The sequence below is a fragment of the Macaca nemestrina genome, chromosome 12, assembly GCF_043159975.1.
Source record: "Macaca nemestrina isolate mMacNem1 chromosome 12, mMacNem.hap1, whole genome shotgun sequence".
Taxonomy (NCBI): domain Eukaryota; kingdom Metazoa; phylum Chordata; class Mammalia; order Primates; family Cercopithecidae; genus Macaca; species Macaca nemestrina.
In genome coordinates, this window is record NC_092136.1 from 1,201,250 (window position 1) to 1,270,608 (window position 69,359).

Here is a 69,359-nt window from a genome sequence, read left to right on the forward strand (position 1 = left end):
TCAAGACCATCCTGGCTAACATGGTGAAACCCCGTCTCTACTAAAAAATACAAAAAACTAGCTGGGCGAGGTGGCGGGCGCCTGTAGTCCCAGCTACTCGGGAGGCTGAGGCAGGAGAATGGCATGAACCCAGGAGGCGGAGCTTGCAGTGAGCTGAGATCCGGCCACTGCACTCCAGCCCGGGCAACAGAGCGAGACTCCGTCTCAAAAAAAAAAAAAAAAAAAGAGTTTCTCCTTGCTTTCTGTTATCAGCAGTATGAATATGACATGACTAAGTGTTTTGTTTATTTGTTTGGAATCCATTGCTTCCTAAATATTTTGTTTGGTGCCTACCATTAATTTGGATAATTATTGGCCATTATTTCTTCAGATTTTCTGCCTCATTCTCCTTTTTTCTTCTGGAATTCTAATAATGCATAAGTCAGATCATGTGGCTGTAAGATAAGTGGCCTAAAACAACACACACTTATCTCAGAGTTTCTGTGGGGGCAGGAGTTCAGGCACAGCTTAGCTGGCTTATTGTTGGGTCTTACGAGGCTACAATTAAGGTGTCAGCTGGGTTGCATTCTCATCTGGAGGCTTGACTAGGGAAGGATCAAAGTCCCCTCAGATTCTTGGCAGAATTTGTTTCCTTGAAGTTGTAGGAATTATGGCATCTTGCTTCTCACCCAGCAAATGACAGACCCTTGAGAATGAGTCTGCAAGCAAGATGGAGTCTTGTATAACATCAGGTGATCGGGGAGGGACATCCTATCACCACTGCCATATTCTGTTGTTTAAAAGCAAGCCACAGGCTCTGTCCACCCTCAAGACGAGAGGATTATTCAAGGATGTGAACACCAGGAGGCAGGGATCACGCATCTACCTTAAAACCCGTCCACCCCATAGGGGAAGAATATTAAGGCAAGAGCTGAATCTAGTGTTTAGCGGAGATCCTGGAGATATAGATTTTAGGATCATCAGCATATGGATGGCATTTAAAGGACTGAACTGGATGAGCTCACTGAAGATGTGGATAGAAAAGATGTACAAGGACTGAGGCCTGAGACGAAGCACCCTGATGTTAAGGAGTCAAAGTGTTACCAGTGTGCCCTGGGATCTTGTAATCTCCCAGGATAGAAATAGAGATCAGCAGTCGTAGCAGCAAGGAGAAAGAGAAAGCTTTATTTCACTTGTGCACAAGCAAGTCACCACCGTGAAAGGAAAACGGTGGGCTACCCCCGGGGTGGTGGCACGTGAGTTAGTTTCACAGGGAAGGGATTGGTCCAGGCATGGATGGGAGGGGTTTGTCTAGCGCTTCTCAGTTGCATTGCATGCTTCTTCATGCATCGCATGCAACATGCACATTTTAAATCTCTATCCCTAGGTGTGATTTTTAGCGTGAAAATGAGGAAGGGGTAATATAGTTGAAATTTAAGTCTAACTGCACATGTGGAACCCGGGGAAGTCCCTTGGCCCCTAAAGCAAGAACTTGTGCTTAATAGCTTCTTGGGTCTTGTGCTGTGGATTGGCTGGAAGTTAAGCTACAACTTAAGGAAGGGGCTTTCGTTCTTTTCCTCTAAACCCCATCAAAACAGGCAAGTGGCCAGGTTGCTGGTTTGAGGAGGAGAGACGGGTAACTGAGACTTGAAGATGTGGTCTCCGGGATAAGAGGAAAGTGAGAGACACATGGTGTCCTGGATGGGGAATGAAGAAAGCGTGTCTAGCAGGAATGACTATCGATTCTGCTGTAGTTCCCGGAGGACGAGGACTGAGAACTGACCACTAACAATACAGAGATCACAGACAAGAGTTTTTGGTGGAGTGGTTGTGTTACTGGTAAAGGGTCCTGATCCAGACCCCAAAAGAGGGTTCCTGGATCTTGTGCAAGAAAGAATTCCAGGCCAGTCCACAGAGCAAAGTGAAAATAAGTTTATTAAGGCAGCGAAGGAATAAAAGAAAGGCTACTCCATAGAGCAGGGTGTTCCCAAAAGTATAAGGAGGAAGGCGTCCACCTGGATACAACGCTTGTTTATATGCAAGATAAAAGCCAAAAAACATCACGGGGGAGACGTGCTGTACTACCTGGGCTCGTCAAACAAAGGATTGCTAATCTTTGCGTAACGCCTGTCCTCCGCGAGCATCTGTATCATGATCTTTAAAGCGAAACTTCAACTAAGAAGGCTTTTAGTTCTTAAGATACCCGGACATCAGGACCTGAGTCCCGGGTCTGCTGGGTAAACATTAACCTGTGCCTGTGACCGTAAACGCCCCATTCCTGGGGATGCAGCGAGCGAGGTTCGGCCTCAGTTTACCCAGCGCTGTTGGAGCTGGGGTCGCTCTGGCTGGAGCGCCTGAGCGCGGGGGGCGAGGTCAGGCCGGACTGGGGTTCGCAGCGAGCAGGAGGGTAGCGGGGCCCCTGCGGAGCGGCGCTGCGGGGAGGCCGAGGGCAGGGCGGGCTCGAACTCGGGCTCTTCTGGCAGCGGCTCCATCCCCGTTCCGTTCAGCCGGCAGCCGCCCCGGGGCGGAACCGCGCCCCATCTTTAGCCCTTTGCAACAGAAAGGCCCTTCCTCCCGCAGTCAGCTGAGGGAAAGATCGCGCTGGAGGGGATGTCGGGCCTGCCCCTGGTTTGTTCCGGGCCACAGTTCCCTCCCTTCTCCGAGCGGGCCGCACGGCCGCAGGTCACCCCCGCCAGGTGGCCAGGTCCTGCCGCCACTCGGCAAGGACCGAGGGGGAGCCAAACTGCCCAGACTGCAGCGCCGCCACACTCGGGTCCGCGCCGACGGCCGTCACGACTGGGCATGCGCAGACGGCCCCGCCGGGAGCCATTTCGCTGAGCTGCGGGGCTCGCGGAGAGAGCGGCTGCGCAGGCGCCGGGCAAGAGGCTGTGCCCGCCCGACACTGGAGCGCGCGTGCGCGAGAGAGCCGGAAGGGGCCGTACCTGGAGCGGCGCCTGCGCAGTGGAGTGGCCCCGGGGGGCGGGGCGCGGCGCCTGTCAGCTGACTGTGGCGGCGGCGGCCTCGAGGTGACAACTGTGTCCGTCGCAGGCTCCGGCAGGGGCGCAGGAGGTCGCCCGGCGCGTCACTCTCGGGTCGGCGAGCCACGGGGGCCGCCGCAGCACCATGGCGACCACCGTCAGCACTCAGCGCGGGCCGGTGAGGCCGCCAGGCGGGGGTCGGGCGGGGGCGGCGACCTGCGGCTGCGGGAAGGGCCTCGGGCCCGGGCTACTGCTCAGCGGCGGCGGGCGGGCCGGCTCCTTGGCTCTCCCGGGGTACGCGGGGCGCCCGGCCGGCCGGAGGGGAGCGGCGGCGTCCCCACCTCGGGGCGGGGCGGGGCGGGACGGACGTGCCCACGCTGCGGGAGGCTTGAGCTCCCGGTCGCACCCGGGCAGAGCTTTGGGGAGGCGGCCCCGAGGGAGGGGGCCTGCGCCCGTGGTGAGCCCCAGATGGAGGAGGGCCCCGTGCCCCATGGTCCCCCAGAGGAGGCAGGCGGCGCTCCCTAATGGTCCCCAGATGGAGGAGGGCCCCGTGCCCCATGGTGCCCAGATGGAGGCGTTCCCCGAGCTCTGATGGTCTCCCAAATGGAGAAGGGCCCCGCACCCTAATGGTTCCCCAAGTGGAGACGGGCACGCACCCTGATGGCCCCCCAGGTGGAGGCGGGCCCTGCACCCTGATGGTCCCCTAGATGGAGGCGGGCCCTGCACCCTGGTGGCCCCCCAGGGGGAGACGGGCCTACACTCTAGTTGGTCTCATAGATGGAGGCTGTTTCCTCTTTCTCCCTTACACAGAGGGAGGGTAGTGGTGACCACTTCTTGGGCCCAATTGTGTCCCCAGTTAGTGGCCACCGCGCAAAGCCTCAGTTTCTTCATCTGCAAATGAGAGGATAGGCGCCAAGAACTTCAGAGAACCTTTCCTGCTCTGAATTCTCTCCTGAGGGTTGCCTGTCAGTTTTTTCTATAGCATTAATATTGCAGGAGAGCTGGTGTAGACTGACTCAGAGATGATGGGCTCCTGGCATGAGTGGCCTCTGGGCTCACTGTTAGGGCCTTCTTGCATTGCTGTAGAGGAATACCGGAGACTGGGTAATTTGTAAGAAAAGAGATTTAATTGGCTTCTGGTTCTGCAGGCTGTACAGGTAGCATGGTGCCGGCATCTGCTCCTGGGGAGGCCTCTGGAAGCTTCCAGTCATGGCAGAAGGCCAAGTAGGAGCTTGCAAGTCACATGGCGAAAGCAGCAAGAGAGTTGGGGGTGGGGAGGTGCCACACACCTTTTAATGACCAGATCTCGTGAGAACTCCCTATCACCAGGACGGCACCAACCCACGAGGGATCTGTCCCTGTGACCCACACGCCCACCCTGCCAGGCCCCATCTCCAACGCTGGGGGTCATAATTCAGCGTGAGATTTGGCGGGGATGAAGATTCAAACCGTGCCACTCACTGAGGCTGGGCTGGGCGGGCTGTCCTGAGCGGCACAGTTTTTATCAACAGTGGCTCTGAACCTGCTGTGGGCGGAAAAAGTCCTTTTTAGGATGTTCCAAGGTCCCTGCACTCGTGCAGCCCAGTACTGGACGTGGTGGAGGGGTGACCAGGGCTCCCCACCCTTAACACTGTATCCACACGTCCTGGTGTTTCTCCTGAGGAGAGAATTCTTCAGGTAGAACATTTTTTTCTGTGTTTCGAATGAAGCCCCAGGTTTTGGACATAGACGCTTTTTCTGAGGACTGAAGGAGACCTCCTGACACTTTAGAGACTCAGGTGTGGAGCCTGCGGGTCGGCAGAGGTCCTGGACGGCCTCTGATGTCAGCATCTCCACCTCTTCATCTCCGCTCCACCACAGTGAGTCCCTGCAGGTGGTTGTGGCAGTGAGGTGCTCCTTTCTGCCTAACCGGAGGCTCATAGCAACAAGGGAACCGGCACCCTGCCTTTGTGTCCTCCTGGAGAGCCGGGGGGCATGGTGGCCGGGCAGGATGGCCCCTTCCTTGCTGTGTGGTCTGGGAGACATCCTCAGCCTCCTGGGAACTTGTCCCTCATCTGGAACCCCACTGGGGTGTAGGGCTGGGTTTGAATTCATCAGGTGCTGAGCACTCACGGAGCAGTGGGAGGCAGGCCCTTCCTGTTCTGAGGGCACCGGCGTGCAGTGCTGCTACGCCCGCGATGAGGAAGTGGGAGCGGCAGGAGATGTTCTCGCACGTAGGGCCTGTGCTGACAAGTGCTGAGGTGTTGTTAGCATCTCCTCTTGCCTGGTGCCTCCTGGGCTGTTTCCGTCACGTAGACGAGCAGGCACTTCAGGGGCACCCCCGCTGCCCAGTAAATGCCCAGTAACATCAGATCTGGCTCGGAACTGCCAGGGTCTCCAAGAAGGTGGTGTCAGCGACGGGGGTCTCGAGTGCTGCTTGGAGTACCTGTGACTTAATCAACCAGCGTTACCGACTGTGACGTTTAGGATGGCCACGATGCAGGGGCAACCAGGTGGTTCCTGCCACCGGGATCTTACAGGGCAGCACGGTAGACATGGCAGCACCTAAGGACAGCGGAGCCATGTGGTGACGGCGCGGTGGGTCTGTGATCTTAAGCCTTAGGTGCTAGGAGAGTTCGTAAATGGTGGCCTCACCAGGGCTGGGTGTTGGAGTGAGGACGTGACATCTCTCCTGAGCTTGGAGGAGGAATGGGAGTTGGGGGGTGGGCTGGGAGGGGAGTGCATGGAAAACAGAGGTGTGGGGTCTGGAGGTCGAGAGGAGGGAACCCCAGGGGCTGAGGATGGAGGGAGGCAGGAACTGGTGGCCGCAGGAGGGTCCTGGGCACAGGAGGGCTGGACTTGGCCCTGGAGTTTGTCGGGTCAGCGCAGCACTCTGTAAAGTGTTGCCCGGCACATGCCCACTGCAGGGCCCGCCTTGGCACCGGCCTGCTTCACTGAGCATGTGCCACCCCAGCCCCTCTGAATTAACTCATAGTGGGCCTTTAGCCAGTGTCTTGACACAGTATTTATCGTGTCCTCCACTTTCTGTTACCCTTGCGGTGCTGAGGAGGCAGGAGGTTAAGCAGGTGCTCAGCTTTCCAGCGGAGAGAGATGCTCCCCAGGGTGCGGGGGCAGGACTCTGTCTCGGGAGACCCTGACTGTGGTCTGGCCATTGCCTCACCCTGGTGGTGAGGGGAGACAGCAAGATCCCACGGGCTGTGAAGGAGCAGAGGCCACTAATGGGGCCCTGGGAGGTTCTTTTATCCTTGGGTAGAGGGAGCTTCAGGGGCCTGGGTGCGTAGGTGTGGAGAGGACGTGTGTGAAGCTAGCCAGCCCGTGATCATTCTGAGAGAATCATACCGTGTTTAGATCTTCAGGATAATGTTTCCGTGAATAGCCACTAAGGGATGCTTTAGCCCTGTGCAGTGCTTCCCTCACTTTTCAAAAAGGCCAGTGTTTTGGAAACATAACGTTTTTTCAATATAGTCTGCATATTATCAGAAAGCACGCAAGGAGTACCGTGTGAGCCCCTGCATTCTGCAGTGAGAACTCGGGACGTTTGCAGGAGACTCTGCCTTCAGCCACCGCAGCGCCATTGGCTAGAGAGGCCTCTTTGGTAGAGGTGGGTGCGCCTGCCGGGTCCAGGCTGCTCCTACTCCTTGTCCTGCTTTTGGAGGTGCTGGTTGACCATGGAGTCCAGCTGGAGGCGGCCTGGCCCCTCCTCTCCTCCCTGAGAGGCCTGTGCCTGTCCAGGTCCCCTCACTCTTCACATCGTTGATAATTCCTGCCGAATCGGTGACTTCATTAGGGATGGCAGAGGGTAGTTTCTGAACTTCATCACTTATTCAGTGTTTATTGTTTGTAAAGATTAGCTTTCCCCGTCAACCAGTGTCAGCCTGTTGTCCTGAAATACAGTTTGTGAAGGAAAGGTAAGTGAAATGCTTTTCCTTCACCTTCCCATACCTCAGGGAGAGAATTGGTTTTCCTTGTAGGTGTGCGTGGACTTTCTCTCCTGAGTGTCATGAGGAGCCCCTGGATTTTCCTGCGTCCTGTGTGTCTGAGCCAGTGGCACTCACCGGCTCAGGTGGGCCGTTGCTGGGTGGGCGTCCGTTCCTGCCAGCTGCACCTGAGCCAGTGGGGAACGCGCTCACCGCCTGCCCTTGCGTCCTTTCTCTCTGGGTCCCTGTGAACGTTTGTGCCGGGTTTTTTAGGCCGGGTTGTGAGTGTGGACAGGTGTAAATTGCTGTGCTTGCCTGGAAATCAGATCTCTTCACTGGGTGGGGACCCATGGGCCTCTTGGAAGATAAAGGCCTTTTGCCTTTAATTATTTTGTCTGATACTGGCATGGCCACTCCAGCTGTCTTTTAGAGAGTATTCACCTAGTATTTTTTCCTTCTTTGATTTTACATTTTTTTGAAAAGTCAACTCTAAGAAGTCTAACTAAGTCTTTTGATGGGAACATGCTAGTTTCATTTTTCTAGTTATAGACGTCTAGATGTATACACAGATTTACAGATTTTTTAGATGTTTTCGTTTGTGCTTTTATTTGTCCTACATTTTCTTGTTTCTTTTTCTCTCATTGCCTTCTTTTGGATTTATTAAACGGAGTTTTAAAAAATTCAGTTGTTTATCTCAAGTACATACACACTGTGCTGGGAAAGTGCAGGGGCTCTCCTGGAAATGGTAACATGCACTTATCAGCTTCTGCCGTGAGGGAGTCTCTGAGTGAACTCTGGCTCCGGAGGCTGCCCGACTGAAAAATAATTAAGTTAATCATTGTCTGTGCCGCCTCCTGATCCACGCAGAGACCTCGGCCGCCCCGTCCCGGCACAGGTGCTGCTGTGCCTTGTGTGGGCGCTGCCTCCCCTTGGGGCTCCCACAGGAACGTCCCGCAGGAACGTGTTATTTCTCTCGAGTCAGCGCTTGCTTGGATTCCTTCTGTGTTTATCTCTTTTCTTATCCCTTCTGTGTCTCAGGCCTTCCATTTGGGGTCACTTTCCTTCAGCTTCAGGTTCGTCTTTTAGAATTTTCTTTGCTGGCAAGCTTGATTTTTGCTTGTAAATGCCTTTTCTCTGTGTCCTGACAGCTATTTTTGTGTGTGTGGAACTCCGGGTGGATGGTCCTCCGGGTGGACGGTCCCTTGTCCTCAGTGCCTTGAAGGTGGGACCCTGCCCCCTCCCGGCTCCCAGAGTGGCTGCTGAGCGGTCGGGAAGTGGACGTCTCTTCCTCCGGTTCCTTCGTTCTTGCCGCCTCTTTGCTGCGTTCTGAATACGCTGCTCCTGGCTTGCCTCCCAGTTCACTTGAGGCCTTTTTTTTTTTTTTTTTCCTACATGGAGTCTCACTCTGTCTCCCAGGCTGGAGTGCAGTGGTGCAATCTCAACTCATTGCAACCTCCACCTCCTGGGTTCAAGCGATTCTCCTGCCTCAGCCTCCCGAGTAGCTGGGATTACAGGCGCCTGCCACCACGCCCAGATAATTTTTGTATTTTTAGTAGAGGCGGGGTTTCACCATGTTGGCCAGGCTGTTCTCGAACTCCTGGTCTCAAGTGATCTGCCCGCCTCGGCCTCCCAAGATGTTGGGATTACAGGCGTGAGCCCCTGCGCCTGGCCCTAACCTCTGTTCATCTGGGCCTCTCACACTGTCCCTCGACCTGCCCAACAGGCCCCTGGTTAGGCCTGCTGTGCAAGCGTTTCCTGTCCCTGAGTCACTGTCTCCAGATCCTGCAGGCCCTGCCCTGGCGCGCCGTGCTGGTGAGGACTGCCCTGCTGCCCTGCGGGAAGTGCAGCGTGCCCCTGCCACCCGGCCTTGCCCTGTTTCTGTGCACAGCGCCTCCTGCCGTCAGCATACGGTGTAACGCGTGTTGCTTCCCATTTGTCTTCCACTGAAGTGTGAGCACCACAGGAGCAGGGGTCCTCCAGCACCTTACCATGGAAGCCTCAGGCGCACAGTGGCACGCAGAGGCTGCTGCGGCACGCACCCCGGGCCCGGCGCCCAGGGCCTGCCGTGTCACACGCCATCCCTCTCTGGATCTCTGTCCGCCCTTGGCCCGCTGCTTAGCTGGCTTTTGTTTCGTCTGAATGAGGACGGGTTTTCCGCCTCTGCCTTGCTTGACCGTCCCAGCACTTAGGATGCAAGGCTGTGTGCCATGGAGTTCCTGGCGGAGACCCCATTTAAAGCCGCTTGTTCTGTAGTCAGCTTTTATGGTTTATGCTTATTCTCATTCCGTCCTGTCCTCTTCTCTTTCACCCTTTTCCAGCCTACACGGGTTCGTTTCAATACTGTCATCTCCCAGCTTCCCTTATGAAAATTCTAGTGTTCGCTTCGAGACTTCAGCAGAGCCGGAAAACCTCCTGCATGTTGGCTTTGAAGCGCCTGTTGTGTTCTGTGTAATTAAAGGAAGAGGGGAGGGGGCGGTAGGAAGAGGGAAGGTAAGACAAGGCACAGCGAATGAGTGCTCAGCGAGGGCTCCTGGGAGGGGACTGCTGAGCGGCTGTGCAGGGAGGATGTGGGAACTGGGGACACAGTCACCACTGCCCGTCCACACTGGCGTGGGAGCTGCCTTGCCAAGAGCAGATGCATGAAATGCCACTTGTTTGCTCAAGGGTTGTTTATTGAACATGCCAGTGCCAGGAGGCTGGCGTAGAGCGTGAGGGCCGAGGCTGGCTGGAGTGGGTTTTGGGGAGTGCCAGGAGGCTGGCGTGGAGCGTGAGGGCCGAGGCTGTATGGAGGGGGTTTTGGGGAGTGCCAGGAGGCTGGCGTGGAGCGTGAGGGCCGAGGCTGGCTGGAGTGCCAGGGGCTGTGGGGTGGGGGACTGGTGCAGCTTTTGGATGTTGGTGCTGTGAAGGGTGGTAGGTGAGGGAGCCAGCAGCTGGGTGGGCGTGGGGAATTGCAGTTTTCCTTCCAGCCTCATTTTGGAAAATGCTAAACCTACAGGGCAATGGCAGTGGCCAGCGGTGAGCGTTGGTGAGTCCTTCACCTCTGCGGGGCTCCCCTGTTGGCCATGAGTGTGCAGCGCGGGGCATGTGCAGGCCGGCCCTTCAGTCTCTGAAGCTCTGTGCACTGAGGGGTCAGTCAGCCGGGCAGAGGGACCGCGAGGGCCACCCAGGGTCTATCCTGACTGCCCGCGGCCCTGTGTCTCAGCCCTGGTGCACGTTCCTGCCCTCTCGCCCCCTGGGTCTGGATGGGAATCACAGGTGTGCGGGCGTCAGGTGGATGGGCCATTTCTCTTGGGCCAGACTGAGCTCAGACCTGGGTGTGAACCTGGCAGCCGACGTTCCCCTGCAGAACCGTGGCATGGAGCAGGCCCCTTGCAGGGCCGGCCCCTCAGACGCAGCAGGGAGGCTGGCGATGACCTGGGCTGCAGGTTCTCAGCTTCATCTGGGCCAACTGTGCCGTTCTATGTGAGTCCTGGGGCCCTGGCGGAGTCTGGAGCTCCCTTCCCAGCAGACTCAGACCTCAGACCTCACCCAAGAGTCTTGTGAGACTGACTTCCGCCCATATCCCCAGGTCTTCTGGTTACGGGGTTTATTTCTCTCTCGTTTCGTTAGCTTCCTCTGTCCCTTTAGCCACGAGCCTCGCCCAGGTCTTCCTGCTGTGGGTCCCAGCTCTGAAAGTCACGTTGAGTCATGGCTGCGTTAGGAACTGGTGAAACCCGGGGCTCGGGGTACAGAGTTTCACTAGTTGGGCTTCTGTGTTGGGGCCTCCATGGGCTGGCTTTGTGGCTTCAGCAGCCCTTAATGCTTTTTCTCAATGTGGGGGTGATACTGACCCTGAGAGGGCAAAAGGGGTTCTTGGGGGAGGAAACTCCTGGGATTTGACTGCTGTGTGTGCCTCCCCAGCTCAGCTCCTGGATTTTTTGTTCCTTAGTATTTCCTTGTCCCCTGTGTTTTCTGGGTGTCCCCAGCATGTGGATCCGAAGTTCTCAGAGGCCCACGACACGTGTGCGAGCTCAGGCCTGCTGTGAGGTGGGCGGGGAGGGTGGGCAGGCGCCCGCGGATGCCGTTTGTGTGGGATCCTCAGTGCTGGTGTGAGACTCTGGCTCGGAGAATTGAATGAGAATCGTTGACATTTTGTGATTTAATTCCACTAAATGCATTTAGCCCATCGCTAATGATGTCAGTTTGCTCAAAGCATACCAAGCAGCCAGTTAAAAAGTACTTTCTCACATCAAGCAAAAGCTTCAGTTCACTAAGGATAGTTTTCACTGTGTTTATATAAGTTGTTTATTTGTACGTGTGATTTGATACATTACAATTAATGTAAATAAATTACACTCAACGCTGCTCAGCATATAGTCATGAAGTGTTAGAAGCGTTTTAGTTTTTAATTGAACTTAATTTGACTTAGTTATGCTAACCTGGCATTAGCGCTGAGACTCGTTAGAGCCTTGCTTGCAGTGTTTACGTGCCAAGTGCAGGTGCACGCATGGCACACAAACACAAACAGCAGCTCCACAGCCTTACAACATCATGGGGTGGGGATGGTGAGAAGGTGTAAAAAGGCTCCACAGAGGGCCAGTCATGGAAGTGGCCAGGAGACCCTGGCCTCCTGCCGCCCGCACGTGGCCAGCCATGCTCCCGGGGCGTCCGTGGTGCGGCTCCTCAGGTTGATGCCTCCTGGCAGGACTGAGGCCAGGACAGCGTGTGTTCAGGGCTGCACATCCTGGGCTGAACAGGGCTCTTCCTGGGCTCTGTTGGGCAGAAAGTGGGGCCTCAGGAAGCAGCGGCTCTCTCAGTTGGAAACATGTCACAGGAATATTCACAGTGGGTGCTTGTTTGTGTGCTTAAAAAGAAAAAATTAGCTTTGGGTTGACTACACACGTTACATGACAAAAAAAGAAGAATTAAGACTTTATTTCTGTGCCAAAAGTAAAACTTAGACTTGAAGGGAAATTGTTTTAAATTAGAAGTGAATTTTGGCGATCTCTTTTCTTTGATGTGGAAAGGTGCTGCAATGGTTTGAGCTCTGGCGTCAGCAAGGGAGGAATGGTCGTCAGTCACAGGCGTGCGTCGTGATCCTCTGAGAGCACCACAGGGGGAGGAGAATCAGCAAGTCCAAGAAATGTGACGTTACATTTTTAAACTGTATTTTAAACGGACTAATATTTATAAAAGTAGCTTTTATTTTCAGAGAAGATAAAACACAGAGAGCTTTATGGGATGAGAGCCCTACACTGTCCTTTTTATTTTAAAAGTAATTCACGAATGTGGTTTTAAAAAAGTTTCTAAAAATAACTAGAAGGATATGAAAGTATAAATAAAGAACCTTCCCTGCCCGTGTCCCTCGAGTTCCATTCTCGAACGCTCCTCCAGAGCTGGTCTCGACAGAGGCCTCCTTATGGCTCCCCCAGCATGTCGTGCTGTGCCTCCGCCTCCATCCCCCGGTCTCCTTGTGTTCCAGGCAGGGGCTTCCGGCTCCGGGTGAGGCCGCGTGTCCCTGCGCTGGGTGGATGTGCCTGGCTGGTGGACGGGGGTTTTGACCGCACAGGGGATGCAGCCGCAGGCATCCCGTGGTCACGTGCCCAAGCGAGCGCTGACATGGACTGGTTCCCAAAGTGGAATTGTCAGCCTTCACACAGGCGTTTAAACTCACTTGTTAGTGTTGAACTCAGTATGTACATCTTTTTTTTTTTTTTTTTTTTTTTTTGAGACAGAGTCTCACTCTGTCGCCCAGGCTGGAGTGCAGTGGCCAGATCTCAGCTCACTGCAAGCTCAGCCTCCCGGATCTACGCCATTCTCCTGCCTCAGCCTCCTGAGTAGCTGGGACTACAGGCGCCCGCCACCTCTCCCGGCTAGTTTTTTGTATTTTTTTAGTAGAGACGGGGTTTCACCGTGTTAGCCAGGCTGGTCTCGATCTCCTGACCTCGTGATCTGCCCGTCTCGGCCTCCCAAAGTGCTGGGATTACAGGCTTGAGCCACCGCGCCCGGCCAGGATGTACATCTTGTACATGGAAGCAAAACTCTAGAAAAATATCCATTATGTATCACGAGTAATCATTTTTGTTTTCATATTTCCAAGCCTTTGAACCAGGGTACAGCATATATTTGTACGTGACCATTGAAACATCTCCTCCATCGTAATATGACAAAAGTAAATTTTAGGATTAGCACTGAATTTAAAAAATAAATTCAAAATAGATGTTTGCGGAGTGTCATCACTGAAACGATAGGGTTTACTTCAGCACCTGGACCCCCCTGTGACTCATGGAGCATGAACTGGTAGAACTCCCTCCTCCCCGTTTGAAGGGCTTCGCTCTCAGTTGAGAAACGAGGGCATTGCAGCAGCCGGCGAGCCGCCTCTCCCTCGTAGGCGGGGCAGCAGGTTGCATAACCAGTGTTTGTACGGGGAGGACTGAAGCCCTCTCCTCCCACTCCTCTCTCGTTCTTGCTCTCTTTAGATTAAGTGGAATATTTTTCTGAAAAACCTTGAATTTTGTAGTGTTCAGTTTTAGGTGGAATTGAAAAGCTGGCACAAAGAGGTCCTGTGTGTCTCACCCACGTTCCCCGGCCGACGCTCCCCTCCCCGGGAACAGCTCTCCCAGCAGTGGTGCCGACCTGGGGCGTGACTGCCGGCTCCAGGTTTTGTTTGGATGTCCTGGTTTTTCGATGACTGTCCCCTGCTGTCCCAGGACCCCACTTTGCATTTAGCCTTTGTGTCTCCGTCTCCAATCTGGGGCCGTGTGTCAGGCTTCCCTTGTGTTTTTGGGACCTTGACAGTTTGAGGAGGACTGACGGGTCAGGGATGTTGTCAGATGTCTCTTAATCGGGGTGTGGGTTTTGAGGAAGAAAGCCCAGAGGTGAGGTGTGCGTCATCTCGGGGAGCCGGATGCACCCTTGCCACGTGGTGCTGGCCATGGTCCCCGGGCTCCGTGGGCTGACAAGCTCCATCCTTGGGGGCTGCTTCTCCCCTTTCCGTGTTCTGTCCACATGGCTTACGTTAACAGCCCTCGTTTCCTCTTTGTCGTTTTATGGTTAAATCTTTGTTGGAGACGACACTTGATCATCTGGCCTTCGGGTATAGTTTTATTTTCTCCCAGCAATGAGCTGGGAGCGAGTCCCGTTGTCTCGAATGGACACGCAGAGTGAGGAGATGGAGCGGAGCGCCGGGTGCCTCCAAGTACCAGGACAGCCCGGAGCCAGAACAGCCAGGGACCCACAGTGCTCCCTCAGAGGCCTCTGTGAACCCCACTTCCACACACCCCTGTCACCACCCACACTCTCTCCCTGACCAGCTTCTCCATGCTTCTGTTTCTGGGACACGAGCCGCCTGTCTGTCCCCCATATGTGCCCAGGAGGACACGAGCCGCCTGTCTGTCCCCCATACGTGCCCAGGAGGTTATGAGCCACCTGTCTCCCCCATGTGTGCCCGGGAGGACACGAGCCGCCTGTCTGTCCCCCATATGTGCCCAGGAGGACATGAGCCGCCTGTCTGTCCCCCATACATGCCCAGGAGGACATGAGCCGCCTGTCTGTCCCCCATACGTGCCCAGGAGGACATGAGCCACCTGTCTGTCCCCCACGTGTGCCCAGGAGATGCAGTGCTTTTCCTGCCGTGTCCCCGGAGCTGTGTGTGTGGCACGGAGGAAGCAGTTGTCACAAATAAACAGAAATTTGGCCTGTGTATATTAATCCCGAGAACTTGGTTAGCACGAGTCTGTTTCTGCAAGATAACCCATTCCTGGTGAGCAGACAGAGCTAGTGATAGAGTCTGCGGACATGGGCTGTGCCAGGGCCCTGTGAAGTTGGCAGGGAGGCGCATCCTGCGTGGCCAGGTGTCCCCCAGGGAGAGAGCTCTGGGCTGTGAATTCCTTTGGGAGGCAGGTGAGGGGCCCTGGCCTTTTGTACCCCAGTGTCTCCTGTGTGCCAGCAGGAGCAGGTGCTTAGCATCTCGTGCCACGGGGCCTCTCAGCGCCCTCCTAAGCCAGAGCTTGCTGGTAAGCTGTACAGCGCCTCATGAGAGGCTGCCCGGAGGAGGCTGGCCTGGGACTCCTGGCATGGGCCCGCTCCCCTCAGGCACCTCGGCACCCTCCTTGCTTGTCCGTCAGGGGGTCCCTTCAGGCCCTGGCCTGTGCCACACCCTCCGGAGGTGAAGCCGGGGCGCTCTGCTGTTCTCACAAGACGGCTTCTCTCACGGGGCAAAGGTCACTCGTGATGTGTCCCGGTCAAAAACGGGGTAAAGTGTGGGGAAAGGCACGAAGTGTGTGTTGATTCTTAGAGAAGAGCGGTTGAGCACACACTGCGCTGGCTGCTCGGGTTGGGGCGCTCCCCAGGCCCGGGGGCCTGAGTCCGTAACCGCGCGAAGCAGTGCTGGGTTGCCCGGGTCCCTTCTGTTTGCTGCCGTTGGTTGTGGAGTGCTGACTGGCTTGTGCTTTCCAGGCCTTAGATGGGGGCACAGGTGAGGAGCTAGACCCTCATGGGGTCCTTTGAAGTGCCAGGCGGCCAGAGCACAGCAGATGCAGGGCTGAACTCAGAACCTCCTGGAGCCCTGCCTGGCACCGTGTCATTGGGAGTCCATGACACGGGCCCATCCGCTCTCCTCCCCTCAGGGGCAGCCGCGGTGGACAGAGGGTCGAGGAGAGACAGGATGCAGAGTGGGGAGGTCTTTCGTGGTTGGTTGGAATTAATTTACTTCCTGTGTTCTGGGGTACTTTTCCATTTCAGCTGTTTCATGTAGAAACATTTGAAGTATATCAGCAGAGGGTTTTCCAAATCACTTTAGACCTGAGGTTCAGATTTTGTCTCATTCGTTTGTTTGACCAAGTGACCTGCAGTTCAGTGGCCCTGCCTTTAGCTGTGGACAAGGAGAAGGAAGCCATGGGCACACATGGTGCAAGGGAGACCCTTTAAAATGACCTGAAAACCACCTGACTAGGCTTTGAGGACGGGAACCCGTTTTTAGCAGCAGAAATCTGCATTTGGGGATCTCCTGAGTAAGGGCTGCACCTGTGCCGCTGGGGGCCAGGCCCCGGACTGGACGCCCGTGACCCCTGGGTTTAGAGATGAGGAAACGGAGGCCGAGCAGAGTCCAGGACTTGATTAGGAAATGGGTGGGGGTGGGGCCGGGTCGCGGGAATGCTGGGGCAGCTGCTATCGGGCTGCTTTGTGTCCCCACCCCGACTCACTGCCTCTCTGGTCCCCGGCCCCGCAGGTGTACATCGGCGAGCTCCCGCAGGACTTCCTCCGCATCACGCCCACACAACAGCAGCGGCAGGTCCAGCTGGACGCACAGGCGGCCCAGCAGCTGCAGTACGGAGGCACCGTGGGCACCGTGGGCCGACTGAACATCACTGTGGTTCAGGTGGGCCTTGGGGCACCCTCCTGCCTGCCCGGGGCTGGTGCGCTCAGGTGGGGCGGGATTGAGGATTTCGCGTTTACACCGCGTTTCCTAAGCGGGCAAACGGAACTTCTGATTCCCGCTTTTCCTGAAATGTGTGATGTTGAAAACGATCTGTGTGAAAAATACTGGCATTGACCCCGGGTTTTGCCAAACATAACTCAAATGATGAGTAGTGGGGGTAGGTGGGCGTCCGCTCCGTGTAGGGTCCGACCGGCTCCACCACCAGGCTTGAGGATGCCCCAGGACGCCTCCCAGGCCCCTGCCGGCAGCTGGAGGAGGCGTAGCTGGCCCCCCACCACTCGGCGTGCGCTGCGCGAGTGGCTTCCCGTTGGCCCCAGTGCCGGTGCCCGCACCCTCCCCTCCCCACAGAGCAGCCCTCGGTCAGCCTCAGGGCTGGACACCAGCCGCCAGGACGTGGTGACTCAGTGGACTTTCAAGTGAAAACCAAAATCGGCAGATTGAACACCGATTTCGATCACACCAAAACATTCCGTAAGATCACAGGAAAAGGAAACGCATTGTGAGCCACGCAGGCTTTTGTAGAAATGCACAAATACAGCAGGCAGAAGAGTCGCTGCGGACCTCACAAATAAGACTTGGTTTCAGGGGCTTCACTTGGTGTGGTGGGCACAGCTGTGCCGTCACCCCTTCCTCGCAGCGTGTCTCAAACCCTTGCCTGTGCAGCTGTTTCTCTGCTGGTGTGGCCCATCCCTCTGCCCACCCAGTGAACTCCTGTAAGCCCATGCTTTCCTGCCCCAGCTGCCACCAGGCCACCTAGTGCCATCACCCATTCTCAGCCGCTACCTCCTGGCAGGGCCTGGTGACCGCAGGGCACTCCGCCTCACAGTTCAAACTCCAGACCTGGCTGGGCCTTGGAGGTGGCCCTGGCATTGCCCACACCTCCGGCCCCCCTTGGTCTTCTCCCACATCCTGGAGCCCACTGCAGGCAGCCTGTCTATTTCCTCCACGTGAGTTCACCCAGCCTTCCGTGCCACAGCTCCAGTGGGGGGGAACATTCCTGCCTCCTCACTGGGCCACGTAGCTCAGCACCCGCTTCCTGCTTCTCTTGGCTTCTGGGCAGCTGCACATGTGGTTCCCTGCTTGCCTCCCCTGGCTGCTTCCCCTCATCGTCTCCTGGGGCCCCAATGGGATGCCAAGGGGTCTGGTCCTCAGCCCTCCTCCCGTCTCTGCCCACACACCCCAGTGACTCCTGCGTCCCTGTGGGTCTAAACACCTGTGTGCTGGTCCCAGCCTGAGCCAGACACTCAGCTCCACCCCAGATTCCCAGGTACGGACCATGGCCACATGGCCTCCCCGGATGTCCCAAGGGCATGCCAGACTCCATGTGCCCAAGGTGGACCTCTCAAGCCACCCTCCCAGCTTCTCCCCCATGTCTGCAGGTGGTTGCCCCACACTCTGGAAGCTGAGGCCCAAAGCTCTGGTGCTCCTGGTGCTCCACGGTTCATCTCCACCTCTTGCCCTTCAGGCCTGACCCTCAGCACAGGCGCCACCTTCCGCCGGTCCAGGCGGGGAGCCCCCTGCACCACCCACTGCCTCCGCTCAGCCACTGGCTTGTGGCCAGAGCAGGTCACTCCCTGCACAGGCCTTTCTCGTGGGCATTGTCCTGCCGAGGCTTCTCAAGCCGGGGCCCATGTTTTGCCTCCCCCGGTCACTCCTGACCTTCCTGTTCCCTGGCCGTTCTCTTCCCGCTTCCTGCAGCTCTTCCTCCAGATCCTGCAGCCCACACATTGGTCCTCCGAGCTGGTCGTGCCTGCAGTGGTAGCGCCGTCTGCCATGCCGTGTGTCTGCCGCGCGTCTCTTGCCCGTTGTCGGGGAGGCAGCGGTGCCTGCGTGTCCCCGCAGTGTCCGTAGTGCCCGCAGTGCCCGCAGCGTCTGCCGCATCACAACAGCGTGTGGTTGTGTGGGGTTGTAGTGAATGGGCAGATGCTTCCGTAAACATCAAGGAGGTCACTTCAGTAGAGCAGTTGATGTCACAGGACGCTCCTCCTAGAGTTTTCTAGCCACAGTGCAGAGGGCAGTGGGAGGAGACGGGAATGACAGGACAAGGCTGAGTGTGACAGAAGCGGGCAGGACCCAGTGTGAGCAGGTGTCGGTGACGGGCACAGGGACGCTGGCAGCGGGAGTCCCACATGCCGCCCGGAAAGCTGCCTTTGCTCAAAGCCTTTAAAGTTAATAATAATAAAAAGTCTTAGCAACTAGGCAGAAACAGCACAGTTACCTGAAAGCTTGGGAACATCACGCTGGTCTCAGACTTTCCTGCTACATACCTTCCAGAAAATAGGGCAATTTCTAAGGAGTTTAGAGGGGCGGAGTTTCGAGTGTAAGAGCTGATCTGGCAGATCTGTGGGTGTGCAGCAGAAGGGAATTGGAAGCTGCTAGTCACCCAGAAGCTTCCAGAAAACTGTTCCTCCGTAGTATTCCAGAGCACGCTCCGGCCACCCAAGAAACACGCTAAAATTAAGGACCCAAGAATGGGGCGGTTTTGACATAAAACGGCCGGCCACAGTTTTGGTTAGAAGTGAAAGGAGGGAACTTGTATGTGGATGAGAATAGAAAACAGAGGACCCGGCAGTCCAGAGATGTGGGCACAGGAGGGGAGAGTTCAGCTGTGCGGCGGGGGGTGGTGACGATGGGACAGCTGTGCCCTCAGAGGGGGCGGTGAGGACAGAGTGGCGGTGCCCTCAGAGGGGGCGGTGAGGACAGGGTGGCGGTGCCTTCAGAGGGGGCGGTGAGGACAGGGTGGCGGTGCCTTCAGAGGGGCTCACCGAGAACTGGGTGGCTGTGCCCTCAGGGGGGGTGGGGGGCGGTGAGAATGGGGTGGCTGTGCCCTTAGGGGGGCGGGGGGCGGTGAAGATGGGGTGGTCGTGCCTTCAGAGAGAGGGCAGAGAGGACGGGAGGCCGTGCCCTCAGAGGGGTCGGGGGCAGTGTCTGGACTCTGTTACACTGGGAAGGAGGAACTGGTGGGCTCTGTGTGGCTGGGAGGGCCGAGATGGCTCCTGGGGTCTCTGTCACCAGCTCCTGGGGGTGAGCCAGGTTGGCCGCAGGAGAGCGGGTGGCGGCAGTGCGGGGAGGCCGTCTGCGTTCCAGGGAGGCAGCCGGAGCTGCAGGGCTGAACCCAACCCAGCTCACGACGGCTTTTCTCCTGATTTTTTCTTGTAAAAGTTTTACAGTTTTAGGTTTTATATTTGAACCTGCCATCCACGTTGAGTTTGTTTGCTGAGCAATCATCTTACGTGCCACAGTCTTCTGTCTTACGTGCCGCAGTCTTCTGTCTTATATGCCACAGTTTTTTGTCTTATTCTGAATATTCATTCCCTGTAACACACGTTCACTCCCACCCCGCGGACCTCAAATGTCCCAGCCCAGCTGAGTGCCTGGCCTGAAGTCGAATCTCATGGTCTACATGTGATGTGGCTCCTTGTGATTGGGAGACACAAGAAAGACAAGTTCCTGTCCCCAAAATGCCACCTGCTCCGATAGCACAGGCAGGGCTGCTGCCTTCATGACGGGGAGGAAAGCAGCCACGTGGCGTCTGAATCATGCACAGCAGGTGTCCTCGCTCCCGCCTGGAGCAGGGACGCACCTCTCCCGGTCACTGCGCTCCGGGGCGGGTCCATGCTCCCTGTCTCCCGGGTCGTCGGGTCGTCGCGCTCGGGGGCGGGTTCACGCTCCCTGTCTCCCGGGTCATCGTGCTCCGGGGCGGGTTCACGCTCCTGTCTCCCGGGTCATCGTGCTCCGGGGCGGGTTCACGCTCCCTGTCTCCCGGGTCATCGTGCTCCGGGGCGGGTTCACGCTCCTGTCTCCCGGGTCATCGTGCTCCGGGGCGGGTTCACGCTCCTGTCTCCCGGGTCATCGTGCTCCGGGGCGGGTTCACGCTCCCTGTCTCCCGGGTCATCGTGCTCCGGGGCGGGTTCACGCTCCCTGTCTCCCGGGTCATCGTGCTCCGGGGCGGGTTCACGCTCCCTGTCTCCCGGGTCATCGTGCTCCGGGGCGGGTTCACGCTCCTGTCTCCCGGGTCATCGTGCTCCGGGGCGGGTTCACGCTCCTGTCTCCCGGGTCATCGTGTTCCGGGGCGGGTCCATGCTCCCTGTCTCCCGGGTCGTCGGGTCGTCGCGCTCGGGGGCGGGTTCACGCTCCCTGTCTCCCGGGTCATCGTGCTCCGGGGCGGGTTCACGCTCCTGTCTCCCGGGTCATCGTGCTCCGGGGCGGGTTCACGCTCCTGTCTCCCGGGTCATCGTGCTCCGGGGCGGGTTCACGCTCCTGTCTCCCGGGTCATCGTGCTCCGGGGCGGGTTCACGCTCCCTGTCTCCCGGGTCGTCGGGTCGTCGCGCTCGGGGGCGGGTTCACGCTCCCTGTCTCCCGGGTCATCGTGTTCCGGGGCGGGTTCACGCTCCTGTCTCCCGGGTCATCGTGTTCCGGGGCGGGTCCATGCTCCCTGTCTCCCGGGTCATCGTGCTCCGGGGCGGGTTCACGCTCCTGTCTCCCGGGTCATCGTGTTCCGGGGCGGGTTCACGCTCCCTGTCTCCCGGGTCATCGTGCTCCGGGGCGGGTCCATGCTCCCTGTCTCCCGGGTCATCGTGCTCCGGGGCGGGTTCACGCTCCCTGTCTCCCGGGTCATCGTGCTCCGGGGCGGGTTCACGCTCCTGTCTCCCGGGTCATCGTGTTCCGGGGCGGGTCCATGCTCCCTGTCTCCCGGGTCATCGTGTTCCGGGGCGGGTTCACGCTCCCTGTCTCCCGGGTCATCGTGCTCCGGGGCGGGTCCATGCTCCCTGTCTCCCGGGTCATCGTGCTCCGGGGCGGGTTCACGCTCCTGTCTCCCGGGTCATCGTGTTCCGGGGCGGGTTCACGCTCCCTGTCTCCCGGGTCATCGTGCTCCGGGGCGGGTCCATGCTCCCTGTCTCCCGGGTCATCGTGCTCCGGGGCGGGTTCACGCTCCCTGTCTCCCGGGTCATCGTGCTCCGGGGCGGGTTCACGCTCCTGTCTCCCGGGTCATCGTGTTCCGGGGCGGGTCCATGCTCCCTGTCTCCCGGGTCATCGTGTTCCGGGGCGGGTTCACGCTCCCTGTCTCCCGGGTCATCGTGCTCCGGGGCGGGTCCATGCTCCCTGTCTCCCGGGTCATCGTGCTCCGGGGCGGGTTCACGCTCCTGTCTCCCGGGTCATCGTGTTCCGGGGCGGGTCCATGCTCCCTGTCTCCCGGGTCATCGTGCTCCGGGGCGGGTCCATGCTCCCTGTCTCCCGGGTCATCGTGCTCCGGGGCGGGTTCACGCTCCTGTCTCCCGGGTCATCGTGCTCCGGGGCGGGTTCACGCTCCCTGTCTCCCGGGTCATCGTGCTCCGGGGCGGGTTCACGCTCCCTGTCTCCCGGGTCATCGTGCTCCGGGGCGGGTTCACGCTCCCTGTCTCCCGGGTCATCGTGCTCCGGGGCGGGTTCACGCTCCTGTCTCCCGGGTCATCGTGCTCCGGGGCGGGTTCACGCTCCTGTCTCCCGGGTCATCGTGTTCCGGGGCGGGTCCATGCTCCCTGTCTCCCGGGTCGTCGGGTCGTCGCGCTCGGGGGCGGGTTCACGCTCCCTGTCTCCCGGGTCATCGTGCTCCGGGGCGGGTTCACGCTCCTGTCTCCCGGGTCATCGTGCTCCGGGGCGGGTTCACGCTCCTGTCTCCCGGGTCATCGTGCTCCGGGGCGGGTTCACGCTCCTGTCTCCCGGGTCATCGTGCTCCGGGGCGGGTTCACGCTCCCTGTCTCCCGGGTCGTCGGGTCGTCGCGCTCGGGGGCGGGTTCACGCTCCCTGTCTCCCGGGTCATCGTGTTCCGGGGCGGGTTCACGCTCCTGTCTCCCGGGTCATCGTGTTCCGGGGCGGGTTCACGCTCCTGTCTCCCGGGTCATCGTGCTCCGGGGCGGGTCCATGCTCCCTGTCTCCCGGGTCATCGTGCTCCGGGGCGGGTTCACGCTCCCTGTCTCCCGGGTCATCGTGCTCCGGGGCGGGTTCACGCTCCTGTCTCCCGGGTCATCGTGTTCCGGGGCGGGTCCATGCTCCCTGTCTCCCGGGTCATCGTGTTCCGGGGCGGGTTCACGCTCCCTGTCTCCCGGGTCATCGTGCTCCGGGGCGGGTCCATGCTCCCTGTCTCCCGGGTCATCGTGCTCCGGGGCGGGTTCACGCTCCTGTCTCCCGGGTCATCGTGTTCCGGGGCGGGTCCATGCTCCCTGTCTCCCGGGTCATCGTGCTCCGGGGCGGGTCCATGCTCCCTGTCTCCCGGGTCATCGTGCTCCGGGGCGGGTTCACGCTCCTGTCTACCGGGTCATCGTGTTCCGGGGCGGGTCCATGCTCCCTGTCTCCCGGGTCATCGTGCTCCGGGGCGGGTTCATGCTCCCTGTCTCCCGGGTCATCGTGTTCCGGGGCGGGTCCATGCTCCCTGTCTCCCGGGTCATCGTGCTCCGGGGCGGGTCCATGCTCCCTGTCTCCCGGGTCATCGTGCTCCGGGGCGGGTTCACGCTCCTGTCTCCCGGGTCATCGTGTTCCGGGGCGGGTCCATGCTCCCTGTCTCCCGGGTCATCGTGCTCCGGGGCAGGTTCATGCTTCCTGTTGTGCTCTGGCTCTCAGCTCTGTGCCGGGACCTCCTCCTCTTTCCCTCCTCAGCTGCTTCTGAGGTGGTTAGAGAGCGCACCCTTCGTGGCGGCTGAGTGGCGGCCTCAGCTGTGTCTGTGAGTGTTGTAGGTTTCTGCTGTCAAGGATGAGCCACGTACTTTGTCTCAGAACTGCACGATTCCTCTGTGGCTCAGTCTTCTTGCTCCTGGCCTCCTGGGAAGCAGGTCACAGTCGTGTTCTGGCGACTCTGAGTGTCTGTAGTCGATATGTTAGCAAAAGGCCTCATGGAAGGGTTCAGGGAGGCAGATGGCCTAGAGAACCCGCCCTCTCCCGATGGTTGGTACCTCCTTTTCCTGACATGGGCTTCATTCCAGGCAAAGTTGGCCAAGAATTACGGCATGACCCGCATGGACCCCTACTGCCGACTGCGCCTGGGCTATGCGGTGTATGAGACGCCCACGGCACACAATGGCGCCAAGAATCCCCGCTGGAATAAGGTCATCCACTGCACGGTGCCCCCAGGCGTGGACTCGTTCTATCTCGAAATCTTCGATGAGGTGAGAGGGACATGCCAGCTCTTATGGGAGGCCGCACGTGGCTGAGCGTGGCTGCCGTGGGAACACACCTGCCGACACAACCACGTTCCTGGCTGGCTTCGAGGTGTGGGTCCCCACCTGGTGTTTCATTGGGTGCATAACAGGGTCCTACTCTCCCCAAGGAATGTGAAAAAAAGAGATTGTTTCCAGCTCCTTGAACACCCTTACATTTGGAAACATCCCCAGTGACAAGCATAACCCAGGGACAGAGCATGCACGTGTCCCCTCCACTGGGCGGGTGCACCGGGTCTGGCTGCTCACCAGCAGGTGGGATTTCCAGCCTGCCGGGTGGAAAAGCTGTTCTTGATGGTGGGAGTGGCTGTGACCCTTGAGGGTCCTGAGTCCTGTCCATGGCTGCACCTGCAGCGCTTCTGAGGCAGAGTCAGAAGGTCAGAGGGGGATGTGGCAAGGCTGCTGCTCCGCGTGGTCCCGGCACCTCGCACCTGTGCCATTGGGAGGCTAGAGCACGGGTGGGGCTAGGGAGCAGTGTAGGGCAGCCAGGCCAGCAAATGGCCAGTCCTCCCTGCCTGGGCCCTGCCTTTTCCTCCTGGCTTTTCTCTCCCCATCCCGACCTGCTTTCCCCTCCCTGGCCCTCAGAAGAGTGGAGAGCGCATGGGAAGTACAGAGGCAGCTGTGGGAGGCAGACCCCATGTCCTCTCCAGCCTGTGCCCTGGCTGCTCTGGGGCTTGGGAGGTGGCAGCCGGTGGAGCAAGGATGGGGCCCCGAGGGCTGGGGAGGAGCAACTAGTGTCCCTGAATTGGAACTGGAGGAGGACAGCAGCCCAGGACCCTCACTTTCCCCTAGCCCTGGCCCTGGCCCATCCTGGTGGAGAGAGGGAAGGATCGTTGATAAACGACCGTGAAGCCCGTGCTGCCTGAGGGGTCTCATTGATGGGGTGTGGGTGCAGGTGGGAGCCTTGTTCCACCGATGAGATGGGAACTCGAGACGGGCCCATGATGGTGCGACTGCAGGGAAAGGGCAGCCCCTTCCCTAATGCCTGGGGCATCTCCCTCTTCTCCCCCAGAGAGCCTTCTCCATGGACGACCGCATCGCGTGGACCCACATCACCATCCCCGAGTCCCTGAGGCAAGGCAAGGTGGAGGACAAGTGGTACAGCCTGAGCGGGAGGCAGGGGGACGACAAGGAGGGCATGATCAACCTCGTCATGTCCTACGCGGTGAGCTGCCGGCCTGGTATCAGGGGCATCGGGGAGGGGCGGGACGCGTCAGAGGCCTTGGGGTGGGGCGGGTCAGGGTATGTTGGGACACGTCGGGGCTGTGCCACCCCGCAGACACCCTGATTTCTTTCCTGGAGGCACTGAGTCCGTCAAACAGCAGGGCTCAGCGTTCTGAGGACAGAGGGCAGGGGCCCTGGGTGGTTTGGTGGCAGAGAGGAGCTGCCCCGCCCACTGCTCCTGCCCATCGATTCTGTCTGGGGAAACAGCATTGGGGTTGTTTGTGTTCCTAAGATGGGCCCACCCTTTGTGGTGGTCTCCACTGCAGGCCCCTGTGTCCTCGGAGGTCCCTCACAGCCCTTCCAAGCTCTGCCCTTAGGGTACAGCTGAGCAGCCCTCCAGGGTCTGAGATGCAGCCCTGGGCCCTGCGGGACACCAGGCTCCTCCCCACAGGGCAGGCACTGGCCAGGGTGTGGAAGGGCATCTCTGGAGATGTGGGGGAAGCCTGGGGGCTGCCGCGCTCGGGGTCAGGAAGTCGAGGCCTGGCCGTGGGGCCAGCACGTCAGCTGCCCTGGCTCCCAGCTGTCTATATCCTCAGGACACCTGCAGCTCCTGGGGGCATCGGGAGGGCCAGTTAGAGGCTCCAGGACGCAGAACTCCTACTGTCTTCTCTGTGTTATCACTCAGGGATTCTCTGTATTATCACTCAGGGAATCTCTGTATTATCACTCAGGGATTCTCTGTATTATCACTCAGGGATTCTCTGTATTATCACTCAGGGATTCTCTGTATTATCACTCAGGGTTTCTCTGTATTATCACTCAGGGATTCTCTGTATTATCACTCAGGGATTCTCTGTATTATCACTCAGGGATTCTCTGTATTATCACTCAGGGTTTCTCTGTATTATCACTCAGGGATTCTCTGTATTATCACTCAGGGATTCTCTGTATTATCACTCAGGGATTCTCTGTATTATCACTCAGGGAATCTCTGTATTATCACTCAGGGATTCTCTGTATTATCACTCAGGGTTTCTCTGTATTATCACTCAGGGATTCTCTGTATTATCACTCAGGGATTCTCTGTATTATCACTCAGGGATTCTCTGTGTTATCACTCAGGGATTCTCTGTATTATCACTCAGGGATTCTCTGTATTATCACTCAGGGATTCTCTGTATTATCACTCAGGGATTCTCTGTATTATCACTCAGGGATTCTCTGTATTATCACTCAGGGATTCTCTGTATTATCACTCAGGGAATTTTTAGGTTGTTGCTGAAAAATGGTGCTGTGGGAAATGCAAGGCCCATGTGACAGCGGAGAGGGCGCAGCAGGGAGCCGCTCTTCTGGGCCATCTTGGCTCCTCCCACTCCCTTTTTGTTAACGCCGGGATATTTTAAAGCAAGTCCCAGCCGTGAGTGACCACGTGTAAATGTCTCAGGACGCAGCTTTAACCGACGCTTTCATACACGGAACCATCATGACGCCCCAGTGCCTTTACCTGCAGGTGACAGTTTTCAACTCAGAGACGACAGCAGTGCAGTGACTTATCTCAAGTTGACAGTTTTAAACTCAGACATCACAGCTGTGCAGTGTGGTTCCCCCCAGGCCCCCTTGACACCTACACTGGGATGTCCCTCCTGACACCATTGTCTCTCCGTCACATCCCAGTTAGCGGGGGGTCTGTAAGCCTGAGCCACGTCACCTCCTGGATGTGAGGAGGTGGTGCGGGGGTCTGTAAGCCTGAGCCGTGTCACCTCCTGGATGTGAGGAGGTGGTGCGGGGGGTCTGTAAGCCTGAGCCGTGTCACCTCCTGGATGTGAGGAGGTGGTGCGGGGGTGGGAGTGGGCCCCGGCGTCCCCTGTGCACTCAGGGCTCACAGCTGGGTTCGGGGCTAGCATGGGGAGGGCGATTCCTGAGGTTCTGATGGGTAGATGTTCCTTCCTGACCCCGGGACCATCTCCGCTGTGTTCCAGCTGCTGCCAGCTGCCATGGTGATGCCACCCCAGCCTGTGGTCCTGATGCCGACGGTGTACCAGCAGGGCGTCGGCTACGTGCCCATCACAGGTGCGTGTGCCCCTCCTCCCTGGGTGCCTCCCCCCTGGTAGAAACCCCAGGGCCTAGGGCGGGCGCAGGACGAGGGAACAGGGCTTAGAGCGCCGGTGGGGGGACGCCATCCGTTCTAGAATCCTGCAGACGTGCCGACTGCACGCAGATCCTTCTAGACTAGGGAGCCAAGGATTACGTTTGAATTTTGTTTGCATATCTAGAGAATAGAATTGGTTTTTTTTCTAATTGTTGGCAGAAATGAGATGAGTTGAAATTTTCAGAGGTGTGGAAATGTGACTGAAACCTCCTCGTGCCCAGCTCTCTGCAGGAGAACCTCACGCCCCTGTCGGGCGATGCATGCTCTGCACTGCGCTGTTGCAGCCGTTGTCGTGTGTCACTGTTAAGAGTGAGCAGCCGGTGGCTGCAGCAACACCAAGCGGGAATGTCGCTTTTCACGCTGTTGCATTTTTGGTCCAGCTGTCGCTGTCGTAGCAGCTGGTGCAAGGCCGGCCCCCACCATGGACGGGCCCAGCGTCCTCAGCAGGCGGGGGGACAGCAGCCCCTGAGAGGAGGTGCTCGGGGGGAGCCTGTGGCCACCCTGGTTCTCCACCCAAGGTGGCCTCTCATTCCGGGGAGCTGGTGTCTGGCAGAGCGTGGGTCCCTCTGCACTGGGGGACCAGGCCATGGAAGTGGCCAAGTTGCGGGCAGGGCACTGGGGATGCGTGGTGGTGTTGGGGGAGGGTCTCGGGGCCTGCGTGAGGCCCCAGCTGCTTGTGCTCAGGGGCTGCTTTGGGGTTGGGGTGGGACAGAGCTGCTGGCAGGCGAGAGTGCTGTCAGGCCGGTGCTGGTGTCCAGCCCAGCTGGAGTGGAGAGGCCTGGTCAGCACCCCAGTCCTGCCAGCATCCCGCACAGATGCAGAAAGGCCACCTTGGGAGTCAGGACCTTGCCCTAGACCCACCTGATGTGGCCTGAAACCCAGCCTGGTGGTGGGAAGGAGGGGACGGCGCTGGGAGACTCTGGTCTGTCCACTGGTGTTCAGGACATTCTCTGACGAAACTGCTTATGAGAACAGCATGGCCTTGCCCTCACTTGCTCACATCGAGACTCTGTTTCCAAGTAAAGCCGCCTGCGCAGGTGCCAGGGCTGCCTTTCTCCAGAGGAAAGAGCAGAGCCCATGTCTGAGCAGGGCCTCTATGGTGTCCAGTGTCTTAGAAAACCACCAGCCTGGGCCAGGCGCGGCGGCTCACGCCTGTAATCCCAGCACTGTGGGAGACTGAGGCAGGCAGATCACGAGGTCGGGAGATTGAGACCATCCTGACCAACACGGTGAAACCCCATCTCCACTAAAAATACAAACAAATTAGCCGGGTGTGGTGGTGGGCACCTGTAGTCCCAGCTACTTGGGAGGCTGAGGCAGGAGAACGGCGTGAACCCGGGAGGTGGAGGTTGCAGTGAGCCAAGATTGCGCCACTGCACTCCAGGCTGGGCGACGAGCGAAACTCCATCTCAAAAAAAAAAAAAAAAAAAAAGGAAAGAAAACCACCAGCGCAGCAGAGGCAGTACCAGCGCCCCATCACTGAGGAAAGGATGCTTCGTAGGAAGTGACCGGAGGTGAGCCAGAAACGCAGAAGCAGCCGTTAGGCGTTCAGAGTTAGAGGAGGGCGGGCATCTGGGTAAGCGGAAGAGCCAGCACCGTGGCAGAGAAACGGGGGCGAGCACGGGAGCCCCGCAGGTGTTCCTGAGCCTGGAGCCTGGCCAGGGGAGCTCTGCTGCCCTGGGGGCCCTGTTGTGCCCTGGGTGCCCCTGGAGTGGCTCCTGGGGATTCTGGTTTGTAACTGGGACAGCCCAGAGCCGCCGTTGTGAGGTGGAAGTGCCTTCTGTGGCGTGCAGTTCGTGGCGCTAGTGAAGTTCTGTTTGGTTGTCCTGAGTTGGAGACAGATGGGCAACCTGAAAGAACAGAGACCCAGGCCCTCCAGCTTCCTGAGGCTGGAAGTCCAAGCCCTGGCAGGCAGGGCCGCTCACTCGCCAAGGCTGTGGGGAGGATCCTCCCCGTCTCCTCTAGCTTCTGGGCCGGGCGCTCTGTGGCTGCCTCCTCCTCATCCCATGAGGACCCCAGTCCGTGGATTGAGGGCCCACCCGCCCCAGCATGCCATCATCCTCACCTGCTCACATCTGCAGAGACTCGGTCTTGAGACCCCCGGTGCAGGCTAGAGTTAGGACTCGGCCTGTCTTTTTGAGGGGTGCAGTTCCATCGACTGGATACAGCGCCGGGGTGTATCTGGCTGGAAGAGCATTCAGATGACAGAGAACATGGATTGACCTACCTCTTTCTGGTTCCTATCCTTAATTCTCTTTGTAGATGCCTTTCAAGTTTTCCCTAAAATGCTTGTTTTAGGAAAGGCTAGATTTCTTTATAAACAGACTTTGAAATTTTCTTTTGATAGACATTGTAAATTTTGAAACAGCCGCACACTTCATAGGAAAGTTACCAAGGAGATGCAGGGACATCTGCCAGAGCCCGTGAGGACTCGTCCACCTGCCGCCCCACCGGAGCCCCCAGGCCCCCCACACCCCACCCCCAGGCGTGCGTTTCCCATAAAGCAGGGGTGTTCCTGGCACAGGACAGCCGTCCAGATGAAGGTGACACTGTCCCCTGCTTGGACCCCGTCTGAGTGTCCTGGGGGGCCACAGCATCCAACCCGGGTCGCTGGCCCTCCGTGGCCTTGCCTCCCTTGGCCTGGAGGGGTTCCCATCTTGCTCCTGGGGTGTGCTTTGGTCAGGGACCTGGTGGGGCTGCTGATGTGGCCTTGCAGGGTAGGGCTGAGTCTCCCCGGGGCTGCTGGCAGGGCCCCCGCATTTTACTCAGTACAGATTCCACCCAGCGTAGGGCTACTGGTGTGACTTGCTCACCCCTCACAGGGCTCTGCCTGGCTGCTTCCCGGGAGCTAAGAAGTGTCCATGTGGGAGGCACCCCAGGACCACGGGGAGATCCCGCCGGGAGCTAAAAAGTGTCCGTGTGGGAGGCACCGCAGGACCATGGGGAGATCCCGCCGGGAGCTAAAAAGTGTCCGTGTGGGAGGCACCGCAGGACCACGGGGAGATCCCGCCGGGAGCTAAAAAGTGTCCGTGTGGGAGGCACCGCAGGACCACGGGGAGATCCCGCCGGGAGCTAAAAAGTGTCCATGTGGGAGGCACCGCAGGACCATGGGGAGATCCCGCCCTTATCAGCCCGAGTTTATCCGACTTCTTCAGCAATGTGGGTTTGCAGTTTCCTATTTTATTCCGTGGATCAGAATCCCTTACGCATGTTGTTTATTTTTTCACTCAAATTATCCCAGACTTGGCCAGAGGGAGCCCCCTCAGGCAGGGTCTTTGTTCTTTGGCCTCCTCCGATCCTTCTGGGGCCTCTTCCTGCTTCCTGGCACTCTGCATTTCCGGCCTCAGCCCTGGCGTTAGCTGTTTCTCCCAGGAGCCCTGGTTCCCATTAGGAGAGCATTGCTTTTAGGAGCCTTTGAAGTATTTTTTAACTGTCCTAACAGCACTGTAGAGTGTGAACAAGGCGCCCTTCTTCACTGGAAGCTGATGCCCCGATTTTCCTCTGAGTACCCTAATTTCTGAGTATCTGTGATCACAGCCCGTCCTCCCAGCAGCCGCTGCCAGCTGGAGGGCGAAGTCTGCGGAGACCTCGGAGAGGCTGGCGGCCGCGTGCTCAGGGCGTCTCGGGCCGACTGGGCGAGCACGGCGGATTCACACCAGGGTTTTCTTCTCAGAAGTGGAATCTCAAAGTGCATCTTGGCCAGAGCACGTGTGTCGCCCACAGCTTCAACTGTTTATGACTCACGTAGTGCGGAAGGCTGTGCCGCCTGCTCTGCCTGGCTGCGTGGTTTCGGGCCTGCGTGCGTGCACGGCAGCCTGGCGAAGCCCTCTGCTGAGGCGGGGCCGTGGGAGCGGGCCAGGAGGGGAGAGCCCGGCTTCTCACCAGCCCCTTCCGCCGCTCCATTGTTCAGCTGCCGCCTGCTGGGCGCTGCCCAGAGACGCCCGCGCAGGGTGCAGGTCCCGGGGGCTCACTGTGCACGTTGGGTGGGCTCGGGCCCTGAGAGCCTCCCGTGTTGTCTGAGCCTGGCTGCCACCTCTATGGAGACTGAGAGCTGAACGCTGGCCGAGCCCTCGCGAGGACCATCCATTTTCCTCAGTGAAAAGCCAGAGTCCCCCACAAAGCAACTCAGAAGCCGGGTGCGCTGAGGTCACACCGTCTCCTTCACAAAAAGAAAGTGTGACCACAACAGTGAGGCAGGGAGGCTGGGACACAAAGCACAGCTTGATCATTAAAGCTTTTATGCCATGATCATGGCCTGAAGAGAACAGTTTTAAGTTTTGATTTTTTTAAACAAAGTATTATTTTGATTACCAAATTAGATATTTTATAGATTTCAAATAGTGGCAGGCATCATGTGATTATAGCGGGGTTTTTAGCCTCAATTTTAAGGAAACATCTAGGCGTGAAGCATCTGGAAACCGCGTGGCCTCATGAAGCGTGTTCTCTTCCACGGAGCTGCAGAGTGGACAGAGACCGCCAGGTCGGTGACGGCAGCCAACTGCTCAATTTCCTGTGCGTTCTCCGCACGTGAGAAACCAGTGCAGTCGCCACTGGGCCTCAGCCCTGCCTGCACTGTTCCTCCAGCTGTCCCTGGCAAGGAGGGGCACTCGGGCTGCAGCCACTGCCAGGGGTCTGCCCTGAGGGTCCCCACGAGACAGGCCCAGAGGCGGATGGTGGCGCCGGCCGCGCTGTCCTCTGGGGCCCTCCTTGCTTTCCCTCCTCTGTGTTGCTTTCCACCTCCTTCTGCCTGGTGGTGGGAGGAGAGTCGGCGTGGAAAGTGGGGTGTCCAGCGCCTCCCCAGCCCGGCCTTGGGACTGGCAGCACCAGAGCGTACATCGGCTCATTCTCTGTTCACCATGGCTGCAGCTGCCAGTTGACGCTGTTTCTGTCTATTCCCTTGTGCGCCTCCGTTTCACACAGGCCTGGAGTGCTTTTCTCTGGGTGAGGGGACAGCTACTGTCCTACGTCCTCAGCAGCGCAGTCCCTCCCGTCATCCTGGCCTGCGTCTCTGTGGGCACAACCCCCACTGGTTTCTGTGGAGCCGACCAGACTGTGACGTGGATGCCTATCCATAAAGTATGAAAGCAAAGCTGAACGCGCAGGTGGACACCTGCTGGCAGGACGGACAAGAGGGAGGTCCATAGAGAACATGCACGCGTGGCACCATGCATGGGAACAGCCAGCGTTCACAGCGCCCGTGAGTTCCAGAGAGGGCCAGCCAAGGGCTCACCCGACAGCCCAGGCATGCTTCCCCTCGCAGGTGGAATTCCAGCAATCACAGAGTTTGCAGCTGAGCAGCACATGTCGTTTAAAATACAAAATGGTTCCATTCAAAATGAGAATTGGATGCTTAAGTTTCCCAGACTGTCACTTCGAGCTCTCTGCTGTTGTGTTTATTAACCTGCTAACTTGGTCGCTGTGGAACAAGGAATCACGCAGGTTTTCTTCTTTGTGATACGCTCTGTGGAGGGAGAAGAGCAACAAGCCTTGGGAGTTCTGGAACAGTCTCTGAGCTGGATGGTTGTCCCCACCTGCTCTTTGGATGTCTTTCCACTGTCATGCGAGACGTCTGGGGCCCAGAGCCACATGCCTTCAGCCTGAGCAGGGCCGATGCCCCCCTGCCCACCAGCGGCCGGGACTCATCGTGCTGTGTGGTCTGAGGTCAGGGTGTTCTCGGAGCAATTTTTCCTGAATGGAAAAGGGACAGGTTTTGGTTTTCCTGGGTACCATTGTGTTTGTCAGTAGAGTATTTGATTTTGCTGAGGTATGACAGCAGATTCACGCGGCATAAAGAATGTGAGGTGGGGCCTGTCCTGTGCTGCGCGTCCGTCCGCGTGGGTGCAGAACGCTGAGCACGGTGGACAGCAGGGACACAGCGAAGCCGCCCACCAGTCCTCCCAGGGCTGCTACAGGTGGGGTCTGGGCTGCCCCCGGCTCCCGTGGCGTCCTCTCTGCCCACGTTTCGGGGAATTTGCTCTCCGCCAGGCCCCAGAGCTCCTGGTCTGTCCTCCTGAAGTCGCCAGGCAGCCCTGACACGGTGCACTCTCCATTCCCGGAGGGCTTGATGGACATATCACACTTGGTAACCAGGATGGGTCAGGCTCAGGCCACGCACATGGCCTCTGCCCTGCAGGGAGGAGGGGAGTGAGCCGGGCCACTGCCCCTCGGCCCACACCATGGAAGCACTCACCTCTTCCCCTGGGGTGCCTGGTCCCGAGTGTGTTGGGGCCGTGCTGTCGGGACTCACTTGAGGGCCAGTCGGCGCCACATCCCCTCGTCGTCAGCAGAGCGGGTTTCTCAGGCGCCCCAGGCCATGACGTCACAGCATCGCAGTCACCATTGTCGATTTTGCAGCGATCTCCCCTCCTGTCCCTTCTCCGTCAGACTGAAAAAGGCTGGAGAGAGTGGCAGTGCCGAGCTCCATTCCTCCTGTTGCCATGCTGTGGGGAGCCGTGTGGGCAGGGACAGGTGATGGCTGAGCTCCTGCCCCCCTGCCGGCTGGGGCGCCCAGAAAGCCACGGGGGTCCCGGGGTCCCTCCAGGACAGGTAGCAGCCGAGCCTTTGTCTTGTTTGAGGAAGAAGAAAGGGTGGTGAGGGTGGCCACGTCCCCACCTGGCTGTGGTTTGGTTCATTTTCCCTCATTGCTGAAAGGCTGATCAGTGTGGGGATGATGCTTTCCCAGTGAGGTGAGGTGTCCGCTGGCCAGGACAAGAGGCAGGCGTGGGCGTGGAGGAAAGGTGGGCCTGGCCCAGAGAGAGCCGGGAAGCGGAGGAGGCAGGGGTGGGTATGGAGGAAAGGTGGGCCTGGCCCAGAGAGAGCCGAGAAGCAGAGGAGGCAGGGGTGGGCGTGGAGGAAAGGTGGGCCTGGCCCAGAGAGAGCCGGGAAGCGGAGGAGGCAGGGGTGGGTATGGAGGAAAGGTGGGCCTGGCCCAGAGAGAGCCGGGAAGCGGAGGAGGCAGGGGTGGGTATGGAGGAAAGGTGGGCCTGGCCCAGAGAGAGCCGGGAAGCGGAGGAGGCAGGGGTGGGTATGGAGGAAAGGTGGGCCTGGCCCAGAGAGAGCCGAGAAGCAGAGGAGGCAGGGGTGGGTGTGGAGGAAGAGTCGGCCTGGCCTGGAAGGAGCTGGGAAGCGGCGGCCTTCCTTTCTGAGGAGCCCCGGTCTTTACAGCTGGCACTGGAGGCTCAGTGGCCAGCCCCGTCCGCTCCGTTTCCACCACTGCAGGTCCTTGTTGCCGGCGTTGGTTCAGGCCAGAGTTGAAATGGCTTCTGTTGCCTTTAGGGTCCTCCGAGTGTAGAAAGGAACAAAAGTCCTATCCTCAGATTGGGGCTCTAGTGCTCCAGTGAGCCTAGCTGGGAGATCGTTCGTGCTTTTAAAGGTGAACGAACGGGTGCGCGGTGAACCCTTGCCCTGCTCCAGCTGCTGCTGCAGGAGGAGCTCTGTGCCTCGCTGGTTGCTGAGCCCTGCACACTCTGCCTGTGCTCAGGGCTGCTTGTGGTTTTAGGGAGTGGCCACCAGGCTGGGAGGCGAGCTTTAAGTCCGGCCACACCGTGCCTTTGGGGTGTGTGTGCTGCAGTGGCTGAACCACTGTGCAGCTCCTGCTTGATAGATTGCATCTCAGTGTGTCCACCCGCATGAGACACGGGGCGAGGGGCCTGCGTAGCTGTGGGGTGGTGATGCCAGGAACCCTGGACGGTGGCCCCAGTACACTGAGGGTCCCCGTGCACCACACCTGCTGCCTGACTTGCGTGAGTTTTGTGAGCATTTTTTGGTGTAGTTTGTATGTGTGTGTGGTTGTCATTCTGGGCATCGGCTGCAGCTTTGCTGAGGTCTTCAGTGCCTGTGGTGGCTGCTCAACCAGCACACAGTTCAGTGACACACTGGCCAAGCTGCAAAAGCATCTTGTAGAATGCCTGATAAAGGAGGAGGCTCAGACCCTGCAGTGTTCGGATCAGCGGGCGTGACATTTCGTGTAGTCCGTTCCCCAGATGAAGAGAATGCTGTGCGCCCTCTGGTCAGTGAAGACAAACGTGTGTGGTGCAGATTCACGAGTTCTGAAGGGATCAAACCACCACCCCCCAGCCTGCTAGTTAGAAAACAGGCTCGGGTGAGATTTGAAAGATCAAGCTTTGATTTTTGTGTGGAAGGAACATGAGTTAGTGAAGGATGCGTCTCAGAGACCCCTGCCCCGCCTCCCCGTGGCTGTGCCTGGGGACCCCTGCCCCGTCTTCCCGTGGCTGTGCCTGGGGACCCCTGCCCCGTCTTCCCCGTGGCTGTGCCTGGGGACCCCTGCCCCGCCTTCCCCGTGGCTGTGCCTGGCGTTGCTGTTTGAGGGTTTGTATTTCCAGGGTGTCTTTCGGGACTGGTGTTTGCTGAGACCCGAGGGGGCCCCTCCCTGAGGAAGGCCGGTGGGATGCGTTGTTTTCTTCTTTCAGCAGGAGCTAGTGTGGCACTTCTGGAACCTTCCGATGTTTTTACCAAACTTGATCTTTGGTTCCAGGGATGCCCGCCGTCTGCAGCCCCGGCATGGTGCCCGTGGCCCTGCCCCCGGCCGCCGTGAACGCCCAGCCCCGCTGTAGCGAGGAGGACCTGAAAGCCATCCAGGACATGTTCCCCAACATGGACCAGGAGGTGATCCGCTCGGTGCTGGAAGCCCAGCGAGGGAACAAGGACGCCGCCATCAACTCCTTGCTGCAGATGGGGGAGGAGCCGTAGAGTCCCCGCCTCGCGCCGGTCACCCAGCTCTTCGGGCACGCCGGCCGGGCGCTCCCCAAGGAATGCTGTCCCAACAAGATCCCCGTGACACGGCCCCTGTCGCCCCTCCCATGGACGTCTGGGCTGCCCCGCCCACGCCCGCTCTGGGTGCATGGGGGTTTTCGGTTCCTGGCGGCCCAGGACGGGGCGGGGGCTCCCTTCGCCTCTTGTGCTGGGAGGTCTCGGCGCATTCTCCTGTCCCCAGGACGTGCGTCTCCCCTTCTCATGCTGTTCTGGAAAATGTTCTTGCTGCAGAGAGCAGCTGCTTCTGCCAGGGTGTTGGAGGTGGTGGAGCGCCTTCTGATTCCATTCATGGCATTTTGTGATGTGACGTAATTGGAATAGAGCTGTTGATTAAGGCACACACAATCCCTCACACTGATTTGTGGGTTTTTTTAGAACTTCCCAGCCGAAAACTCACGTCCTTGCCCTAACGCGCTTTGCTGTGAGCCTGGCCCCTGCCCAGGGCTTGGGTCTGGTGAGCCAAGCCGCTTCCTGTGGATGGCGTGGGGCCGGCCTCTGGCCTGGCTCACCTGGCCACTGTCCAGCCAGCCTTGTGACAGACTCCAGCCTGAAGGCAGGATGAACCCACACCTGGCATGAGGAGGGGAGCCTGGCACGGTTGGCCGGGCTCTGCCTGATTGCCAGCCAGCGGGCATCTGAAGCCGGGTCCTTCACCCGCAGGAGGTTGCCGTCCGTCTGTCCTGCTGCTCACGCCAGCTCCGTGGTGTCCCCCCAGGGGGCTTCTCTTCTCAACAGGCCTTGCAAGGCTGGGGTGGGAGGTGATAGAGGCGGCACGTGCATGATTCTGAGAGGATGTTGCAGCACTGCCAGCCGACTGCTGACGACAGCTTGGGCAGCTGCTGTGCCCGGGACCTAGGTTCAGTGTGGGCTCGGGAAGCCTGGCGAATGTGGCCGCGTAAAAGCTTTCTGAGGCAGGAGGCTCGCCTCACCTCTGCCTGCCTGGGCACCGCGTGTAGCATCTTGGTTTGCAGGACAGATTTTAGGTGACACCTGGTTATGAAAGTCAGGAATTTGAGAAACTTCTCACAAGTGATGCACTTTACGTAATCCGCATGCCATCGAGACGCTTGTGTGCGCACCCGCATGTCTGCTGTTTGTGGTTCAAGTGTCTGCCCCCAGCCTTCGGACGGAAACCCACTGATACGGACAGAAAGAGAAGGCCCACAAGTGGGTCTTCTGTGGAAGATGCAGGAGGAAGTTAGTGCTTACATTTTAGTCTTTTTCTCCCTCGAAAAAATAGGTTAAGTTTCAGTGTCAGCTAGAAAATACTGCTTTCCGCCACCGACTGGGGGTGGTTTTTGTCAAATATACTATTGATAAATATTTATTTTTGTAAACTTGAAGTGTGTGGTGGCCATGGGGGAGGGACATGGCGGCAACAGGCACCTTCTTCAGCCGTGGGTCCTAAAGGCCTTTGATCGTGTGAAGAAGAAAGACATGGTGTTTGCTCAGCAGACGCCGACCTCTCAGAGGGCCCTGGGATTCCGTCTCAGATGGCCTGGTCTTACGTCTTCTCCATTGGGAATGAAGGTGTCAGGCGGGACTGGAACGTTCTAGATAATCTGTGATATTAATAACTCTTACCCGGGACGGACCGCAGGCCACCCTTGGAGGCCTCGCTGTGCTGGGGGCTTCGGAGTCCAGGCGCCTAGGTGTGGCCACCAGCCCCGGTTTCTGCCTTCGCATTGCTGGGGTGCAGTGAGACTGCCACACCATGCATGTGTGGCTCTGTGGGTGTCTCCTGGAGAGGACGTGGCCCCTGCTGCCAGCTCCTGAGCAGCCCGTGTCGGGGCCGGAGGGAGCCGCACGGTGGGGGCCAGCCTCGCTGGACAGAGAACAACCCTTCGCCAATGACGAGTGGGGGCCCGAGGGAGCCGCACGGTGGGGGCCGCCTCGCCAGAGGGAGAGCAACCCTTTGCCGATGACCACGCTTGCTGCCATCTCTTAGTTTTCTTTTTCACGAACGCTTTATTTTTTTAATAGATAAATCACATTTTGTAAGTCCTTTAATAAGATTCTTCTTTCCTGCATTTTATGCTTTATTTTCTGCTTGAAGGCTTACTGTAGAAGCAGCTTGCTGAGCCCCTCCAAGCGGTCCCAGAATTAGCTGGTTCACGCCCCCCCCGCCCCCGCCCCCGCCCCCGCCTGTCAGGTGTGAATGAGGTCGTCGCACTCAGAAGGACAGGCTTGTTTGCCAGCTCACAAGGGCAGGCTGCAGCGGGGTTGGGAGCTGGGCTTAGGCCCCTGGTGTCTGAGGGCCCGGGCCTTGCCAGGCCTCTGCCGCTCCTGCTCCTGGGTTTGAAGATGCCAATTGCCAGCTCTGTGGCAGCGGTCACTAAGGACAGCCTGACTGTGCCATCTCGGAGCCTCGGGCAGGGCTCCGGAGACAGAAGACAGGTCGCCGGAGGCTCCACTCTGCAGATGCTCTCCACGGCGCTGCCCTGCAGGGTGTCAGCGGGCGGGGTCTCAGAACATGTGCTTCTGATTATTTTACTGGGGTCCATTGTCCAGATTTTTCTTTGATTGTAAAATATATTTTTACTTTTTAGCCTCCTAATTTAATAAATGATCCATATAAAAATAGAGAAATAAAGTTCTTTAAGGGAAGGTTTACCATGTTTGTTCTCGAGTATTTTTTAACTTAATTCACAGTTCGCAGGAGTAAGGAATCAGTCAGTCCGAGCGCACTCGTTAACAGACTCGGAGCAGGAACCGCACGCCTTCAGGCCAAGCCTGGCCTTTGTTTCCCAGACTGAATTAGAGGCGAGTCCTAGGAGCTCCTCCCTCAACAGTGGCAGTGGGTGTGGGTCTGCTCTTCGGGCCCAGGCACCCTCTCCCCACTGGGTGGTTCTGTTGTGCCTTTTCATTTCCATCTGGGAGTGAGCGTGGAGCATGACCCCGTTCTGAGAGAGCCCACTGGGAACCGTGGCACCCCCAGCTCAGGAGTCTGAGCCCCTAGTGATGAGTGGCTCATGCTTAGGGACCACAGCGTCCTTAAATGTGAGCAGCCCTGCGGAGACCCCTAGCCGCCCTCACACCCAGGCACGGACGTGTTGCTGGAGCGTCCACAGACACGGTGGGGTGTCTGCCGCCTCTGCTGCCTGACCCCCGAGGCATGCCCGCCGGTTCCCTGCCCCCACCTGAATGTAGCCTTTCTGCAGTGTTGACTCCACAGCAGACTGCCAGCCGTTAGCTCTGCGATTCCGTGCATACTTTTTGCCCAAACAGCTGACAGAAGCTGAGCCTGTGTTAGTGCTGGACACGAAGCCAAGAAACGGCACGTCTAAAAGCCTGCGACAGAACACCAAGCTTGCTGGGAAACCACAGTACCTCAGGGCACAGCCGGGCTCCGGAAAGCAGGGAGGGCCCCGAGGCGGGGATGGGGAGTGGGCGTGATAGGGAGTGGGCCAGTGATACCAGCAGGCGGGGGCCCAGGGGCCATCTCCCAAGGACGTGGCCCAGGGGCCCACGTGCGAGGCCTCAGCGCGTTTGCCGAGGGAGCACAGGGTGCCGTGTCCCGGGTGTCCTGGGCATCCGCCGCCAGCAGGAACCTGTTGCTTGGGCAGCTGGGAGATGTGACTGAGCCCAAGAATGGGGCCCCTCTCACGCCAGGACGTTGGGAAGGTGGTTGAAAGGTAGAGCTAGGAGGAAGCCCACATGCTGGGACCCAGAGGCCCTCAGAGCCCCGGGAAGCCATGACCATGCCCCCTTCCCCCACCCCCCCGGACTCAACGGGCTTTGCGTTTGATCTGCACCCGGCGTGATCCAGGAAGCCTCCAGGGTCCAAGTGCATTCCTGTGGTTCTTTCTGAAGGGGCCATGTCCACACAGGCTGCAGGGATCCAGCACTCGGAACCACCCCACATGCACTTACCATTCAAAGAGCACAACGGGCCGGGTGCTGTGGCTCACACCGCGAATGCCAGCACTGTGGGAGGCCTAGGTGGGCGGATCACCTGAGGTCGGGAGTTTGAGACCAGCCTGGCCAACATGGTGAAACCCCATCTCTACTAAAAATACAAAAATCAGCCGAGTGTGGTGGTGAGCACCTGTAACCCCAGCTACTTGGGAGGCTGAGGCGGGAGAATTGCTTGAACCCGGGAGGCGGAGGTTGCAGTGAGCTGAGATCGTGCCACTGCACTCCAGCCTGGGTGACAGAGTAAGACCCTGTCTAAAATTTTGAAAAAGGCAAAGCACTAGGATTTTGTTCTATGATATATAAAATATTTTATGGTCCAGAGTCAAAACATAAAACAAGGTGAATTCACAGGGACCACGTTTTCCTCGCCTGTGCCGCTGTCCCTGTCTGCTCTCCTCCCTGTAGGTGAGTGTGTCCGTTCCCCTTCGCGTGGCCTTCCTTGGCCTGGTGTGTATTTGATGCAAGCAAATCACACGTGTGCACGGAAAAGTGGAGATGCCTCCACGCTGTCACAGGGACCCTTCCTTCCGCAGCAGCCTGGCCCGTGGTGTGTGCCTTCCATGGACGTCTGGATCACTCTGTGTGCCTATGACTGATGGCATCGGTTCTTCTGTGGAAAAGACCCGTGGGCGTGGGACTCCTGAGCAAAGATGGACCCGCCTCCCCTGCCCAAATCCCGACCCGATTCCTGGTGCCCCATCCCCATGACCGGGCATCCCCATCGCTGCATGTCCCCATCGCCAGGCTGGCCTCTCCCTCCCAGTGCTGTCTTGGTGCAGCTGCCCTTAGGATCTCTTTCATTTATTATTTATTGTTTGTTGATTGATTGATTGATTGATTGATTGATGTTGTTGTTGAGATGGAGTCTTGCTCTGTCGCCCAGGCTGGAGTGCAGTGGCGTGGTCTTAGCTTGCAACCTCCGCCTCCAGGGTTCAAGCCACTCTCCCGCCTCAGCCTCCCGAGTAGCTGGGGTTACAGGCGCCCACCACCACACTCAGCTGATTTTTATACTTTTGGTAGAGACGGAGTTTCACCATGTTGGCCAAGATGGTCTCCATCTCCTGATCTGGTGATCTGCCCGCCTCCGCCTCTTAAAGTGCTGGGATGACAGGCCTGAGCCACCGCGCCCGGCCAGGATTTCTCTTTTTAGGAGGAGGTTGAGCACAGCCTTGGGGCTGCCTCCTTCTTCTGTCTCCTCAGCTCTTTCCACTTTACAGACGGTAACTCCGCGATCCACGCTGCACGTTCTTTCCCTGCTTTATCATTTATTTATGTCGCTAATGATTTTGTCTGGTGTAAAATGTTCTGTTTTTTAACGTTGTCACGTGTTCATCTTTTCCCTTATCGTTCCTGGATTTCTGTTTATCATTAGGAAAGTTTTCCACATTCAGGTTTTAAAGGCTCTTCTCTCACATATTTTCCTTTTTTTTTTTTTTTTTTTTTTTCTTTTTTTGCCCATCATCACGGACCCCACTGGAGGCACCGGGCCCGCTGCGCGGGATGGACCGACCCTCGCTGTGCGGCGGGTTCGCAGCCCCGGATCCCCTGGGCCCGGCCTGGCCTTCCCGGCACCCGCCCCCTCGCCGATCCCGCCCCGCCTCCTGCATCCCCGCAGGGCTGGCCCGCGCCGGCTTCTCCTTCTAGAGGCTTCTGGCTGTTCGTGTTGGGACTTACCAAGGAGCGTCTTCCGGATAGGCTTGTTCAGAGCTCATTTAATGAACTCGGGGAAAGTCGCTTCCCACCCGCGCATCCATCGTGCGGAGCCCCGGGGGCCGCTGCGCTGCGGGGTGAGGGGGTCGCAGCTGCGTCGCCTGCGCGTCCCTGAACTCTGGGGGTTTCCATCCTTCTCGAGGTTTCCATGGTTACCCGGGAAAGAGAAGTCTGCGCTTTCCCTCCACGCCGGGTTCCTGCTGCAGCGTCCCAGGCCCCGGTGCGGCTGAGATCAGGGAGGGGCGGGGGCGCAGGGCGGGGGTTCCAGGGCGTGGGGTGGGGGAGCAGGGCTGGGGGCTGGGTACGGGGTGGGGGTTCCAGGGCCCGCCCCGCCTGCCCGCCCCAGACGCGGGAAGCGCCCACCCTGGAGTGCCGCAGGCCGGGGCGCCGCGGGCGCCGGTGAGAGGAGCAGGGCCGGTCCTGGGGACCCGCTGCGGGGATGGGGAGCGGCTGCGAGGCGGGGTCCTGCTCCCTCCCCGCGGAAGGGGCCCCGGGACCCACTCAGACCGCGGCGCATCCCAAAGTCCCAGCGCCCCTTAGTTGGAAAAACGGGCAGAGACCCTGCAAGGGGTGGCCCGGGCCCTGCGTGTCCTCTGGGGCCTTTGCCGCGGCCCCTCCTGCGCCCCGCGCCCCCCGGACATGCTCTGTGTGGGCGGGCGGCTCAGCCCTGCGCGGTGGCCCCAGGAAGTGCTGAAATGAACGAGGTCCCCTGGTTCCTGCCCGGAAGGGACCCGCAGTACCTGCAAGGTGCCCCAGGCTGGGGGTCCCAAACGCGGCTCCCAGATCCCTCCTTCCCAGCTGCAGTGGAGAAGAGCCCGCTCAGCGTGATTCCTGCCGCTGAGCAAAGGGCCGCACTTCTCTTGGATTTTAGTTTTGAAAACTGTTCAACGCGTCTCTCCGAACTGTAGATTTCTGCAGAGCAAAGTTTATGGAAGCAAAACCCTGACACCAAGTTTTACTCGAAACGCAAAGTGCCAGGTAGGGAACAGAAAAGGAAGGCCTGTAGGTGCGCGGCTTCCCCAGCGCTTGGAAAGTCCCTGTTACCTTAAATTTCTAGCCTCGAAAATAAAAAGCTGGTGCCACGTTCCCGGACACAGAGCCGGCCTCACTGCTGAGCGTGAGAGTCAGGCTTTAAACATCCACCTTCAGCATCGCTGTGCAAAGCATGACACCTGACCCTGTAGGAGACCTCTCCTTACTCATCTGCAGTGTCACTGAAAGAAACTTACCTCCCGGGCCTGTTAGCTGTCAGGTATCACCAAAGTTAAAGCTCACTTAAGAGAAAATGGAAAAGTGAGAAATAGCGAAAATGACGATGCACACGCCACAAACTCAGCATGAGTTTCCTGGAGGCATGACACCGGCTTGTGATTATGACCGGCAGGCTGAGCAGTGCCGAGGGTGAGGCGTTTGCCCCAGTGCAGGCAGGAGGGGCTGTGGTGGGCTCTGCCTCTCCGAGGACCCGAGGCTTCCCCAGGGCCCTCCGTGCGGCCCCTCCTTGCTTTGTGGATTGGGTGAGACTTGGCCTTCTTTGCTGACTCACCATACGGGCCCCGTGGCCCGGGCCGGCTCCCTCTGCCTCCTCAGTGCCCAGAAGAGGCACTGGGCCCCAGAAGAGGCTGGACGGGTCCTCAGGACCTCGATGGCCTCCACTCCGCTAGGGAGCAGATTCAGGGGGAAATGAGGAGCCCCCAGGGTCCCCCAGAACCGAGGGAAAGTTGTGGCCAGAGAGCTGCTCGCTTCCCACAGACGCCACAATCACCCCTTGCAGGATAAAGTTTCGCACAAGTCGCTGAGTGCAGAGAGCCTGGGCCAGAAGGCCAGGCGAGGACCCACCCAGGCTGCTCCATCCCTCCACCCTCGGTGACTGGCAACGACCTCTGGGCTTTCTACTACCTTTTGGCCCCCAACCCAGACCAAGCCCCTTCACTCTGGTGAGCCTGGCCGTGGAGATGGGTTCACCCCGATGGCTGCGTCCAAGCGTCAGCAGGGCTGGGGGAGCCCTGACAGAACGCATGTGCATGTGGCCCACCAGGCCGGGCATGTGGCGACGGGCCAGGGTCCTTTCTGGTGGGCCAGGGACTCCCAAGGCTCAGGACCAGGGTTCCACAGGGAAGGACAGCAGGGCCCCAGCTGGATCCCGCATCCGGGGCTGGGGCATGGGAAGAGAAAGTGTCGGGAGCTGAGACTCGGTCCTTAACTCCAGAGTCCAGAGGGAAGGGCCGAGGGCCAGGTAAGGACCCACAGAGGCAGGATGGGTCTTCAGCACAGACACCTCATCGTTAAGCTGCTCCTCATGACGCTGTGGGACTTTGGACATGCTCTCCTTGACTGTGGAGAGGAAATGGAGCCGGGGGGATGCAGCTGGTCCCAGTGGAGAGAGTGAGCTTGGAGAGAGTGTGTCCAGGCACAGGCTCCAGGGGGAGAGGGAGAGTAGGACTGAGCCCTCCTCTGCCCACAGAGCCTTAGCCCTCTCAGTGGGGACCACAGGGCCTGGGCACATCAACCAGTGCTGGCAAAGTCCCAAGGCCTCTCTCAGAAGAGCTTTGGTCAGAGGTCATTAGAAGCCAAGGGGTGTGTGTCTGTGTGGTACAGATACTGGAGCAGATGCACAGCCCAAAGGGGTGGGTTTACAGCGCTTGGGCGGCCCCTCCCAGGAGTCTCCAGAGCCCCTTAATGTGGACACAGCACAGCTGGCTCCTTGCAAGGTGTGAGTGGGCAGAACTGGCAGGTCCTGCTATACCTCTGAGGCCTGTATCCTCTCTTGAAAGGGGACACCTCATCCCAGAAATCCAGCAAGGTGGATTTATTGAGACCGTCCCACTGAAAAGAGCCCAAAATGATGGATACTGTATGTTTTTAAATTCTTCTTGGAGTTTTTGAAAAGATGACAAAGGAAAGGGGAACCCACAGAGGCGATTACAGCAAACTTAAGCTTCAGTCCAGGTGGTCTTGTGGGGATGGAGGGTGGAGATCTACAATGTTCATGGATTGAAATAGTCAATATGTAAAGATGTCAGCTTCTCTCAAATTAATTTAGTCAGTATAATCCCAAAGTCCCAGCAAGCCCTGTTTTGTTGTATTGTTTTTTTGTAAAGCTTGATAAGTTAATTCTCAATAGCTAGGAAGAGTCAAGACATTCTTGTAAAAGAAGCACAAAATGCGAAAGCTTGCTCAAATAGATATCAAGGCTGGGCGCAGTGGCTCACACCTGTCATCCCAGCACTTTGGGAGGCCAAGGCAGGGGAATCACTAAGTTCAGGAGTTTGAGAGCAGCCTGACCAACATGGCCCACCTCTACTAAAAATGCAAAATTAGCTGGGTGTGGTGGCGGGCACCTGTAATCTGTTACTCAGGAGGCTGAGGCAGGAGAATCGCTAGAACCCAGGAGGTGGAGGTCACAGTGAGCTGAGATCACGCCATTGCACTCCAGCCTGGGCAACAGAGCGAGACTCTGTCTCAAAAAAAAAAAAAAAAAAAAATAGGCCAGGTGCAGTGGCTCACACCTGTAATCCCAGCACTTTGGGAGGCCAAGGTGGGCAGATCACTAGGTCAGGAGTTTGAGACGAGCTTGGCCAACATAGTGAAACCCCGTCTCTACCAAAAATACAAAAAATTAGCTGGGCATGGTGGCAGGTGCCTGTAATCCCAGCTGCTTTGGAGGCTGAGGCAGGAGAATCGCTTGAAGCTGGGAGTCGGAGGTTGCAGCGAGCCGAGATCGTGCCACTGCACTCCAGCCTGGAGGACAGTGCAAGACTCTGCCTCAAAAAAAAAAAAAAAAAAAAAAAAAAAAGATATCAGGACTAGCAAGACTATTGTCGACAGTAAGACAATAAAGAGTCCAGGGAACACCACAGAGACTGCAGAGGTGACAGGGTGGGCCACAGGTGGCCTTTTTAGTACATGACATTGGGCCAAGCAGCAAGATCTATGAAATAAAATGGAGTCAGACCCTATCCCGGCCCGCGGGATAGTCAGAGCAGGCCCTGGAGGAGGGGGTGGGAATTTGGGGAACAAGAGACATGAGAAATGGAGACAAGACAGTGCTCTGATCAAGTCTCGTTTAATGGCGGTAATGCACTGCCTTATATACACTTGGAAGGGAAGGGGTTGGGCTAAGGCGGAAATGATCTCATTGCCGAGGGCGTGGCCAGGTTAGTTTGGGTTTGTCCGGTCGGAGGTCATGTTGCGCTTGCGCTATGAAGTAACAATTTTCCCGGGCGCGGGAAAAGTGAGTGAAGAAGAAGCAGGAAGAGCGCCATCTTTAATGAGGTATTAGTACAGGGGAAAAAAGGCAAAGATAGGGAGAAGGTGTGGGGTGGGAATGAACACAGCTCAGGCGTTTAATCCTTAATTATTATTCGCTATGGCCAGGGCGTGCAGCTCCGGACAAGACCCCTACTTAATGCCACTTTCATACACCAATTCTGGGTGGACTCAAAATTTAAAGGCAGAAGGCCACATTGCAGAGCTTTTAGGAAATAATTCAGAAGACAATATTCCTGAACCCAGGGCAGAGAAGGGTTTTCTTAAATAAGACTAAGAGGCACTAGCCATGAAGGACTGAGTCGTTAAAGTAGCAACTTCTGTATTGTGACCTGTGGATTTCTGTTAGGTGTGTTTCTTATTTGGATATAACAGGGCATGTAGGCCAGGCACGGTGCCTCACACCTGTAATCCCAGCACTTTGGGAGGCTGAGGTGGGCAGATCACAAGGTCAGGAGTTCGAGACCAGCCTGACCAACATGATGAAACCCTCTCTCTACTAAAAATACAAAAATTAGCCAGACGTGGTGGCAGATGCCTGTAATCCCAGCTAATCGGGAGGGTGAGGCAGGAGAATCACCTGAATCCAGGAGGCAAAGGTTGTAGTGAGCCAAGATCATGCCACTGCACTCCAGCCTGGGCTACAGAGCGAGGTTTCGTCTCAGAAAAAAAAAAAAGAGAAGGGGCAATTCTGGAGGCCTGGGGTCCGGCCAGATAGATTTCTGTTGTACTCTCAGACCACGGTTACATTAAATTAGAAATCAATAATATGAAGGTAGCTGGAAAAGATGACTGGAAAGATTATAATGAATGGACTCTCTACAGAGGAGGGGCAGAGTTAAGTGAATGAGTTAAGTGAATGTTCTAAGTGTAGACTGTAAAGAAAATTCTGACTTAAATGTTAGATGCTCCAAGTAATTGCTCACATTCCCTTAGATAGCTGATGCCAACGTCCAGAGCTTGATATGCATGGACCCTGACCCTGTGAATCACCTGGGTGAGGTCATCTGCCTGTGGAACCATCATTGCTTCCAGCCCCGTTCCACTTTGTCATGGGCGTTCCACTCCCCTTGGTCTTTCTATTTCTAGATTTCAACTCATAATGGCACACATGGGTCTGAGTAGTCATGGAACATTCTAATGTACCAAGAGCCCCAGACAAGTTTTCTGCATAACTTTCAGTGGGATTCTTGAGTAATAATGATACAGAACATCTTTGAGTGCTTAATATGTGCCACCACCACACCTGGCTAATTTTTTGTATTTTTAGTAGAGATGGAGTTTCACCGTGTTAACCAGGATGGTCTCGATCTCCTTACCTTGTGATCCGCCAGCCTCGGCCTCCCAAAGTGTTGGGATTACAGATGTGAGCCACCACGCCCGGCCAGCAAGACTTTTAATGGCAGTCTTGCAAGATCAGATGTCTGGTAGACAGGCACACCTGGGGCAGTTACAGCAGGTAATTGATCTCCTAGCACACAAACCCTCTCCCAGGTCCTCATTGGTCGAGTACTACGGAGTTACAATCTTCCCCGACATCACCTGAGTTTCATTTTCCCCCTTATAAGGTTATACCCCGTCCCCTTCCCCACTTAAGTTTTGATTTGCCAATAATGAAACTTTCTTCCCTTTTATGGCCGACCCCCCCTCTACATTCTGTTCGCTTATCGTGACCTTCCAGGTGCATGAGCCGTATGGTTTGTTCCATCCACAGACTGGCTGCCAGTGCTTAGATTTATCATGCCTTGAAAATGGACCATTCGGCCGGGCGCGGTGGCTCAAGCCTGTAATCCCAGTACTTTGGGAGGCCGAGGCGGGTGGATCACGAGGTCAGGATATCGAAACTATCCTGGCTAACATGGTGAAACCCCGTCTCTACTAAAAATACAAAAAAAAAAAAAAACTAGCCGGGCGTGGTGGCGGGCGCCTGTAGTCTCAGCTACTTGGGAGGCTGAGGCGGGAGAATGGCGTGAACCCGGGAGGCGGAGCTTGCAGTGAGCCGAGATCACGCCACTGCACTCCAGCCTGGGAGACACAGCGAGACTCCGTCTCAAAAAAAAAAAAAAAAAAAAAAAAAAAAAGAAAATGGACCATTAGGCCGGGCGCAGTGACTCAAGCCTATAATCCTAGCACTTTGGGAGGCTGAGACGGGCAGATCACGAGGTCAGGAGATCGAGACCATCCTGGCTAACACGGTGAAACCCTGCCTCTACTAAAAAATACAAAAAACTAGCCGGGTGAGGTGGCGGGCGCCTGTAGTTCCAGCTACTCAGGAGGCTGAGGCAGGAGAATGGCTGGAACCTGGGAGGCGGAGCTTGCAGTGAGCTGAGATCCGGCCACTGCACTCCAGCCTGGGCGACAGAGTGAGACTCCGTCTCAAAAAAAAAAAAAAGAAAATGGACCATTAAAATGTTTTCTCACAATACGATAAAGAAAACAACACTGACATACCAATTTACATCCCTCAGAATAGTAAAAATTAGAAAGGGGTTGGATATCAAGTTTGGGTGGGAATTGATGAGAAGGGAGGCTCTTGTATCCCTGAGTAGGAACTGGTGGAGGATCTCTGAGAAGTAATGTGGACGTGCTTAGTAAAAGTAAATGTGCTCTGTGAGCACTGTCTCTTGAGAGCATACCCTGTAAACATGCTCACATTGACTCACCCGGGAATGCATTCAAGGCTGTTTTTGCACAGCTATTTGTGTAGCAGAAGTTGGTAGCCTAATTATTCATCTTTAGAAGAATTAATAAACAAAATGTGACAAGTATACACTTTGGAACACTGTGCAGTGCAGAGAGACAATAAAGTTGGTGTTCACAGAACCACTTGCATATGTTTATAAAATCCAGGAAAATATCTTAAGCCGCAGTTTTCAAGACATCAGACTTAAAAGACAGTAAAGTTCGGCAATCCCCAAGAGAGAAAGCAAGTGAGGTGAGCCCTGTGATTGCCTCTGTATACCACCTAGAGAGTTTCCAGGCTGCAGCACAGGGATGTGTAACACAGGCAAAGACGCGTGGTCTCCCTGAGCTGAGGACACTTCGCTGGGAGTCCAGGGAGGACAGGAAAGCTGGAGTTCTCAGGGCAGAGTGCCAGGGAGGAGAGAGCTGCACAGTGAAAGAGGAACAGAGGCCTGCAGAGGCTCCTTCTTGCGTCTTCAGCTCAGTACTGATGAGTACATGCATCTGATGAAGCCAGCCAAGGAAAGAATTTCAGAAATAACATTGCTAGCTAACACAGGGCCAGGAATAGTTCCTATTCCCACCATTTAGAGTGAAAAACCACAGAATTGACAGGATACCAAGTAGAGTACTCAGAAGTGTTTTGCCTTCACATTGCCAGGGATAAGTGGGCCATTTTATAATGATAATGGGATAAATAAATCAGGAGGACATATAAATCCTAAATGTTTGTACACTTAGTTATAGAGTTTCAAAATACTTTTAAAGTTTTGCTTCAAAAGACCAAAATCTGATGGAACTGCAAGGAGAAGCAGGCAAATTCACAACTGTAGCTGGAGATTTCAACAGTCTTTTCTCAGCATTCCATAAAACAAATAGAGAAGCTTAGTTCAGGTAGAAGATTTGAACAACACTATCAAACAACTTGATCCAGCTGACATTTATAGAAAACTCCACCCAACACCAGCAGAATACATTGAATGTGTATCAAGATAGACCACATTCTGGGCCAGAAAAGAAGTCTAAAATGAGTATGTTCTCTGACCAAAATGGAATTAAATTAGAAATCAACAGTAAAAAGCTATCTGCAAAATTCCCATTATATTTGGAAACTAACATACTACTAAATATCCCATGTGTCAAAGAAGAAATCAAAAGGAAAATTAGGTAGTGTTTTGAACTGAATGAAGATAAAAACATATATTATGTTTTGTGGGATGCAGCTAATGCTGTATTTAAGGGGAAATTCATAGCACTAAATATCTACATTAAAAAAGAGGGAAGGTCTCAAATAACTGATATTAGCATTTTTCTTTAGACATTAGAAAAAGAAGAGCAAATTAAGTTCTAAGGAAGCAGAAAATGATAAATAAAGGTCACAGCAGAAATCAAATGAACTAGAAAACAGAAAGACCACAGAGAAAATCAGTAAAAACCAAAGCTCATTTTTGAGAAGGTCAATAAAATTGATAAACCTCTGGGTAGACTGAGCAGGAAAAACAATATAGGAAACACAAATTACCAGTACCAGGAATGAGAAAGGAGGCATCATTACAGATTCTACACACATTAAAAGAATAATAAGGGAATGTTATGAACAGCTTTACTTAAGTGCAACAAAATGAAATAGACATATTTCTTGAATGACAAATTATCAAAACTCACTCCAGAAAAAATAGAAAAAATATTCCTTTATTTATTAAAGAAGTTAAAAAAAAACAAAAAAACAAAAAAAAACACCTTTCTACAAAGAAAACTCCAGACTCAAAGGCTTCACTGGTGAATCTCAAATAATAAGAAGTCTCAAACATATACAAATATTTGAGAAAGAAATAACACCAATTTTACAGAGACTCTTCCAGAAAATAGTGTAGGAGGAAATACTTTCCAACTCATTCCATGAAGCCATAGCATATGCTGGTACTATCGTCAGACAAATACATGGTAAGAAAAGAAAAGAGCAAACCAATAGCCTTCACAAACCCACACACAAAATTCTCAACAAAAATGTGAGCAAATTGAATTTATCAGTGTAGAGTAAGGATAATACATCATGACAAAGTGGCATTTATTTCAGGAATGCAAGAGTGGTTTAGCATTTGAAAATTATCCTGCAATGTAATTTACCACATTAATAGAAAAACCAGATGATCATCAGAATAGAGGCAGAAAAAGCATTTGACAAAATCCAAAATCCATTCCAGATATTAGCTTTCTGCAACATAGGAATAGAAGGGAATTCCCTCAATCTGATAAAGGGCATCTGCAAAAAACATACAGCTGACATTGTACCCAATCGTGAAAGAAGGAATGCTTTCCCCTAAGATCCTAAGATCAGGAGCAAGGCAAGGATGTCCACTTTAATTACTTCTACTAAACCCTGCAATGCAGGCTAAACCCTGCAATGCAGGCTAGAGACAGGACAATCAGGCAAGAAAAAGAAAAAAAGGTGCCCAGTTGAAAAATAAGGAAAACTGTCTTCATTCACAGACAAATGATTGCCTACGTAGAAAATCCTACAAAATCTGTAGCATGCAGTAGCTACTAGAAGTAATTAGTGAGTTTAGCAAGTTTGCAGACTTTAAGGGAAGTAAAAAAAAAAAAAAAGTTGTATTTCTACAGTAACAAACAATCATACACTAAATAAAAAGCAATTCTATTAATAACATCAAAAACTTAAATACTTAGAAATAAATCTGACAAAAATGTGCAAAACTTACATATTGAAAATTACAGGCTGGGAGGGGTGGCTCACTCCTGTAATCCCAGCACTTTGGGAGGCGGAGGCAGGGGGATCGCCTGAGCTCAGGAGTTTGAGACCACCCAGGGCAACATGGTGAAACCCTGTCTCTATTAAAATTCAAAAGAATTTGCCAGGCATGGTGGTGCATGCCTGTAATCCCAGCTACTCGAGAGGCTGAGGCACAAGAGACCCTTGAGCCCCAGAGGCGGAGGTTGTAGTGAGCCGAGATTGTGCCACTGCACTTCAGCCTGGGTGACGGAGCAAGACTCCGTCTCAAAATAAATAAATAAATAAATAAATAAATAAATTTACAAAATATGGCTGAGGGATTAAAGAATAGCTAAATAAATGGAAAGATACATTTTGTTCATATTAAGACTCAATATCTTTAAGATGTTAATTATCCCCTTATTGGTCTAGAGATTCAATAGAACCCCAATCAAAATCCCAGTGGCTCTAAGGAATTGATAAATTATTGCTAAAATTCGTATGAAAATGCAACAGATCTAGAAAATCCAAAACAACTTTGTAAAAGAAGAATGGCTGGGTGCGGTGGCTCACACCTGTAATCCCAGCACTTTGGGAGGCCGAGGCAGGTGGACCACCTGAGGTCAGGAGTTCGAGACCAGTCTGGTCAACATGGTGAAACCCCGTCTGCACTAAAAAATACAAAAAAAATTAGCCGGGCATGGTGGCGTGTGCCTGTAATCCCAGCTACTTGGGAGGCTGAGGCAGGGGAATTGCTTGAACCAGGGAGGTAGAGGTTGCAGTGAGCTGAGATCGCACCATTGTACTCTAGCCTGAGTGACAGAGCGAGACTCCGTCTCAAAAAAAAAAAAAAAAAAAAAAGACAAAGAAAAAGAAGGACGCAATTGGAACAGTTAAGCTAATTTATTTCAAGAGATATTATAAAATGACAGTCCTCAAGCCAGTGTGGCACTGATGATGTCAGTATCAACAGTAGGTCGGCAGGACAACATAGAGTACAGAAACAGATTCACAGATCTGTGGTTAATTGTTTAAACATGGTTAATTGTGGTTTAAAAATGCATAGCATAAAATGTACCACCTTAATCATTTTTTTTTTCAGTCTTACTCTGTTACCTAGGCTGGAGTGTGGTGGCATAATCATGGCTCACTGCAGCCTTGATCTCCTGGGCTCACGTGATCCTCCCATCTCAGCCTCCCAAGTTGCTGGGACCACTGTGCTTGGCTAATTTTTTTTTTTTTTTTTTTTTTTTTTTAGTAGAGATGACCTCTCACTATGATGCCCAGGCTGGTCTTGAACTCCTCGGCTCAAGTGATCTTTCTGCTTCGGCCTCCCAAAGTGGTGTGAGCCACTGCACTAGGCCTTACTCATTTTTAAGCGTATATTTAAGTAGTGTTAAATATATTCATATTGTTGTACAACCAAGCTCCAAAACGTTTTCATCTTGCAAACAACAACTCCCCATTTCCCCTCCCCTGGTCGCTGGTAACCGACATTCTACTCTCTGTTTCTATGAATTTGACCACTTAGAACTTTGGGAGGCTGAGGCAGGCGGATCACAAGGTCAGGAGATCGAGACCATCCTGGCTAACACCGGTGAAACCCCGTCTCCACTAAAAATACAAAAAATTAGCTGGGCGTGGTGACGGGCGCCTGTAGTCCCAGCTACTCAGGAGGCTGAGGCGGGAAAATGGTGTGAACCCGGGAGGCAGAGCTTGTAGTGAGCTGAGATCGCGCCACTGCACTCCAGCATGGGCAGCAGCAAGACTCCATCTCAAAAAAAAAAAAAAAAAAAAAAAAGGGAAGAAGAAAGAAAAGAAGAAAACCTGATGTTAGTGGAGTCGGATAGTATTTATCTTTTAGTGACTGACTCATTTCATGAAGATGAACCCCTAGATTCATTCACACTGTAACATGTGTGAGAATTTCCTTCCTTTTTAAGGCTGAATAATGTCCCATTGTAAGCATGTTTCACATTTATTTTTCCGCTCACCTGTCGATGGACGTTTGGGTTGGTTTCACCTCTTGGTTGTTGTGAATAATTCTGGATGAATAAATTTTCAACAAAAGTGTCAAGGCAGTTCAGCAGAGAAAGGAAGGTCTTTTCAACAAACGGTGCTACAGCAATTGTATATCCACACGCAAAACCATAACTTTGATCGGTATTTCACATCATGAAAAAAATTAACTGAAAATTAATCATATAGATCTAGGTATAAAATGTAAATATATAAGTATTAGTGAAGAAAACAGTAGAAAATCTTTGTACTCTCGGATTAAGTAAAGATTTTCTAGATACAACGGGAAAAGCAAAATCTATAAGAGAAAAAATGATAAATCATACTTCATTAAGTAGAATAACTTTTGTTCTCCTAAAGATGCTAAGAGAATAAAAAGACAAGCCATAGACCAAGAAAATATTTGCAAATTGTATATCCAATAAGGACGTGTATGTAGAATATATCGAGAACTCTTTAAACTCAACAGCAGGAAAACCAACAACCCAACTAAAAATGGGCAAAAGATTGGAACAGACACTTCAAGGAAGACACAGAAGTGGCAAAGAGGCCGGGCGGTGGCTCACGCCTGCAATCCCAGCACTTTGGGAGGCTGAGGCAGGTGGATCACCTGAGGTCAGGAATTTGAGATGAGCCTGACCAACATGGTGAAACCCTGTCTCTACTAAAAATGCAAAAAAATTAGCCAGGCGTGGTGGCAGGCGCCTATAATCCCAGCTATTCAGGAGGCTGAGGCAGGAGAATCACTTCAATCTGGGAGGTGGAGGTTGCAGGGAGCCAAGATCATGCCACTGCACTCCAGCCTGGGAGACAGAGCGAGACTGTATCTCCAAAAAAAAAAAAAAAAGTGGCAAAGAAGCACATGAAAGCATGCTCAGCATGTCCGTCATCAGAGAAACGCAAACTAAAAGCACAGCAAGCTGCCACCGCACGCCTATTCCAGCACGACCTTAAAAACGCTGGCTACACCAACGGCTGCTGGGGACGTGGAGGAGCTGGATCTCCCATCACTGATGCTGGGAAAGCAAAACGGTGCGGCTGCTTTGGAAGACAGTTTTGTAGTTTCTTAAAAGGTCTTGTATTCTTGTTACTGAGTTTCTGAAAAAAGTTAACACCCACCTCCTGTACGATTCCTCTCCTAGGCCTTCCGCTGGGAAACATGAAAATGCCTTGTCGCTGTGAAGGATGTCCACGGCTGCTTTATTTGTAATGGTCTCAAACTGGGAACAACCCGATGCCCATTGATGTGGAAACAGATAATCCGTGCTATGTCCAACCAGTGGAGTTCCATTCCGTCACAAAAAGGAGTGAAGTATCCGCACGCACAACATGAAAGAATCTCAAAATTACTTTGCCGAATGAGGGAAGCCGGCATCACATGACAGAGTAAACACTGTCAGAGATTCCATGTGTTCAAAACATGGGGCGATGCAAACTGACCTATCGTGTTAGTCGGTTCTTGCACTGCTATAAAGAAATACCTGAGACTGTGTAATTTATTTAAAAAAAAAAAAGAATTAATTGTAGGCTGTACAGGAAACATGGTGGTTTCTGCTTCTGGGGAGGCCTCAGGAAACGCACAATCATGGCGGAAGGCAAAGGGGGACCTGGCAGGTCAGGTCACGTGGCTGGAGCAGGAGCAAGAGGGGGGTGGGGAGGTGCCACACACTTTTTTTTTTTTTTTTTTTTTTTTTTTTTGAGACGGAGTCTCGCTCTGCCACCCAGGCTGGAGTGCAGTGGCCAGATCTCGGCTCACTGCAAGCTCCACATCCCGGGTTCACGCCATTCTCCTGCCTCAGCCTCCCGAGTATCTGGGACTACAGGCGCCCGCCACCTCGCCCGGCTAGTTTTTTGTATTTTTTAGTAGAGACGGGGTTTCACCGTGTCAGCCAGGATGGTCTCGATCTCCTGACCTCATGATCCGCCCGTCTCGGCCTCCCAAAGTGCTGGCATTACAGGCTTGAGCCACTGCGCCCGGCCGTGCCACACACTTTTAAACAAGTAGATCTCACGAGAACTCACTATCATGACGACAGCTCCCAGTGGGGACAGTGCTAAACCGTGAGGAGCCACCCCCAAGGTCTAATCACCTCCCACCAGGCCCCACCTCCAGCACTGGGGATAACAATTTGACATGAGAGTTGGGTGGGGACACAGATCCGAACCATTACCACCTGTGAAAACAGAAGCCAGGTCAGTGGGCTGCAGAGAGAGGGTGGAGGGAGAGGGCAGGAGCAAGGTGAGTGGCTCTGGAGGCTTGTGGGGGGGGTCTGTTCATTATCTCGATTGTGGTGATGCTTTTGGTGTCATTTGCAAAAGGCAAAATGTATCAACCGATAACACTTTAGATAAGTGCGGCTTGTATGCAACTCATACTTGAGCTAGCTGCTGAAAGAGAGATGTATATCCACAAAACACCACGCACAGGAAGATGCCCGCGTAGTTAAGGGACTGGGGCACAAACGTCAGCATTGAACCAGGGGCTGAGTTCTGCAGCCGGAGTGGAGCCCCACAGCGGGAAGCAAGCTGAATACACACAGAGACCATTAGGACCATGCAATGGCACGGTGGCCACAGCCGCCGAGAGCGCCAGACAGGGGCCAGCAGCACAGCAGGAGCTACCCCAAAGGGCTGCCCCGTCCAGGAGAAGTCTAGAAACCACAGCCAAGGACTGGCCCTGAATATCTCATTCTGGAAGCAATTCCAAGGGAAGCCCAGCCTTGGCGGCTCAGCAGAGGTGACTCAGAGCAGTGGTCTATCCTGCCATGCACAGACCAGCAGTCCTCCCTGGGCAGAGGAACTTCAGAATGCACCAAATTCATGCACTTGGTTCAAGCAGTTTCAGAAAGTTGCAGTCTGCTTGCTCTCTCTCCCAGGTGAGCTTTAGGCAAAGATGTTCTTTTGAGGTACCAGATATGTCCTCTCCTTGCTCCCAGTAAAGGTGGCTGAGAGCTGCTGCCAGACACTGAAGCCCTTGACCACGTGGGCACTGCTCATGGGACGTCCTCAGAATTGTCCCTAAAGGACGTCCCTGGAGAGCCACCAGGGAGCCTGTCCACCTCCTAGCTGGCTCGGCCAGCCCCAATTTCAGCACACAGGGTTCCTCCACCTCTCAGCTCTCATGAGTGATGCTGTTGTGAACATGCAACATGGGTATGCAAATATTTCCTTGAGACCCTGCCTTCAATGAGATGTCATTCCTTTTTATGGCCGGATAATACTCGGTTGTGTAGATTCAGCCCATGTTTCATCAGTTGATGGACATGTAGGTTAATTTCACATTGGGATATTATAAATAATGCTGCTAATTTTTGTGGACAGTTTTTTTGGGGACAGGTTTGTGGACAGGTTTTTATGTGGACACACTTTCAGTTCTTTTGGGCATATATGTAGGAGCGGAATTGCTGGGTCATGTGACAACTCCATGCGTAACCTTTGGAACAACTGCCTGACTCTGTTTTCCATGGTGTCCACACCATTTTACATTCCCTCCAGTGATGAATGAAGCTTCCAATTTCTCCAGTCCCCACCAACACTTGCTGTTTTCCAGTTTAAACAAAATTATTAACAGAGATTGTAGCCACCCTAGTGGGTGCATTTCCCTGAAGGCTAGTGATGTGCAGCATGTTTTTGTGTTGATCTGTCATCTGTGCATCTTCTTGGAAAAATGTGTATTCACATGCTTTGCCATTTTTTAATTGAGCTGTCCTTTCATTGTCAAGTTGTAATTGTTCTTTGTGTCATGTGACCCCCTTTATATACGCCAGATACAAGTCTCTTATAGACAAGTGATTTGCAAATATTTTCTCCCATTTTGCAGATTGTTTTTTGGTTTTCTTGATGATGTCCTTTGAAGCACGAATTTTTTTGATTTTGAGGAATTCAGTTTATCTTTTTCTTTTGTTTCTGTGCTTTTTGGATCATATCTAAGAAAACCAAGGTCACAGAGATTCACCCCTATGTCTTCTCAGTGATTTACCGTTTGAATTCCTACGTCTAGGTCTTTAACTCGCTTTGAACTAATTGTTCTATGTGGTGTGAGGCACCTGTCTCTTCCTAGTGACGACTGCACTCCCCCTGTCCCCAAGAATGACTCCTGACTCCACTGCATACGAGTCCCTCTCCCCTACCTTCTGCCTAGAAAACTCCTATTCATCCCATCAAAACCCAGCCCTGGGTAGCTGCTGGGTTATGGCTTTTTTCACACTCCTCGGCAGCTTTAACTGCTGCCTGAGATGTGGGGTCAGGGCCAGTGCCCTGCAGGGCCTGTCATAGCCCTTCTCACCAGCACTGAGACTGGTCACCTCTGAGTCTGGTGGGCCCGGGGCCCCCACGCAGCTGCACACAAGTGTTGCTGCGTGACTGGTGATCATACAGTCGACTTTCGCGGTGACATTCATGCACCGGGGACTTCACAATTCCCCGGACTCGTCATGAGAGCTGCTCAGCCCCATGTTACAAATGGGGAAGCTGAGGCTGGGGGTTGAGTAACTTGCTGAGTTCACACAGTGAGTGGATGGCTGGATGAGTTCCTAAAACGAAGGTCGATTCTGCATGATGAAGCCAAATTGGAGCCCAAAATTCTCTCTTCCAGCCCCCAATAGCATATTATTGGTGCCCTGAAAGGCATATAAAAAGACCAGATGCCCAGGACAGGGGGCGGTGCCCGATAAAACAGCTGCATTAGAGAATGACTTTGCAACTCTGGAGGGAATCCACTGAAACCCAGCGCTCCTATAAATAGCAGCTCTTGCAAAGCAGCGGGTGTGATTTTTCGTGGTGGTGGCGAATTCAGAGATTCAGAAATCCAGAAATCCATGTTCCCGGAGAAGGCAGTGGGGTGGGGAGGGAGGTTGCAAACAATGCCATCTTCGGGAACAAAACTCCTGCGTAACGAAGCGCAGGTTTCTGTGTTTTCCTGGGAGTTCCCAGGCACCTTCGGGCAGGTGGCCCCAGGCGATGTTGTGTGTCTCTCCTGGCCGTGGACGAATGAATGGACGCCTGGGGTGACGCTGGGCCAGGGGCCTGGGGCTTGTGGGTGTCGGCTCCCATCTCTGGATTCTCCCCTGCTCTCCTCCCACCTCCTCAGCCCTTTCCCTCCTCCCACCTCCCTCCTCCCTCCTCCCACCTCCCCCACCCTCTCCCTCCTCCCACCTCCCCCCACCTCCCACCTCCCCCCACCTCCCACCTCCCCCCACCTCCCACCTCCCCCCACCTCCCACCTCCCCCCACCTCCCCCGCCCTCTCCCACCCGCGTGCACCCCCCTCTCCGCGCTGCTCACCGCCCCCCATTCCCTAGAGGCCACTTGCTCCCCCGTCCTTGGCCCTGAGCCCCCAGTACCGCCCCGTGCCCGCCTCACTTCTCCCCTGGAGGCGCGTCCGTCCGGGAAACGGTCCTAAGGCCGGCCCCACTCGCTCCAGAGCCGCTGCAAATCCGTCATTCAGACGCGAAGACAAAGCGTCCCTGGCGCAGCCTGAGAAGCAGCGGGACGGCGGCGCGTTCCTGAGTTCCCGCCGCGCGGGCGCCTGGCGAGGGCTGGGGGCGAGCGGGGGGCGAGGGGGGCGCTGGGCTCACCCCAGGCCCGCAGGTGTCTCGGGACGGCCCGGGCTCCCCGCGCTCCCGGCGCTTACTCCGGAGCCGCCTCCTGTGCGAAACGCATCCGTGCCCCGGCGCCGGGACCCTGCAGGGCTGTGGGTTCGCGCTGCTGCTGATCCTGCATCTTCCCCCCACGGCCCCGCGTCCAGCCCGCCCCGCCCGCGGTGGGAGACGCGCCCTCCAGGTGCGGGGGAGACGCGCGGACAGCGGGATGGAGACGGTGAGACCCGCCTGACCCCGCCCCGCGCTCCAGCTTCTCCTCCAGGAAGAGGTTTCGCCGCTGCCCGGGGGTCCCCGTCCCTCCCCAGCCCGAACCCCCGAGCCACGGCCCCACCCCCGCCTGGCGCTCCGGGAACGCGCGGCCTCGGACCCCCCAGCCCCGCGCAGCCCCCTGTCCCCGGCTGGGGTCCCTCGGACGCCGCGAGGCTCGGCTCGGCGTGTTCATGAGTCCCCCCAGCTCCCCCGCAGCTTCGAGCCTCAGAAACGCGGGGCAGAGACGCGGAACGGAGCCGCCTGGCGCCGAGACTCCCCCGTGGCTGCGCCGCCTTCCCGGGGGCCCGAGGCGGGGGCGGGGGGCGCGCTCGCTTCTTCCCTCGCGGGGGTCTTCCCAGCCCCCGTTCCAAGCGCGCTTTTCATTCCGCGTCGTCTTATCTGACAAACGTTAAAAAGAGCGAGGATGGGAGGCCCCAAGTCCCGCCCGAGCCCCCGCGGGGCCGCCGCCCCCTGGAAGCCCCCGTGGCCACGTGGCGGCTCCGTGGAGGGCGCGGTCCTGTCCCCGGAGCCACCGCGGGGAGGGGCGCCAGGGCCTGGGGGGCGCCTCCGGGGGACAGAGGCGGCCACAGAGGGGCTCCCGGGACCCTCGCGAAATTCGGATTCACGGGACAACCGGCCTCAGACCTCCTCACTCCCTCCCTCAGCAGAGCGGTTCACCTGCCGGCCCGTGAGTCTCCTCTGCCGATCTCCCTTCTCCTGGTCTCTCTCTCTCTCTTCTTTGTCTCTCCGTCTCTCTCTCTCTCTTTTGTCTCTCTCTATTTCTGTGTCTCTGTACCTCTCTCTCTCATCTCTGCCTCTTTCTCTAATCACTCTTCTGTTTCTATCTCTTTGTCTCTATCTCTGCTTCTCTGTCTCTCTGCCTCTGTCTCTCATGCCTCATCTCTGTTCTCTGTCTCCGTTCTGTCTCTCTCTGTCCTCTGTCTCTCTGTCTCCCCTTCCCCTGGGCTCTCTCCCCTGGGCCTGGGTCCCTCCACCCCCTCACCTCAAGCGCTGCTCATCTCTGGCTCTGTTGTCCTTGCCGCGGCCTCCTCCCCAGCTCAGGCCGGCAGGAGGCCCATCTCCTGCACCCCTCCCCGTCCTCCATCCTTTCTGGTCCCCCATCTCCTCCACACCTCTGCATCCTCCATCTTCTGGTCCCCCAGAGACCCCCTTTCAGTTCTTCGCCCCTGTCTCAGTGTGATATGGCTTGGCTCTAGGTCCCCACCCAAATCTCACGTTGAATTGTAATCCCCATAATCCTCCCGTGTCAATCTCGGGGCCAGGTGGCCGTGACTGGATCGTGGGGGCGGGTCCCCCACGCTGTTCTCGTTATAAGGAGTGAGTCTTGCCACCAGAGCTGATGGTTTTATAAGAAGCTTCTCCCTTCCCTGGCACGCATTCTCTGTCCTGCCGCCCTGTGAAGAGGTGCCTTCCGCGGCCATTGTAAGTTTCCTGAGGCCTTCCCAGCCTTGCAGAACTGCGAGTCAATTAAACCTCTTTTCTTTATAAATTACCCAGTCTCGGGTTTTCTTGATAGCAGCGTGAGAACGGGCTCGAACAAGGGGTGTCCCAGGCTGGAGGTTGTCCGAGTCCCGGAAGCGTCCCCAGCACCAAGACTCGCCGGTGATCGCTGGCCATGAGGCCCGCCGGGGTGGAGGGTCTGGGCCACGGTGAATGGTTCTGGCGCTGCCCGGCCTCCGGCAGGAAACCTTCGTCTTCTGCACGTGAGTGTCTGGAAACTCCCGTGACACTTACCGAAAGGAGGAACCTTCTCGCTGTGCTGTGCCTGTGCCTGGGAGCAGCCTCCGCACTTCTCAGCCGCTCATCGGTCAGGGCATCCACTGGGACCCGGCGCTGCTCCGAGGGTGGGGGATGCAGCTGATGAGATCGTATGCATGCATCTGTGAGCGTAAGCATGTGCGTGCGTAAGGATGTCACCTCCAGACTGCACGGATGTGGCGTGTGCGTGAGTGTGCGTGTGTGGGCACCATGAAATAAGATTTTGAAATCAATACCCTTGACATTAAGCAAATACCTTTGTAAACAACTTTCTGGTTGGAGAGGAAATGAAAACTTGTTTGCAAGCTGTTTAGAGAAGAAGGGCCTCTTGAGTTCTCCAAGCAAAACCTCCACGAAGTCGCCAAAGGGAGCTCCGAGGGCAACTTAAAGGCCTTGACTATAAAACGGGAAAGATAGAAAACAAGCCAGTTAGGCTGCAGTAAGGCAGCAAAACACACTCCAGGAAAGTGGAGGAAATGAATTATTGAAAGCAAAATAGAAAGTGATAAAATAGAAAAATTAAAAAGCAGACTTGCTCAATAAAACCCAAAGCTAGACTTGGAAAAGAATGAATTTGACCAAGGTAAATAGAAATGAATCAATAGAAAGACAAAACCGGCCAGGTGCAGTGGCTCAAGCCTGTCATCCCAGCACTTCGGGAGGCCAAGGCGGGTGGATCACTTGAGGTCAGGAGTTCGAGATCAGGCTCACCAACATGGCAAAACCCTGTCTCTACTAAAAATACAAAAATTAGCTGGGCGTGGTGGCAGGCACCTGTAGTCCCAGCTACTCGGGAGGCTGAGGCAGGAGAATCACTTAAACCTGGGAGGTGGAGGGTGCAATGAGCCAAGATCACGCCATTGTGCTCCATCCTGGGCGACAGAGCAAGACTCCATCTCAAAAAAAGAGAGAGAGAGAGAGAGAGAGAAGGAACAACCATGGGAGAGGAAAGGGAGTAAGGATAGATTCTGAAGACGTTTGAAAATTCAGAGAGAAAGCTTCACACACATTGATACCGATACATTTGAAGACCTTGATGAAATGGATCATTTCTAAGGCAACATGGGGAAAACGGACTTCTTCTTTAACTCATTCATTCCTAGATATTTGGAGGCCTCTCCCAGGAGCCAGGCTGCTGAGACCGCAGGAGACAGACAGACAGGGACCCCTGCCTTTGAGGCGCTGACCTTCTCACAGGATCCAGGCGAGGCAGAAAACCACGATGAGCCACGACCAGGAAGACATAAGATGGTGCCCATACCCCCACCAGCAGCCGGGGGACCTGCAGAGCCAGCCCTGCAAACCTCCAAGAAGCAGGCTTGGTCTGTGTTACGTGAACACAGCGTCCAGGGACTGATGGACAGCTCCCACGGCCGTAGGGCCAGAGCTGGGCACGCCCAGGCCTTCTACTGTGGCCCACCCATGGACAGACATGACACACACAGAGGCAAACACGACACTTGCCCAGAAGTACACGCACACACACAGACACTGAGAGACATAAACACACATACACACTCACCTCGAAATATGACAAACACACACATCGAGATACACACGGAGACGCCCTCAGCTAGAAATACAGAGACACAAATGCATCGAGACACACACAGAGATGCACCTACATCCAGACACACAGAGATACACACACCTAGAGATACACACAAACACACACACATCTAGAGACACACAGACGCACTCACCTAGAGATACACATAGACATGAACACATGTAGACACACACACACGCTCACCTAGAGATACACAGACACACCTACATCCAGACACACACAGACACACTCACACACAGACACAAGCACATCCAGACACACACACACACACTCACCTAGAGATACACAGACACACCTACATCCAGACACACACAGACACACACACAGACACAAGCACATCCAGACACACACACACTCACCTAGAGATACACACAGATACAACCACATCCAGACACACACAGAGACGCACACCTAGAAATACACACAGACACACCCACATCCAGACACACAGCCACACTCACCTAGAGATACACACAGACACAAACACATCCAGACACACAGCCACACTCACCTAGAGATACACACAGACACAAACACATCCAGACACACACAGACACACACACAGACACAAGCACATCCAGACACACAGCCACACTCACCTAGAGATACACACAGACACAAACACATCCAGACACACACACACACTCACCTAGAAATACACACAGACACACACACATCCAGACACACACAGACACACCCACAGTAACACACACACACTGACACAGAAAAACACAGGTGCACACACACCCAGTGACACAGACACAGAGATGCAGACACACACACAAATGCACGGAGGCAGACACCCAGTAATACCCATAGACACAGCCAGTAACATACAGCAAGAAAAAAAATGGAAAAGAGAAAACCACAGGACGGTATCACACAAAAATATGGATGCAAACATTCTGTAAATTTCCATTTTATAGTTTTAATTTCACAAGCCACGCACAGACGACCAGCGACACGGATGGTGTCTAGATCCCCCATGGCTGTCCCATGGCCCAGCCCCTTCGCCTCCCCAGAGCTGACGCCATCTGCCTGGTTTAGGGTGGGGTCCTTGCTGCTTATGGAAACACACAGTGTGACCGCCGTCCGTATGGTTTAGGGTGGGGTCCTCGCTGCTTATGGAAACACACAGTGTGACCGCTGTCCGTATGGTTTAGGGTGGGGTCCTCGCTGCTTATGGAAACACACAGTGTGACCGCCGTCCGTATGGTTTAGGGTGGGGTCCTCGCTGCTTATGGAAACACACAGTGTGACCGCCGTCCGTATGGTTTAGGGTGGGGTCCTCGCTGCTTATGGAAACGCACAGTGTGACCGCCGTCCGTCTGGTTTAGGGTGGGGTCCTCGCTGCTTATGGAAACACACAGTGTGACCGCCGTCCGTATGGTTTAGGGTGGGGTCCTCGCTGCTTATGGAAACACACAGTGTGACCGCCGTCCGTATGGTTTAGGGTGGGGTCCTCGCTGCTTATGGAAACGCACAGTGTGACCGCCGTCCGTATGGTTTAGGGTGGGGTCCTTGCTGCTTATGGAAACACACAGTGTGACCGCCGTCCGTATGGTTTAGGGTGGGGTCCTTGCTGCTTATGGAAACACACAGTGTGACCGCTGTCCGTATGGTTTAGGGTGGGGTCCTTGCCGCTTATGGAAACACACAGTGTGACCGCTGTCCGTATGGTTTAGGGTGGGATCTCTGCTGCTTATGGAAACACACAGTGTGACTGCCGTCCGTATGGTTTAGGGTGGGGTCCTTGCTGCTTATGGAAACACACAGTGTGACCGCTGTCCGTATGGTTTAGGGTGGGGTCCTTGCCGCTTATGGAAACACACAGTGTGACCGCTGTCCGTATGGTTTAGGGTGGGATCTCTGTTGCTTATGGAAACACACAGTGTGACCGCCGTCCGTATGGTTTAGGGTGGGGTCCTTGCTGCTTATGGAAACACACAGTGTGACCGCTGTCCGTATGGTTTAGGGTGGGGTCCTTGCCGCTTATGGAAACACACAGTGTGACCGCTGTCCGTATGGTTTAGGGTGGGATCTCTGTTGCTTATGGAAACACACAGTGTGACCGCTGTCCGTATGGTTTAGGGTGGGATCTCTGTTGCTTATGGAAACACACAGTGTGACCGCCGTCCGTATGGTTTAGGGTGGGGTCCTTGCTGCTTATGGAAACACACAGTGTGACCGCTGTCCGTATGGTTTAGGGTGGGGTCCTTGCTGCTTATGGAAACACACAGTGTGACCGCTGTCCGTATGGTTTAGGGTGGGATCTCTGTTGCTTATGGAAACACACAGTGTGACCGCTGTCCGTATGGTTTAGGGTGGGATCTCTGTTGCTTATGGAAACACACAGTGTGACCGCCGTCCGTATGGTTTAGGGTGGGGTCCTTGCTGCTTATGGAAACACACAGTGTGACCGCTGTCCGTATGGTTTAGGGTGGGGTCCTTGCCGCTTATGGAAACACACAGTGTGACCGCTGTCCGTATGGTTTAGGGTGGGATCTCTGTTGCTTATGGAAACACACAGTGTGACCGCTGTCCGTCTGGTTTAGGGTGGGGTCCTTGCTGCTTATGGAAACACACAGTGTGACCGCCGTCCGTATGGTTTAGGGTGGGGTCCTTGCTGCTTATGGAAACACGCAGGGCTGCTTTCTTGCTCGCCTAAATAAAACACAGCAGACAGAAGCCAGCGAGGGATGGAAATAGCACCTCGTCATAGTCAGAAGCGAGTTTATCTCAGCGTGTGAGGGCGTTCTGACATTAGGGATCTATTAATGCAGTTCAGTACACCCGGAGCTTGGGTGCAGTCTCAGGAAATCGGGACTGGAAAAGCACTTCCTGCATTCCATCCAGGGCGTCCACTGAGACACACAGGGGCTGTCCTATGTGTTCTAAAACCTCAGAGGCCTCCAGGAAACTCTGGAATAAGACGTGGGTGGGGATTTGCAGAGAATTGACATCCCTAACACCACCGAGTCTTCTGATCCCTGAACAGGGTCTATTTCTCCATTTCCAGTGACAATCTTTAATTTCTCTTGAAATGTCGTAATTTCCACTGCCGTGCTCTTCCACATCTTCTGTTAAATTTATTTATAGACACTTGATATTTTGGGTGCTATTATAAATAACAGCTTCCAAATTTGATTTTTAGTGGTTTGTTACTGATGTGTAAATTTTTATATATTAATTTCTTTATTATGTTAAAATACACATAACATACAATTTACGGTATTAAACTTTTTTAAAAAATTTGAGACAGGGTGTCACTCTCTCCCAGGCTAAGTGCGGTGGTACAATCACAGCTGACTACAGCCTCCACCTCCTGGGCTCAAGCCATCCTCTGGCCTCAGCCTCCCAAGTAGCTGGGACCACAGGTGCAAACCACCACACCCGGCTCATTTTTTCATGCTAAATATGTTTCAGTGTGTGGTTTGGCAGCACTGAGCACGTTCCCACTGCTTGATTTTTCCTGTGGGGTATTAAGTAGCTGGTTCGGGCTGCCTTAACAAAGCCCAACAGTTGGTCGGGCGCTGTGGCTCACGCCTGTAATCCCAGCACTTTGGGAGGCCGAGGCAGGCGGACCACTTGAGGTCAGGAGTTCAAGACCAGCCTGGCCAACATATAGTGAAAACCTGTCTGTACTAAAAAACACAAAAATTAGCTGGGCATGGTGGCACACGCCTGTAATCCCAGCTACTTGGGAAGCTGAGGCAGGAGAATCACTTGAACCTGGGAGGCGGAGGTTGCAGTGAGCTGAGATCAGACCACTGCATTCCAGCCTGAGTGACAGAGCGAGACTCCATCTCTAAAAAAAACAAAGCTTCACAGGCGGGCAGCGTGAACAGCAGACAGTCACTCTCACAGTCCTGGAGGCTGGAGCCCAAGATCAAGGTTTCTTCTTGGACCCGCACAGGGCTGGGTCCTTCTGAGGCCTCTCTCCTTGGCTTGTAGACAGTGTCCCCCTCACGCACAGCTCTGTCTTAAGTGTCCTCCTCCTACTAGGACACTGGTCATGATGGATTAGGACCCACCCTGATGGCTTCACTTTAACTTCATTACATCTGCAAGGCCCCATCTCCAAATAAGGTCACCTCTGAGGTCCGGGGTCAGGGCTGTAACGTCCAAGTGCAGGGCAGGGGTCTCCTCTGAGGTCCCGGGGTCACGGCTGTAACGTCCAAGTGGAGGGCAGGGGTCTCCTCTGAGGTCCGGGGTCAGGGCTGTAACGTCCAAGTGCAGGGCAGGGGTCTCCTCTGAGGTCCCGGGGTCACGGCTGTAACGTCCGAGTGGAGGGCAGGGGTCTCCTCTGAGGTCCCGGGGTCACGGCTGTAACGTCCGAGTGCAGGGCGGGGGTCTCCTCTGAGGTCCCGGGGTCAGGGCTGTAACGTCCGAGTGCACGGCGGGGGCCACAGTTCAGCCCGGGGACATGAGGTTCTTCTGCGTCCTCTACGCACCCAGCCACGTCCTGTGTGACGCCACCACCTTGCTTTCTTCTCTCATCTCTTCCTCCGGGCACTGAAATTCACCCCAGCACCGCACAGTGCAACACCAGGCCCCCAGCCTTGCTCCTGACGTCAGGGACGGCTGCTGTGACTCACCCACAGTCACACTGGGGATGTTTCCGGCTATTCCTGGTCTGCTAGGGTTTCTTGTTGTTTTTTTGAAAACCCATAAATGAATGCTGGATTTTATCAGAAGCGCTTCTGGTGTCTGGAGATGAGTGCGATTTTCTTCCTTCCTTTGCTAGCGTGCTGCATGCACGGATGCCATTGTACGGGCGGCTTGCTCACGGGGTCCTGGGTTGGTGACTCCTCAGGCACGGATTTTCCACCTTGCTGTGGGTGCCATCGCCTAACGACTGTCATCGCACTGCCTGGGACAGCTCACACTGGCACGGTCGGCAGTTCCCATCGGACGGCTCCTCCCTGGGCCAGGCTGGATGGCAGCGGCCCTCGGCAGGCGTCTTGCAAAATGCCATTTCAGGAAGATTTGGAGAAGGAACATGAGTTCTGCCCCTGGCTGGAGCATGGCTTAACACCTTTCAGTCAGATTTTTTCTGAAGTGCCAGCATTAGATTTTGCAAAATTGTCAGCAGCTGCTCAGAAGAAAACCCCGGTGGTGTCAGTGGGCCACCGTTTTCAGAAATGCTGAAACGTGTCTAGAGAAAACCTTAAGACCCCTGAAGGAGGCATGAGTGGTCCCGAGCAGATGCACGCGGGGCCAAGCATCGGGCGAGGTCAGTGCAATGCCACAAAGGTCCCCATACCTTTTTTGCAGTTTTATGGAGTTAGACAGGTTGATAGCAAAGTTCTTACAGGAAAGCACTCTGGTAAGAAGAGCTGGGAACACACTAGCAGACAGAACCCTCTGAAACCTCAAAGCAGAAACTGTGGTTGGTGCAGGTGCAGACGCCCCAGGCGTGCAGACAGGAGACCCCAGGACACGAGTGGCTGCAGGTGCAGACGCCCCAGGCGTGCAGACAGGAGACCCCAGGACACGAGTGGCTGCAGGTGCAGACGCCCCAGGCGTGCAGACAGGAGACCCCAGGACACGGGTGGCTGCACAAGTCACAGAGGCAAGGCTGGAATGTTGAATAAATGGTGCGGGCTAATAACCTAGTAGCCATTTGGACAAAGACTTTGCTCTGCCTCTGCCACCCCTGAGACAGCAAGACCAGCCCCTGCTCCTCCTCCTCAGCCCACTCAGTGTGAAGCCGACGCGGATGAGGGCATTGATGATGATCCACTTCACTTAGTGAATATATTTTATCTTCCTAATGAGTTTTTTAATAACATGTTCTTTTTTCCAGCTTACTTGATCGTAAGAATACAGTATGTAACATATATAACATACAAAATATCTGTTTATCAACTGTTTATGTTATTGGGAAGGCTTCTGGTCAACAATAAGCTACTAATAGTTAAGTTTTTGGGAATCAGGCCAGGCGCAGTGGCTCATGCCTGTAATCCCAGCACTTTTGGAGGCCAGGGCAGGAGGACCGCTTAAGCCCAGGAGTTCAAGACCAGCCGGGGCAATGTAAGGAGACCCCATCTCTACAAAACACCATTAGCCGGTGTGGTGGCGTGCACCTGTGGTCCCAGCTACTTGGGAGACTGAGGAGGAAGGATCCCTTGGGCCCAGGATTTCGAGGCTGCAGTGAGCTGAGATTGCACCATTATACTCCAGCCTGGGTGACAGAGTAAGACCCTGTCAAAAAAAAGTTCTGTGTGGGTTTTCTCTGTGCAAGCATCACTGCCCCTCAGCCTGCATTGTTCAAGGGTTAACCACACCCACCGAATGGATGAATGTAACCATATTGCAGAGGAATGACACAGTCACACTGAAGGAAGCCGAGAAGTAAAGGAACACCTGAAGTTACCGCGGGGACAGTGTTGACGGGACGCTGACAGTGAGGCTAAAGACAAGACACACTGTGCCCGGATGCCAGGCTCTGGGTGGTGGGTCTGTCCCTTGCAGGGATGCGCCAGCAAGTCTGGAGCCAGTTCACCCGCAGCTGGGACTAGACAAGCAGGTGAATGTGGGAAAGCCAGGTTTCTTCCGACAAGAGATGCAGCAGGTGAAGCGGTGGACGAGAACAGGCCCATGCTGCTGGGGTGGGCGAGGAGGGGCCCGTGTCACTGGGGTGGGTGAGGAAGGGCGCGTGCTGCTGGGGTGGGTGAGGAAGGGCGCGTGCTGCTGGGGTGGGTGAGGATGGATGTGTGCCCTGGGGTGGGTGAGGACGGGGCATGTGCCTTGGGGTGGGTGCGGACAGGGCGTATGCTGCTGGGGTTTGCGAGGACAGGGCCCATGCCACTGGGGTGTGTGCAGATGGATGTGTGCCCTGGGGTGGGTGAGGATGGGGCACGTGCCCTGGGGTGGATGAGGATGGGGCACGTGCCCTGTAGTAAGGACGGGGCACATGCCCTGGGGTGGGTGAGGACGGGGCCCATGCCCCTGGGGTGTGCAAGGAGGGGCCCGTGGATGTGTGCTGGGGTGGGCGAGGATGAATGTGTGCCCTAGGGTGGGTGGCACCAGCATGAGCCCACGCCGTCGGTCTACACACATGTGGATGTGTTTGTGTGTGGGGGTTAGTACACAGGCATGCATCTTCTGGCTCTTTCTCCAAGAGGGCCTAGACACCAGGAGGCCCCAGTGCCAAAGGAAGCACAGGGTGCAGGTCTCAGTCCCCGACATCCCCTCCAGTGAGACAACCCTGCAGGCCTCGGGGTCTCGGCTGCTGCCAAGGCCGGGGCAGGGTAAGTCAGGCTG

General features: G+C 55.4%; 1 protein-coding gene and 1 long non-coding RNA gene across 5 annotated transcripts; one reads left to right on the forward strand and one right to left on the reverse strand.

Annotated features, from left to right (window-relative positions):
* Nucleotides 1–2,966: 2,966 nt before the first annotated feature.
* Nucleotides 2,967–38,180, forward strand: TOLLI (toll interacting protein). Of its 4 annotated transcripts, none has more exons than XM_011721356.2 (6): nt 2,967–3,135; nt 16,083–16,232; nt 23,249–23,431; nt 24,495–24,647; nt 26,626–26,716; nt 35,290–38,180. In XM_011721356.2, the coding sequence occupies exons 1-6, from the start codon at nt 3,103–3,105 to the stop codon at nt 35,502–35,504; spliced, it is 825 nt and encodes a 274-aa protein (XP_011719658.1). In that variant the 5' UTR covers nt 2,967–3,102; the 3' UTR covers nt 35,505–38,180. The 4 variants fall into 4 exon arrangements, with proteins under 4 accessions (XP_011719658.1, XP_070930138.1, XP_070930137.1 ...); XM_071074037.1 differs by lacking the exon at nt 2,967–3,135 and adding an exon at nt 3,234–3,251; XM_071074036.1 differs by lacking the exon at nt 2,967–3,135 and adding an exon at nt 4,763–4,816.
* Nucleotides 38,181–51,762: 13,582 nt separating this feature from the next.
* Nucleotides 51,763–54,040, reverse strand: LOC139357394 (uncharacterized). The gene is made up of 2 exons (XR_011610391.1): nt 52,869–54,040; nt 51,763–52,648 (listed from the first exon to the last, which is right to left on the reverse strand). It is a non-coding gene; the product is annotated as an uncharacterized lncRNA (long non-coding RNA).
* Between the last annotated feature and the right edge of the window lie 15,319 nt (nt 54,041–69,359).

Excerpts from the sequence above, each read along its gene's own strand:
- TOLLI (XM_071074036.1), top strand. The coding sequence starts at position 4,778 with ATGTCAGCATCTCCACCTCTTCATCTCCGCTCCACCACA. Across the intron at positions 23,432-24,494 it reads ATCTCGAAATCTTCGATGAG|AGAGCCTTCTCCATGGACGA; the intron begins GTGAGAGGGACA and ends CTTCTCCCCCAG. Across the intron at positions 24,648-26,625 it reads ACCTCGTCATGTCCTACGCG|CTGCTGCCAGCTGCCATGGT; the intron begins GTGAGCTGCCGG and ends GCTGTGTTCCAG.